We start from the raw sequence: 72,089 nt of genomic DNA, 5'->3' as shown, positions 1-72,089 counted from the left end.
TTTTGAGATGGAGTCTTGCTCAGCCGCCCAGGCTGGAGTTCAGTGGCGCGATCTCGGCTCACTGCAAGCTCCGCCTCCCGGGTTCACAACATTCTCCTGCCTCAGCCTCCCGAGTAGCTGGGAGTACAGGTGCCCGCCATCATGCCTGGCTAATTTTTTAATTTTTTTAGTAGAGATGGGGTTTCACCATGTTAGCCAGGATGATCTCAATCTCCTGACCTCATGATCCACCCGCCCCGTCCTCTCAAAGTGCTGGTATTACAGGCGTGAGCCACGACGCCCGGCCGGAAAGATTCTTTAACCTAACACCCAACACAATGGGCTCTTAAAAAAAAAAAAAAAGAAAAACCCTATGTCTGCTTTCTTCTTGTGAAAAAGTAATACATCCCTAACAGTTTTCACCCTTTAGAGTTTCTAAAGAACCCAAGGAAAGGTGACATGTTCGTATTCTAAAAGATGAAAAGGACTTAAAGACAGATGGTTTTGAAATTGGTTCTGTTCTCAGCATTTCACTTTGGTATTTATTTAAAAGACGTTTCAGCCTACTTCTTCTGTATTCATCTTACTCCGTATACCTAACCACTCCTTTCTACCCAATCCACAGGCTGATGATCCTGACACTGTTTCTCTGTCTGCAGCTCTCTTCTTTATGACCTTTACCACAGAGAATACTTCCCTTTCTCCATATATAAACTAAGCTCCTAGTTTCCAGAAATATAGGCAACACTACAAAAGACATTGCAGCATATCTGGAATACTGAAACAGGGAAAGTTCCCTTGTCCCCTTCACAGGGTGTGCGATGGGGGTTGGGCTTGCTTCTCCAGTACCCCACTGCTCAAACTTTTAGGGGAGCACACAGGCAGGCAGGCTGTGGGGCTCTGACCCCACAGCAGTGTCTGGGAGTGAATGTTTACAGCTGAAGCTCCAATGGGCATATGTTACAGGGTGATCTTTTAGTTTAGCCGTCTCGCAGCTTGTGTTAGTCAGCTCAATTAGACCCACGCGTTATCGCAAGGATGGAGGGCTTTCTGTGTCCTGGGGTTCTTGCCTTGGTGTACCGGAAGAATCAGATCACGTGGGCTTTGAGAATAAATGCAAGGTTTTATCGAATGGAAGTAGCACTTAGCAGATGAGAGAGCCAGAAGGGAGATGGTTTTCCCCTGGAGTCAGGCTGCCCAGTAGCCTGGGCTGTCCTCCGACTGCCCCTGACAAACTCTGCCTCATTCCGCTGGTCGATGGCCTGATGGCCTGTTGGTGGGCCGGTGTCTCTCATGTGCTCTTCCACCAGCGTGCTCCCCTCGACATCCTCTCAACGTCCAGCCGTTTGTGTCTTCTTCCACCAAGGTGTTCCTCTCGACGTCCAGCCGCTTGTGTGTCTGCCTGCTAGTCGGGGTTTTATAGGCACAGGATGGGGGCGTGGCGGGCCAGGGTGGTGTTGGGAAATGCAGCATTTGGGCGTGAAGGTAGAAGTGCCTGTCCTCACCTAGGTCCGTGGGCACAGACCCAGTGGTGCAGCCCTCACCGGGGCCCTGCCCTTCTCCTCCCAGCACTTCCTTGCTCCCCTTCCATATCACTACTGCCAGAGTGTAAGAAGTTAAACACCAACTAAGATAAAAAGAAAGACTGTGGCTCCTTTCTGCAGAAGAACTTTGATCAAATGTTTGTATTACAAATAAGGAGGTATTTATTTGAGGCTAAAATAGACCTAATTTTAAAATAAATAAAATAAACAAAGCAAACATAAGAGAAATTTTAAATAAAAACCTTTACTCAGCAATTCTACTTTTATTTAGTCAAGAGAAGTAAAATGCATGTCCATACAGCTATTTGTACAAGAACATTTATAAAAGCTTTGTTCATAATAGCACCATACTGGAGACAATCTAAAAGTGCATTAGTAACACAATACATAAACAAATTGCAGTATATCCACATAGTGAATATGTTCAACAATAAAAAGGAATGAAGTACTGATATATGCAATAACATATATGAATATCCATAATGTTATGCTGAAATAAAGAAACCAAACACAAAAGAGTGCATACTATGTGATTCCATTTATATGAAATTCTAGAGAAAAGCAAAACTAATCTATAGTAACAGAAAGCAGACCAGCAGTTGACCAAGGCCAGGGATGGGGGTGATGGGGGAGATGACTACAAAGAGGCATGAGGCAATTTCTTGGGGTCATGGAAAGGTCTTGATTGAGATAGTGGTCCCATAGTCATATACATTTGCAGAATGTCATCAAAATGAACCTTTTAAATAGGTACATTTTACTGCATGTTAATTATACATTAAAGTCGACTTAAAAACAAAACTTATCATAAAGCTGGGCCTTTCCCAATACTTATTACTATAAAGACATAATTGACTCTAAGTGACATCGTTATTTACATAAGTGTTAAAAATATTTTTATTTAACATAGATTCTTCATGCAGATACATTAATTTTCTTAGTCATAATTTAATGGAATTTAATAATTCATGATATATGTCAGAGTGGTACAGTCATGTGTTACGTAATGATGGGGATACATTCTGAAAAATGTGTTATAGGTGATTTCATCATTGTGCAAACATCATAGAGTGAACTTACATAAACCTAGAGGGTATAGCCTACTACATATCTAGGCTAGAGCATAGCCTATCGCTCCTAGACTACAAACCGGTACAGCATGTTACTGTACTGAATACTGCAGGCAATTAAAATGATGAAAAGTATTTGTGTATCTAAACCTATTTAACATAGAAAAGGTACAATAAAAGTACTGGTATAAAAGATTTAAAATGGTAAGGGCACTTACCATAAATTAAGCTTGCAGGACTGTAAGTTACTCTGGGTGAGTCAGTGAGTGAGTGGTGAGTGAATGTGAAGGCCTAGAACTTTACTACACACTACTGTGGACTTTATAAACACTGTACACTTAGGCTACATGAAATTTATAAAAAGCTATTTTCTTCCTTCGATAATTAATTAGTCTTAGCTTGCTGTAACTTTTTAAATTTTTAAGTTTGTTAGTTTTTTAACTTTTTGACTCATCTGTGATAACACTTAGCTCAAAATACAAACACATTGCACAACTATACAAAAATATTTTCTTTCTGTATAGCCTTATTCTGTAAGCTTTCTTCTGTTTTTATTTTTTTTTACTTGTTAAGCATTTTTGTTTAAAAAATAAGACACAGACGCATTACCCTGGGCCTACACAGGTTCAAGATCATCAATGTTACTGTCTTCCACCTCCACATCTTGTCCCACTGGAAGGTCTGAAGTGCAGTAACACACATGGAGCTGTCACCTCCTATTATAACAATGCCTTCTTCTGGAATACTTTTTGAAGGACCTGCCTGTGGCTGTTTTATTATTAACTTTATTTTTATTTATTTATTTTTTTTGAGACGGAGTCTCGCTCTGTCTCCCAGGCTGGAGTGCAGTGGCGCAATCTCGGCTCACTGCAAGCTCCGCCTCCCAGGTTCATGCCATTCTCCTGCCTCAGCCTCTCTGAGTAGCTGGGACTATAGGCGCCCGCCACCACGCCCGGCTAATTTTTTTTTGTATTTTTAGTAGAGACGGGGTTTCACCATGGTCTCGATCTCCTGACCTCGTGATCCGCCCGCCTCGGCCTCCCAAAGTGCTGGGATTACAAGCGTGAGCCACCGCGCCCGGTTAACTTTATTTTTATAAGTAGAATGAGTACACTCTAAGATGACAATAAAAATACAGTGTAGTAAATACATAAACCAGTAACACAGTCATTTATTATCATTATCAAGTATTATGTACTGTGCATAATTTTTTTTTTTTTTTTTTTTGTTTTGTTTTGTTTTTTTTTGAGACAGAGTCTCGCTCTGTCGCCCGGGCTGGAGTGCAGTGACGCAATCTCGGCTCACTGCAAGCTCCGCCTCCCGGGTTCACGCCATTCTCCTGCCTCAGCCTCCGAGTAGCTGGGACTACAGGCGCCCGCCACCGCGCCCGGCTAATTTTTTGTATTTTTTAGTAGAGACGGGGTTTCACCGTGGTCTCGATCTCCTGACCTCGTGATCCACCCGCCTCGGCCTCCCAAAGTGCTGGGATTACAAGCGTGAGCCACCGCGCCCGGCCCCATAATTTTATGTATATACTGTTATATGACTGACAGCACAATAGGCTTGTTTACACCAGCATCACCACAAACACATGGGTAATGTATTGCACTAGGAGTTTAAGACAGCTATGATGTCAGCAGGAATTTTTCATCTCCATTATTATAATCTACAAGACCAACATCACATGTGCAGTCTGTCATTGACCAAAACATTATTACGGAGCTCATGACTGTTTTAGGAAAACATGTACTAACCTCATCTTTTTTTTTTTAACAGATGGGGGTCTCACTATGTTGCCCAGACTGGTCTTGAACACCTGGCCTCAAGCAATCCCCCGGTTTCAACCTCCCAAAGCGTTGGGATTAAAGGCATGTGCCACTGCACCTGGCCATATCCTCATCGTTATAAAACAAAAAGTCCCATCTCACACCAGTTAGAATGGCCATCATTAAAAAATCAGGAAACAACAGGTGCTGGAGAGGATGTGGAGAAATAGGAACACTTTGACACTGTTGGTGGGACTGTAAACTAGTTCAACCATTGTGGAAGTCAGTGTGGCGATTCCTCAGGGATCTCGAACTAGAAATACCATTTGACCCAGCCATCCCATTACTGGGTATATACCCAAAGGACTATAAATCATGCTGCTATAAAGACACATGCACACGTATGTTTATTGTGGCACTATTCACAATAGCAAAGAGTTGGAACCAACCCAAATGTCCAACAACGATAGACTGGATTAAGAAAATGTGGCACATATACACCATGGAATACTACGCAGCCATAAAAAATGATGAGTTCGTGTCCTTTGTAGGGACATGGATGAAACTGGAAAACATCATTCTCAGTAAACTATCGCAAGGACAAAAAACCAAACACCGCATGTTCTCACTCATAGGTGGGAATTGAACAATGAGAACTCATGGACACAGGAAGGGGAACATCACACTCCGGGGACTGTTGTGGGGTGGGGGGAGGGGGGAGGGACAGCATTAGGAGATACACCTAATGCTAAATGACGAGTTAATGGGTGCAGGAAATCAACATGGCACATGGATACATATGTAACAAAACTGCACATTGTGCACATGTACCCTAAAACCCTAAAGTATAATAAAAAAAAAAAAAATAATAATCAAGTAAAATCTAAAAAAAAAAAAAAAAAAAGAACATTTTACTTAACAAAAAAAAAAAAAAAAAAACAAACAAAAAACAAAAAGTCCGTAATTCTTACATAGTACTCAGGCAAGAAGGATAAAAGTTTGGATGACTTTAAACAGAAAATAAGATATAACTCACTGGTCATTTTTCTTCTCTAAAATAAGCATTTTGTATGTGTACATGTATTTTAGAGTACATTTTGTTTATGATTAACTTCTCTAGGTGCTAAATCTAGTTATCCCTATTTGAAAACACCAGGTCATTTTCAAAAAGTAAAGAATTTCTGTCCCTGTAAGCCATATCAGGCCATCCCCTCTACCTGACAAAATCACTGATGTACCTAATGGTGGAAGCAATTCCATCTTCCATCAGGAGACTATTTCCTGACTTCCAGGAAACCTCCAAGAAACTGTAATTGCCCTGTGGCTATGATAAATTAGTCTGATTATCACATGGAGACAGGTGTTAACTTTGGGTCCCCAACCCCACCCACCCACTCATGCCACCTAGTACACTGATGAATCCACTAAGACAAGAATGCCCCAAAGTGGCTCCAGTGAAAGAAGCTCTAGGAAAAAAAAAAAAAAAAAAAAAGATTTATAGCAAATAAGCTGCATTCTTCCAGGTCAAAAGCTTTGGGACTTGTTGTCTATTCTGATGGACATTTTCTTACCTTCTTATAATCTCATATGGCACAAAATTTTTTTATAAGTTTTTTTCTTTTTTTATTTTAGTTTAAGTTCCAGGACACATGTGCAAAGTATGCAGGTTTGTTACATAGGTATACATGTGCCATGGTGGTTTGCTGTACCTATTGACCCATCCTCTAACTTCCTTCCCCTCACCCCACAACCCCCAACTGGCCCTGGTGTGTGTTGTTCCCCTCCTTGTATCCACGTGTTCTCATTGTAAGACTCCCACTTATGAGTGAGAACATGTGGTGTTTGGTCTTCTGTTCCTGTGTTAGTTTGGTGAGGATGATGGCTTCCAGCTTCATGCATGTAACTGCAAAAGACATGATCTCATTCCTTTTTATGGCTGCACAGTAATCTATAGTGTATATGTACCACATTTTCTTTATCCAGTCTATCATTGATGGGCATTTGTGTTGGTTCCATTACTTTGCTGTTGTAAACAGTGCTGCAATAAATACATGTGTGCAGGTGTCTTTATAGTCGAATGATTTATATTCCTTTGGGTATGCACTCAGTAATGGAATCGCTGGGTCAAATGGCATTTCTAGTTCTAGATCCTTGAGGAATCACCATACTGTCTTCCACAATGGTTGAACTAATTTACATTCCCACCAACAGTGTAAAAGCACCCCTATTTCTCCACAGCCTCGCCAGCACCTGTTGTTTCTTGACTTGTTAATAATCACCATTCTGAGTGGCATGACATGGTATCTCATTGTGGTTTTGATTTGCATTTCTCTAATCATCAGTGATGTTGAGCTTTTTTCATGTTTTTTGGCCCCATAAATGTCTTCTTTGAGAAGTGTCTGTTCATATCCTTTGCCCACTTTTTGATGGGGTTGTTTGTTTTTTCTTGTAAATTTAAGTTCCTTGTAAATTCTTGATATTAGACCTCTGTCAGATAGGTAAATTGCAAAGTTTTCCCATTCTGTAGGTTGCCTGTTCAGTCTGATGCTAGCTTCTTTTGCTGTGCAGAAGCTCTTTAGTTTAATAGGATCCCGTTTGTCAATTTTGGCTTTTGTTGCAATTTCTTTTGGCATTTTTATCATGAAGTCTTTGCCTATGCCTATGTCCTGAATGGTATTGCCTAGGTTTTCTTCTAGGGTTTTTGTGGTTTTGGTTTTTACGTGTAAGTCTTTAATCCATCTTGAGTCAATTTTTGTATAAGGTGTAAAGAAGGGGTCCAGTTTCAGTTTTCTGCAGCTGGATAGTCAATTTTCCCAGCACCATTTATTGAAAAGGAGATCCTTTCCCCATCTTGAGTCAATTTTTATGTAGGATGTAAAGAAGGGGTCCTGTTTCAGTTTTCCACATACAGCTAGTCGGTTTTCCCAGCACCATTTATTAAATAGGGAATCCTTTCCGCATTGCTTGTTTTTGTCAGGTTTGTTGAAAATCAGATGGCTTTACATGTGTGGTGTTACTTCTGAGGTCTCTGTTCTGCTCCATTGGTCTATGTATCTGTTTTGGTACCAGTACCATGCTGTTTTGGTTACTGCAGCCTTGTAGTATACTCTGAAGTCAGTTAGCGTGATGTCTCCAGCTTTGTTCTTTTTGCTTAGGATTGTCTTGGCTATACAGGGTCTTCTTTGATTCCACATGAAATTTAAAGTAGTTTTTTCTAATTCTGTGAAGAATGTCAATGGTAGTTTGACAGGAATAGCACTGAATCTATAAAGTACTTTGGGCAGTATAGCCATTTTCGCGATATTGATTCTTCCTATCCATGAGGATGGAATGTTTTTCCATTTCTTTGTGTCGTCTCTTACTTCCTTAAGCAGTGGTTTGTAGTTCTACTTGAAGAGGTCCTTCAGATCCATTGTTAGCTGTATTCCTAGGTATTTTATTCTCTTTGTAGCAATTGTGAATGAGAGTTAATTCATGATTTGGCTCTCTGCTTGTTTATTGTTGGTGTAAAGGAGTGCTTGTAATTTTTGCACATTGATTTTGTATCCTGAGACTTTGCTGAAGTTGTTTATCAGCTTAAGGAGTTTTTGGGCTGAGACAGTGGGGTTTCCTAAATATATAATCATGTCATCTGCAAACAGAGACAATTTGACATCCTCTCTTCCTATTTGAATACCCTTTATTTCTTTCTCTTGCCTGATTACTCTGGCCAAAACTTCCAATACTATGTGAATAGGAGTGATGAGAGAGGGCATCCTTGTCTTGTACTGGTTTTCAAAGGGAATGCTTCCAGCTCTTGCCCATTTAATAGGATATTGGCTGTGGGTTTGTCATAAATAGCTCTTATTGTTTTGAGATATGTTCCATCAATATCTAGTTTATTGAGAGTTTTTAGCACGAAGGGATGTTGAATTTTATCATAGGCTTTTTCTTCATCTACTGAGATAATCATGTGGGTTTTGTCTTTGGTTCTGTTTATGTGATGGATTATGTTTATTGATTTGCATATGTTGAACCAGCCTTGCATCCCAGAGATGAAGCCAACTTGATCATGGTGGGTAAGTTTTTTGATGTGCTGCTGGATTTGGCTTGCCAGTATTTTATTGAGGATTTTCACATCAATATTCATCAGGGATATTGGCCTGAAGTTTTCTTTTTCTGTTGTGTCTCTGCCAGGTTTTGTTATCAGGAAGATGCTGGCTTCATTAAATGAGTTAGGGAGGAGTCCCTCCTTTTCAATTGTTTGGAATAGTTTCAGAAGAAATGCTCCTCTTTGTACCTCTGGTAGAATTTGGCTGTGAATCTGTGGTCCTGGGCTTTTTTTTTTTTTTTTTTTTTGGTTTGTAGGCTATTAATTACTGCCTCAATTTCAGAGCTTGTTATTGGTCTATTCAGGGATTCAACTTCTTCCTGGTTTTACTTTAGGAGGGTATATGTGTCCAGAAATTTATCCATTTCTTCTAGACTTTCTAGTTTATTTGCATAGAGGTATTTATAGTATTCTCTGATGGTAATTTGTATTTCTGTGGGTTCAGTGGTGATATCCCCTTTATCATTTTTTATTGTGTCTATTTGATTCTTTTCTCTTTTCTTCTTTATTGGTCTAGCTAGTGGTCTATTTATTTTGTTAATTTTTTCAAAAAACCAGCTCCTGGATTCATTGATTTCTTTGGAGGGTTTTTCGTGTCTCTGTCTCCTTCAATTCTGCTCTGATCTTAGTTATTTCTTGTCTCCTGCTAGTTTTTGGATCAGTTTGCTCTTGCCTCTCTAGCTCTTTTAATTGTGATGCTAGGGTGTCGATTTGAGATCTTTATAGCTTTCTGATGTGGGCTAAAAATTTCCCTCTTAACACTGCTTTAGCTTATCCCAGAGATTCTGGTATGCTGTCTCTTTGTTCACATTGGTTTCAAAGGACTTCTTGATTTCTGCCTTAATTTTATTATTTACCCAGGAATGATTCAGGAGCAGGTTGTTCAATTTCCATGTAATTGTGTGGTTTTGAGTGAGTTTCTTAATTCTGAGTTCTAATTTGACTGCACTGTGGTCTGAGAGATTGTTCGTTATGATTTTAGTTCTTTTGCATTTGCTGAGGAGTGTTTTACTTCCAATTAGTGGTCGATTTTATAATCAGTGCCATGTGGTGCTGAAAAGAATGTATATTCTGGGCCGGGCACAGTGGCTCACACCTGTAATCCCAGCAAGTTAGGAGGCCAAGGTGGGTGGATCATGAGGTCAGGAGATTGAGACCATCCTGGCTAACACAGTGAAACCCTGTCTTTACTAAAGATACAAAAATTAGCTGGGCATGGTGGCAAGCACCTGTACTCCCAGCTACTCAGGAGGCTGAGGCAGGAGAATGGGGTGAACCCGGGAGGCAGAGCTTGCAGTGAGCTGAGATTGCACCATTGTACTCCAGCCTGGGTGATCAAGCGACTAAAAAAAAAAAAAAAAAAAAAAAGAATGTATATTCTGTTTATTTGGGGTGGAGAGTTCTGCAGATGTCTACTAGGTCCACTTCATCCAGAACTGAGTTCAAGTCCTGAATATTTTTGTTAATTTTCTGTCTTATTGATCTGTCTAATATTGACAGTGGGATGTTAAAATTTCCCACTGTTATTGTATGGGAGTCTAAGTCTCTTTGTAGATCTCTAAGAACTTGTTTTATGAATTGGGGTGTTCCTGTATTGGGTGCATATATATCTTTAGGATAGTTAGCTCTTCTTGTTAAATTGTTCCCTTTACCATTATGTAATGCCCTTCTCTGTCTTTTTTGATCTTTGTTGGTTTAAAGTCTGTTTTGTCAGAAGCTAGGATTGAAACCCCTACTTTTTTTTTCTTTCCATTTGCTTGGTAAATATTCCTCCATTTCTTTATTTTGAGCCTATGTGTGTCTTTGCATGTGAAATGGGTCTTCTGAATACAGCACACTGATGAGTCTTGACTCTGTATCTAATTTATCAGTCAATGTCTTTAAATTGGGGGCATTTAGCCCGTTTACATTTAAAGCTAGTATTGTTATGTGTGAATTTGATCCTGTCATCATGATGCTATCTGGTTGTTTTGCATACTAGTTGATGCAGTGTCACTAGTCTTTATATTTAGGTGTGTTTTTGCAGTGGCTGATTTTTCCTTTCCATATTTAGGGCTTCCTTCAGGAGCTCTTACAAGGCAGGCCTGGTGGTGATGAAATCCCTCAGCCTTTGCTTGTCTGGAAAGGATTTTATTTCTCCTTCATTTATGAAGCTTAGTTTGGCTGGATATAAAAATCTGGGTTGAAAATTCGTTTCTTTAAGAATGTTGATTATTGTCCCCCAGTCTCTTCTGGCTTGTATGGTTTCTGCTGACAGGTCTGCTGTTAGTCTGATGGGCTTCCCTTTGTACATGACCTGGCTTTTCTCTCTGGCTGCCCTTAACATTTTTTTCTTAATTTTGACCTTGGAGAATCTGATGATTATATGTCTTGGGGTTGATCTCCTTGTGGAGTATCTTAGTGGTATTCTCTATATTTCCTGAATTTGCATGTAGGCCCATCTTGCTAGGTTGGGGAAGTTCTCCTGGATAATAAAGATCCTGAAGTTTGTTTTCCAGCTTGTTTTCTTTCTCCTCATTTCCTTCAGGTACTCCAATCATTCATAGTTTCGATCTTTTTACATAGTCCCATATTCCTTGGAGGCTCTGTTCATTCCTTTTCAATCTTTTTTCTCTAATCTTGTCTGCATGCCTTATTTCAGCAAGGTGGTCTTCAAACTCTGATATCCTTTATTTTGCTTGTCCGATTCAGCTACTGATACTTGTATATGCTTCATGAAGTTCTTGTGCTGTGTTTTTCAGCTCCTTCAGGTCATTTATGTTCCTCTCTAAACTTTTTATTCAGGTTAGCACTTCTGACCTTTTATCAAGGATCTTAGCTTCTTTGCATTCTGTTAAAACATGCTCCTTTAGCTCAACAGAATTTTTTAGTACCCACTTTCTGAAGCCTACTTCTGTCAATTCGTCCATCTCATCCTCTGTCCAGTTCTGCACTCTTGCTGGAGAGGTGTTGCAATCATTTGGAGAAAAAGAGGCACTCTGGCCTTTTGGGTTTTCAACATTTTTTCATTGATTCTTTCTCATCTTCATGAGTTTGTCTAGCTCTGATCTTTGAGGCTGCTGACCCTTGGATGGGGATTTTGTGGAAACTTTTTTGTTGTTGATGCTGTTGTTTTTGCTTTCTGTTTGTTTGTTTTTATTTCAGTGGTAAGGTCCCTCTTCTGTAGGGCTGCTGCATTTTGCCAGGGTTCACTTCAGGCCCTATTCATCTGGTTCATGCCCGTACCTGGAGATGTCACTCAGGGAGGCTGGAGAACAGCAAAGATGGGTGCCTGCTCCTTTTTCTGGGAATCTCTGGCCTTGAGGGGTACCAACCTAATGCCAGTAGGTTTGCTTCTGTACAGGGTGTCTGACAACCTCTGTTGGAGGGTCTCACCCAGTTGGGTGGCATGGAGAACAGGACCCACTTAACAAAGCACTTTGACTATCCCTTGGTAGGGGGAGTGTGCTTCGCTGAGGGGAAACACACTTGTCTAGGCTGCCCAGATTCCTCAGAACCACCAGGAGGAAAGGCCAAGTCTGCTGACCCACAGAGACTGCGGGCACCCCTCCCCCTAGGGAGTCAGGGCCAGGGAGATCAGGGCTCTGGCCCTGAGCCTCTGGCTGGAGTTGTTAGAGTTCCTGCAGGGAGGCCCTGCTCAGTGGGGAAGGATGAGTCAGAGTCAGGCCTGAAGAGGAGCTCTGGCCACAATCTGCCACAGCCAGTGTGTTAGGCTGTGGGGGACACCTCTTGGGACTAAGCCATCTAGCCCTCCTGGCTCCAGCAGGGGAAAAGCACGGGCTGGAGCTATAGAGATGGATGCCGTCCTTCTCCTGCCCAGGGAGCTTAGTATGTTAGGCAGTTATGAGACCCAGTGTTGGCTGCTGCCCCTCCCTCAAGTAGCTCAAATGGCTTAGACAGCAGGAAGCCGCAGCTGTGGTGCTGATTGCCCCTCCCCCCCCAGGATTACAGCAGATTTAAGCAGATTCTAGCTGAGAGGTTGTTGAGAATCTGTGCAGCTCCAGGGTTTGGCCCCTAGGCCCGGGTGGTGAGGGTTCACAAGTGGGATCTTTCAATCCGTGGGTTGCACAGTTCTGTGGAAAAAGCACGTGTTCCCCAGCTGGGTAGCACACTCACTCACTGCCTCCCTTGGCTGGGGATTGGGGACTCCCCTGCCCCATGTGCCTCTCAGGTGGGCTGCTGTACCCCACTGCTCTTTCTTCCTCACCATGTATCCTGCCAGCTGCCTAGTCAGTTCTGATGAGAGAACCTGAATACCTTGGTTGCCAGTGCAGGAGTCACATGCTTATTATGGTTCTTTTTGATGGGAGCCTCTGATTGTCACTGCTTCTAGTCGGCCATCTTGGCCCTGGCCCTTTTTTAGTGTTTTGAGTATATTATTAGTTGTTACCCCCAGGTAATCCACTGTCTCACTTGATCTATGATCTTTATAAAATGCTTCAAGAGCACAGCATAATAATTGAATTTTGACAGCTGATATAAAGAACACCCATGTGCCACCTGCAGCCAGGATATTGCTGGCTTCTGATAGGCTGGATTCACCTGTGAGACAGGGGGTTGGAATCTCAGTCACTGATGCGCATCCACAAGAGTCCAGGGTGATAAAAGTTCTTGCAGTGAAATAATGTTGTCCACATTCCTTACAGTCCCTCACAGTTTTAACTGTCCTAAGTGAAAGTCTAACAATGTCCAATTCAGTGAGTGATGCTTCTCCAGCACAATGACTTCTCCTAAAATAAATGAAAACACATGATTTGTGTACATAAAACATGAGGCACACATATCTTCTGTCTTCTTAGGCCTGGTTGGTATAGTCAGAAGAACTTGGTGTTCCCCTCAAGCTATCCCATTATTAAAGTATCAAAGAGATCCCTCAAATATATGCTATATAAGGAAAGTCCTACGCAGAGACCAGACCCTTCTTTTGCTCATAATCCAGTCCCCCTTGTTCACATCACCTTTCCAGGGTCAGCTGAGAAAAACCTTACCACCCTCATCAGCCATCCCGAGAATAGCACTGCTCCCTCAAAGAATGACGTCTCTGTACACTCCCATAGTGTCTAATCTAAAGTAGCCAGAATACAGAAGAGGAAGCTTTCTTCCACATCTGTGACACACTTTGTCCCTGGGCTCCAAAGGGCTTGCTGATCTGGGAGTCTCACAAACTGAGCTTCTAACTCTAGCTTCTTCTTTCTGTAGTGTTTCAAAGCTAGTTCAAAGAAACTTGTCCTGGAAAGGTGCCAGACATACACATCATACTCTTATCCCCTTTCCCCCAACTGCTACCTGAGGTGATGTCAGAATGGTAGGAATGAGGGACATATATACACTGGTGTATTAGTCAGGGTTCTCTAGAGGGACAGAACTAATAGGATACATATCCTATTAGTTTATACTATATATATGAGTTTATTAAGTATATATATATATAAAGGAGAGTTTATTAAGTATATTAGTATATATATCTTATTAGTTTATATATATACACACACATATATACATACATATATGGGAGTTTATTATTTACATATATATAAAGGGGAGTTTATTAAGTATATTAATATATATATCTTAGTTTATATGTATACACACACATATATATACACATATATATATGGGAGTTTATTAAGTATTTATATATATATATGGGGGAGTTTATTAAAGTATTAACTCACATGATCACAAGGTCCCCCAGTAGGCCCTCTGCAGGCTGAGGAGCAAGAAGAGCCAGTCTGAGTTCCAAAACTGAAGAATTTGGAGTCTGATATTCCAGGGCAGGAAGCATCCAGCACGGGAGAAAGATGTAAGCTGGGAGGCTAGGCCAGTCTCTCTTTTCACATTTTTTTTCCTGCTTATATTGTTGCCACACTGGAAGCTTATTAGATTGTGCCCACCCAGATTAAGGGTGGGTCTGCCTTTCTGAGCCCACTGACTCAAATATTAATCTCCTTTGGCAACACCCTCACAGACACACATGGGATCAAAACTTTGTATCCTTCAATCCAATCAAGTTGACAATATTAACCATCAGAAGTCCACCCCTTGTCAACTTGAACCCATACTCATCTCGTGAGATCATAATCTTCAAATAAAGACAATAATAAGGTCATAATTATGCCTAACATAATACAACTATCCTTCCTTCATACAACCAGAAATGCACCCGTCTCCAACTCAAATACTATTACATAAAGTTAACAATACTTAAATGCTGATGTGAAGTCAATAAATCTTATGTCACATGATAAAGTAAAAAGGAAATAAAACGAAGATATTTTCTTAGTACAAGTATATACACGCACAAACATGTTTTTACAGAAGGAGGAAATAATCATGACAATTACAGTCCTCATTTCTGCAGCTGGTCATGTGGTCATAGCTGATATTGATGACTACCTTCTTCTACTACCCATTCTGTATTCCCTTTGCCTTCAGCAAGCACCTTAGCAGGTTGTGGTTTTTTTCCTGGTGGAGTGGCCCAAACCGTTATTCCTAAAGAGTCTGGGCCATTTGTAGTCCTGGCTGGACTGACCTGTTGTAGTTTCCCATTGACCTTAATCACAGGGCATGGTAATGCTAAGAGATGCCCTAATTGATCTCCTGTATTCCATGCATACTCTTCCTTACCTCCATTGTGGAGTAGTAGACTAATTTCATCTTGATAGTCTGGGTCAATCACCCCAGTCAACACTGTAACTCCCTTCTTAGCCTGTTAACTTAAAGGTAGGAGGAGCCCAAAGTGTCCAGGTGGCAATCTTAACTCCCAGTTTAATGGAATTATTGTTGTGTCTCCTGGTGGCAGCATTCTTCTCTCTGGAACTAAGACCTCTAGGCCGGCAGAACGTAATGTCATGGAAACAGGAAGCAAAAATTTTGCTCATGGGTCATTAGGGGTGATGGTGAGTGGTGTCACTTCTACTTCCACCCCTTGATTCCTGGACCCATGAATCCTGGCTATGGGAGAAGCAGTGCCATATATTGGACACTGATTCAGAGCATACATGGCCTTCTTAAGAACTTTGCCCCATCCCTGCAAAGTATTGTCACATAGTTGGCATTGTAATTGTGACTTCAAAGGCCATTCTGCCGTTCTATCAATCAGCTGCTTCAGGGTGATGGGGAACATGATAAGACCAGTGAACTCCATGAGCATGAGCCCACTGCCACACTTCTTTAGCTGTTACGTGAGTGTCTTAGACAGAGGCAATGCTGTGTGGAATACCATGCCAGTGGATAAGACATTCCGTGAGTCCATAGATGATAGTCTTGGCAGAAGCATTGCGTGCAGAATAGGCAAACCCGTATCTGGAGTAACTGTCTTTTCCAGTGAGGACAAACCTCTTCCCTTTCCATGATAGAAGAGGTCCAATATAATCAACCTGCCACCAGGTAGCTGGCTGATCACCCTGAGGAATGGTGCCATATCGAGGGCTCAGTGTTGGCCTCAGCGCTGGCAAATTGGGAACTCAGCAGTGGCCATAGCCAGCTCAGCCTTGGTGAATGGAAGTTGATGCTGAGCTCATGCATAACCTCCATCCCCGCCATGATGACCACTTTGTTCATGGACCCATTGGGTGATGACAGGGGTGGCTGGGGAAAGAGGCTGAGTGGTGTCCACAGAACAGGTCATCCTATCCACTTGATTATTAAAATCCTCCTCTACTGAGGTCACCCATTGGTGAGCACTCACATGGGATACAAATATCTTCAGTTTTTGACCACTTAGAGAGGTCCATCCACATACCTCTTCCCCAAATTTCTTTGTCACCAATTTTCCAATCATGCTTCTTCCAAGTCCCTGGCCATCCAGCCAAACCATTGGCTACAGCCCATGAATCAGTATATAATTGTACATCTGGCAATTTCTCCTTCATGTATAGTGCACAGCCAGGTGCACTGCTCAAAGTTCTGCCCACTGGGAAGATTTCCCTTCACTGCTGTCCTTCAGGGATGTCCTAGAAAGGAACTGTAGTGCTGCAGCTGTCCACTTTCAGGTCGTGACTGCATATCATGGAGAACCACCTGTGAACCAGGCCCTAGTCTTCTCTTCCTCTGTCAATTGATCATCGGAAACTCCCCATGAGGCCATCAGTGCAGGCTGGGGAAGAGAACCCAGGATGGCAGGAGTGGAGGCCATGGGCATTTGAGCCACTTCCTCATGTAACTTACTTGTGCCTTCAGGACCTGCTCGAGCCTGATCACGTATATACCACTTCCATTTGATGATGGAATGCTGCAGTGCATGAGCCACTTTATGGATAGATGGGTCAGAATGCACCCAGTTCATGATAGGCAGTTCAGGTTGCATGGTGTCTTGATGGCCCATAGTCAAACATTCATTTTCCACCAAAGCCTAGTAACAGGACAAGGACTGTCTCTCAAAAGGAGAGTAGTTACCTGCAGAAGATGGCAGAGCCTTGCTCCAAAGTCCTAGAGGCCCCTGCTGTGATTCACCTATGGGGGCCTACCAAAGGCTCAAAACAGCATCCCTATCTGCCACTGACACATGGAACATCATTGGATGTGCTGGGTCATATGGTCCAAGCAGCAGAGCAGCATGCACAGCAGCCTGGACCTGTTGCAGACCTTTGCCCTATTCTGGACCCCATTCAAAACTGGCAGCCTTTTGGATCACTCGATAAATGGGCTGGAGTAACACACCCAAATGAGGAATGTGTTGTCTCCAAAATCCAAATAGGCCCACTAGGCATTGTGTCTCTTTCTTGGTTGTAGGAGGGGCCAAATGCAGCAACTTATCCTTCACCTTAGAAGAAATATCTCAATAGGCCCCGCACCACTGGACCCCTAGAAATTTTACTGAGGTAAAAGTTCCCTGAATTTTAGTCAGATTTATTTCTCATCCTCTGGCACACAAATGTTTCACCAATAAGTCCAGTGTGTTTGCTACTTCTTGCTCACTGGATCCAATCAGCATAACGTCATTAATGTAATGGACCAGTGTGATATCTTGCAGAAGCAAAATTGATCAAGTTCTCTCCAAATCAGATTATGACACAAAGCCAGAGAGTTGATACACCCCTGAGGTAGGACAGTAAAGGTATATTGCTGGCCTTGCCAGCTGAAAGCAGATTGCTTCTGGTAGGCCATACGGACAGGAATAGTGAAAAAGGGATTTGCCAAGCCAATGGCTACATACCAGTTACCAGGAGAAGTGTTAATTTGCTCAAGCAATGAAACCACATCTGGTACAGCAGCTGCAATTGGAGTCACCACTTGGTTAAGCTTATGATAATCCACTGGCATTCTCCCAGATCCATCTGTCTTCTGCACAGGCCAAATGGGAGAGTTGAATGGGGATGTGGTGGGAATCACCACACCTGCATCTTTCAAGTCCGTGGTGGTGGCACTAATCTCCACAATCCCTCCAGGGATGTGACATTATTTTTGATTTACTATTTTTATATGTACAGGTAGCTCTAATGACTTCCATTTGGCCTTTCCCACCATCACAGCCCTCACCCTACGAGTCAGGGAGCCAATGTGAGGGTTCTGCCAGCTGCTAAGTATGTCTATGCCAATTATGCATTCTGGCACTGGATATAATCACAGGATAAGTCCAGGGACCCACTGGACCCACTGTGAGTCAGACCTGAGCTATAACTCCATTAATTACCTGACCTCCATAAGCCCCTACTTTAACTGGAGGACCACAATGGTGTTTTGGGTCCCCTGGAATCAAGATCAGCTCAGAGCCAGTATCCAGTAGTCCCCACAATGTCTGATCATTTCCCTTTCCCAATGCATAGTTACCTTGGTAAAAGGCCGGAGGTCTCCTTGGAGAAGGATGGGAGAAAGATTGACTGCATAAATTATTGGTAACGTAGTGGGGTCCTTCCTCAAGGGGATCTGGCCTCCCCTTCATTCAAGGGGTTCTGGGTCTGTAAGCTGGCTCAAGTCTGGAAATTGATTGAGGGGCTGTGATTCTCTGTTTTTATAATTCAAATTAGTCTTTTGTCCATTCGACCTTTTCTGCTTGTATAAATTAGGTAGGAATGCGGTAGGCTTCCTATTAATTTCATTTCAAGGAACACCATGATTAGGTAGCCAATGCCAGAGCTCTACATGAGTCAGACTATTCTGATTGCCGCTATACCTCTGCTGTCCATTACAGTAGCTACACCCACCTTGCCTTTGACGGTTGAGTGCCACCACTTGGCTCCTGTGACCTCGGGATCCAATGATTCCCATTGTATTTAAATTTTGTAGTTGAGCGACTGCAGTTCCCACCGTTAGATCTGACATACGGAGAAGAGCAATTACAGGGCTCTTCAAAGATGCAGGACCTGCCCTCACAATTCTGTTTCACAAGGCATTGGTCAAGGGCTTATCTTCTGAACCCTCCCAGCTGGGATGAGTGGGTCTAAAGTGACTAATCCACTTTACCATCCCAATCTCCCTAAGCCTTTGGATCCCTTCCTCTACATTAAATCAAGGGAGATCAGGCATTTCCCATTCACTGACAGTGGGCCATCTTTTAATCCACATTTCGGCTAACCAAGCAAATAAACTATTATGACATTTTTTAACTCCCTGAGCTGCAACATTAAATGCAGAGTCCCTAATTAGTGGCCCAAATCAATAAATTCTGCCTGATCCAACTCTATGTTCCTCCACCATTATCCCACACCCTTAATATCCATTCCCATGCCTGTTCTCCAGATTTCTGTTCATATAAATTAGAAAACTCGAGCAATTCTTTTTGAGTGTAGTGGACCTCCTCATGGGTCACACTGTCAACCTCACCTCCAGGGGTCTGCTGGAACTTTAGTCTGGTTATAGGTCTAGGAGCAAACAGGGGTGTTGGGGGTGGCTCCTGAGGAGAGTCAACATTATCTTGCCTGGCAACTGTCTCAAGGGAGGCCATCACTGTTGCCTCAGGTAACATAGGGTTTATCTACTCAGACAAAGGTGGAAAGGTTGATGGCAGCATGGGTTGGTGAGGGGACATTGCCACTACTGGGGATGGGGAAGCTGTTTCTCCTGGCAAAAATGTTCAAACTCAGTGTCCCCAGCTTCATCAGGGTCCTCCCACACGTCCCCAACCAACTTTCAGGATCCCATTTTTTTTCTAGTCAATGCCCTCACTTTAACGGTAGACACCTGGTGAGGCTGTGCATGCACATTTTGTTGCAGGTCAGCCACTGACATGATAAGAGCTTGTGTCTGTTTTTCTACAGTTTCAGCTATTTCTCTACAGGAGGTAAGACTGTCACTCAGGACTATCTTAGCAGATTTGAGGCTCAGTATCTGCTTCTGAAGCCAGGAGACAGAATCCCTGAGTTCATCATTTTCTTTCATCACTTTGTCCACTGAACTTAGGAGCAACCAACCAGCTTCATTATGTTCCTTGGTTCTCCACATATAGTCAAAAGTATTATGTATAGAGTCACTAAACTCCTTGCCTCTCATGAATGGTGTCAAATGCATTTATTTTACATAACTCTCTATGCAGTTCACACCAAGGAGTACCAGTGTTCTCCATACTATTAGAAATAGTGTCTTCAGCATTTTTGGGTCAATCATATTAAGCAGCTAACTCCAGAAACCCCAAAACCAACAAAAGAACTCCATCCTTAATATTCTGTTTCTCTAGAACCACTCCTGGTACTAATATCTGTATTAGTCAGGGTTCCCTAGAGAGACAGAACTAATAGGAGATTAGTTAGATTATATATATATATATAATCTATATATATATAGATTATATATATATATGATCTATATATATATATAGATTATATATATATGTATATATGGGAGTTTATTAAGTATCAACTCACATGATCACAAGGTCCCACAATAGGCCCTCTGCAGGCTAAGGAGCAAGGAGAGCCAGTCTGAGTTCCAAAACTGAAGAACTTGAAGTCCAATGTTTGAGGGCAGAAAGTATCCAACATGCGAGAAAGATGTAGGCTGGGAGGCTAGGCCAGTCTCTCTTTTCACATTTTTCTGCCTGCTGATATTCCAGCTGTGCTGGAAGCTGATTAGATTGTGCCCATCCAGATTAAGGGTGGGTCTATGTTTCCCAGCCCACTGACTCAAATATTAATCTCCTTTGGCAACACCCTCACAGACACACACAGGATCAATAATTTGTATCCTTCAGTCTAATTAAGTTGACACTCAGCATTAACCATCACAACTGGCAACACGCCCTATTATACCAACACTTAAATAAATGGGTACAGAATCAAGGGAGGGACCCAATCTATTTTTTCTCAGTGTGTGATCTCTGACAACCTGCACAAAATACTTGAGTGCTAGTTGAAAATACATATTTTTCCTCTGATTCCACCCTAGACCACCATATCAATCATCTGGAGAGGTGAATTCTAAATCTTTAAACAAGATCATGAGATGATTTTTGCAGAGACCTAAGTCTGAAAATCATTGCTGGATAATCTGAGGAAAAACACTGGTACAATTCAAATTTTTTTGAGATAAGCAAAACATGGATATTCTCATTCATCTCTGAGACCCTTCCTCAGCAAGTAGAATGCCACTAAATCGTATTATTGACATTTGACTAAAATGGGGGTCAAAGGATGCAGGCCCTAAAAAAATGAAGCCCAGGAGGAACGCCTTGTAGACATCCATAACTTTCACATGGATATTTCCTAATGAAAAAATGGAAACTGCTGGAAAATTTTTAAATGATAATGAGGACACTGGATATTTAATTTTTGCTTTTAAGGAGAAAATATAGAAATATCAGGAAAAAATAAGATTTATTTGTAATCCTAGTTTTTAATTCACTATTGATATAAAACAAAAGATAGGTTATTTGTTTAGAAAGATAAAGAATATGTTTAATTTGCTTTGCTCTGTCAACCTAAATGGCAAACAGAATGAGGCTCTGTAGAAGAAAGTGATAATCCATGCATGCCATAGTAAACTATGTACATATTCAGGAAGGTAAAGGAAGACGAAGTTTTTTAAAGGAAAAATAAAGAGGATTATATAATGTTTTGAGATAATTATCCTTGACTACCTGGTTCAATAACAAGGGTGATGCTAGTCCAAGGTTGGATAGGCAGTTGCAGGGCAGACTCTGCAGAAGTACTTTTGTGTAAGATCTTGATGGCCTTTGTGCAAGGTTGTGGTTCTTGTAGAGTCTTTTGTGATAGTTTTTGTTATGAGACATTTATGCATGAGAACCTCTCTCTTTGAGGCCTTCCCCAGCTCTATTTGTTAGGACTTTTTTTTTTTAGCACAGTTGACTTCATTTTGATTCTGCTAACTTCCACAGCTTTTAGAAAATATTGTCATATTTGATGTGTTAAACATAAGAGTATAGTTTGTGTCAAGAATAATTATCGGCCAGGCATGGTGGCTCACGCTTGTAATCCCAGCACCTTGAGAGGCCGAGGCGGGCGGATCACAAGGTCAGTAGATCGAGACCATCCTGGCTAACACGGTGAAACCCTGTCTCTACTAAAAATACAAAAATTTACCCAGGAGTGGTGATGGGCGCCTGTAGTACCAGCTACTCAGGAGGCTGAGGCAAGAGAATGGCATGAACTCAGCAGGCAGAGCTTGCAGTGAGCCGAGATGGTGCCACTTCACTCCAGCCTGGGCAACAGAGCAAGACTCCGTCTCAAAAAAAAAAAAAAGAATAATTATCAATGCACTTACTGAATTTACCTTTAGATGTTTTAGGGATACCGGTATTTTGTCTCCATCTCTTTCAGTTAATAAATAACAAGCAAATATCTGAGGAACAACAGAAGGGGAACTAGTAATTATTGAGTATTTACTATATATCAGTTCTTGTATTAAGCAACATATAGGCTATGTCTGAGAAGAGAAGAAAGTGTGAAAAAGTGTTTTTTAACACACTAGAAAAAGTTATGTTTTCAGAATTTAGTAGTTCTCATGGTGACAAGAAGCTACAGAAAGCACTAGTGTTCAGAAGAGCAAGTGAGGGTGCAGGACAATTTATTGAATCCAATATTTGCCAACAGTAGCTAGTAGCTTAGCCTAACTCAGTGGTTCTCAAACCTGAGGGTGCATCATCAGGATCATCAGAGGAACTTATTAAAACATGATTATGTCCCCCCTCCCCCACTCTTGGAGTTTCTGGTTCTGTAGCTCTGAAGTGGGGCTAGAGAATTTGCACTACTAAGTTCCCAGGTAAAGCTGATGTTACTGTCTGAGGACCACAATTTGGGAACCAGCGGTCTAACTAGTTTCATTTCCTCAGTTGTGGCTGATCCTGTAGCCTTGTCACCATGTTGCAAGAGGTATACATGCAGATAATACCAGATGCATCCTGAAGTATTTCTGGTTCTGCAATTGTTTTTGATAAGGAGAAATAATTCTTATTTAAAGGTATATTTTGGTCAAGTTAGAAAATTTGGAGAAGAAAAGTGACCTTACAACTGAAAATACTTTTCCAACATGAAGTCTTAAATTTGCACCATGTTTTACAATCAAATCAAGTAGAGATCTTGCTTTGTTTATATTTCTCCTTTTGAAACTTGGCTACAGAAATAAGCACAAGTATAAAATGGCTGACAACAAAATTTGCCTGTTTCTTAAATTTTTTACTTTTCTGTGCACTTTTGAACAAAAGATCCACCTTAAATCTCAAATATATTTTGCCCTTGGCAGCCTTCAGCTGCAGTGGCTCTTGAAGAAATTGGCTTTGTAACCCACAGAGAATTCTGCAGTATTCATCACCATCAAGCATCACAGTTCTCACACTTCTGAATACTTAAAGATCCCCAATTACTAATTTTCTTAAAGAGCTTTGTTGTTTTCTAGCAAAAAGCATATTATCATTTTACAAACATAGAATTCAATCCAAACTTCATCTCAGTGTATTCCTTGCATCTTTTCCTTCTTGGAGCCGAATACTATTAAGAAGACTGTTTATCATTTGTAACTTTGGTTCTCTTCTCCACATATTTTCAAGAATATTTCATAATATCAATAAACAAATCTGAGCCACAGAATGCACATCTTAATGGTGTCATCGGATAGTTGCCTGGTTTCCCTTATGGCCTTCATTTTATTTACACCATTAATCAACAAATATAGCAGATCTTAATATTCAGAGGATGTTATAAGAAAAAGGCAGCTATTTACACAAAGAAAAAAAATGCTGTGCCACTTTTTGAGAGTTGCAAACAGTAATAGAGAATAAAGGCTTGATTAAAAAACAAACACACACCTGCTTTGAGGTGTCATAACACAAGCGTGGAAGTGCAGTGATATGGCTCAGATTGGATTGCTGAAGCATGGGGAAGTTGAAGAAGGAACTCATTGTTAGGAGAGATGGTACTGTGTGGGAGGAGTAAAAGCAGCCCAACTAGGGATGTCTGAGCCAGCGTAGGGTAAGGAGGGTATCCTATGGGAGATTGCAGCGGCAAAGGGAGAGTCATCACATCCAGGACTATTGACTAAGTGTTATATAAGGCTAATGAGAGTCAGGTTTCTCACTGTTGGAGAAGGCAGTTACAAATATGGAAAAGAAAAAACTATAATAAACTTTGTGGCATTGGATTGAAATTTGAGGTATACATGCAAACTCATTGTTTTCAATATAGATAGTTATGGAAATATAGATGTAAATGTGAGGATAGATAGGCAGACAGAGAGACAAATATTCCCTACTTCTGTCCACCAAAAGGGCTTCAGAGTAGTAAGACTGCAATGAGAACAACTGGTCTCCAAAACTTGGCTTCTAAATACCTTTCTTTGCTGGTCAAGACTCTAGGCGTAATGAGTGATTTCAGGATTGGGCAAGGAGAAATTACATGAGCCTGGTGAATCTTATTGCTCCAGGAAGTAAGGAAGTGCTCAAAGAATTATAGAGCTGTGTCAAAAGTACACAGAATCCATCCTAAAGGGACTTCCACTGGATAAATTAGGGATAATTTGAACATTAAAATAATTACGGTCATAGATATAATCCTGAACTTAAAAAGAAACCATGAGTCCATGCTGAATATATAAACAGATAAATAAAAAGTGTGATGAGGAACGGGAAATTTACATGGTTTTTAAGTACCTGTTCACAAAAACGTTTATTAATTACAAAAAGGAAAATGATGACTTTACAGAAGTCTTGGCAGATACTTAATTCGAATGATCAAAATGAACACAACTAATAGGGCAAATTGAAATCATGAGCCACTGGATACGATGTGATGATAATAATACATAATTTCTGTGATATTCTGGGAAAAGATTCTTGATTATAATCATGAGGAAACATCAGACAAACTCAAATTTTAAAACGTTCCACAAAAACACAAACTGAGGAACATTCCACAAAGGAATAATCTTCAAAAGTGACAAATAGTTGAAGACAGACCGCTAGAAACACCAATAATCCCTTCCCTTGAGTTGGACAGAACCTACCCACTTTTAACCAACTTTTTATTTTATTTTTATTTTTATTTTTGAGATGGAGTCTTGCTCTCTCACCCAGGCTGGAGTGCAGTGGCGCAATCTCGGCTAGCTGCAAGCTCCGCCTCCCGGGTTCACGCCATTCTCCTGCCTCAGCCTCTCCGAGTAGCTGGGACTACAGGCGCCCGCCACCATGCCCGGCTAATTTTTTTTGTATTTTTAGTAGAGACGGGGTTTCACCGTGGTCTCGATCTCCTGACCTCGTGATCCGCCCGCCTTGGCCTCAAAGTGCTGGGATTACAAGCGTGAGCCACCGCGCCCGGTCCCAACTTTTAACTTACTTAATTTTAACCAATAAGATATGGGGAAGTTGATGGGATATCAGTCCCATCATTACATTATGGCATATTTAAGATTCCCTCTTGCTAGCAGAGATGCTAGAAAGACTCCATCTCACTGTCCTTGAAGACGTGAATTGCCATAAAGTTAAGCGGTCATGTTGGAGAGGTTCACATGACAATGAACTGCAGGCAGCCTCTAGTAGCTGAGAGTGATCTCCAGCAAGAAACTGAAGCCTCAGTCTTACAGCATCAAAAAAATACATTTTGCCAACAACCTAAGGGAGCTTAGAAGCAGATCTTGCCCGTCAAGCCTCTGGTGAAACCGCAGCACTGGCTGACCTGTGAATTGCCTCCTGATGAAACTCTGAAGCAGAGAAGCAAGCTAAGACATGCCTGGACTCCTGATCCCTGGAAACAGATAATAAATGCGTGTGTGTGTGTGTGTGTGTGTATTTCAAGTTGGTAAGTTTGTGGTAATTTGTTATGCAGCATAGAAAGCTAATGTAGTCATGAAAGTCTATGAAAGGTTGAGAAATTACTCTACAGTAGAGGAGGCTAAAGAAATGTTACATGTCGGACGGGGTGGCTCATGCCTGTAATCCCAGCACTTTGGGAGGCCAAGGCAGGCAGATCACCTGAGGTCAGGAGTTCGAGACTAGCCTGACCAACATGGTGAAACCTCATCTGTAATAAAAAAAAAAAAAGTACAAAAATTAGCAGGGCATGGTGGTGGGTGCCTGTAATTCCAGCTACTTGGGAGGCTGAGGCAGGAAAATCGCTTGAACCTGAGAGTTGCAGGGAGCTGAGATCACGCCACTGCACTCCATCCTGGGCGACAGAGCAAGACTCCATCTCAAAGAAAAAAAAAAAGAAAGAAAGAAATGTTACAAACCAGTGCAATGTATGATTCTGAATGGGATCTTTTTGGATGTTATTGGGGTAATTAGAAAAACTTGAACATGGTCTGAGAATTAGAAGGTAGAAACAAATTAGTGTTATTTTCCTGATTTTGATGGCTGCTTTGCAATTATGTAGGAGACTATCCTTGTTACTAGGAAATAAACACTAAAGTGTACAAAGGTGATGGGGCATCAGGTTGGCAACTTTCAAATGGTTCTGAAAAAAAGTTATTTGTATTAGACTCACAACTATTTTGTAAATTTGAGAGATTGCTTCAAAAAAATATTCAAAAAGCACGTTAAAAAGTTGTTCCCACCCTTCTCTTCTCCATCTCAATAAATGGCACCTTATTCATCCAGTTGCTCAGGTAAAAATCCTAGACCTCATCCTTGATTCCTCTATATCCTCATACTATTCACTCAATTACAGAGTGATCCAAGCATCTATCACCACCTCCACCATTACCTCCTTTGTTCAAGCCAACATCTTCTTTGGCCCTCCCGTTTCAATAGACTCCTGGCTGCCCTCCCTGCTTCACTCTTGCCCTACAAGTGTCAATGCTCTACACAGTAGCCAGAGTGATGTTTGAAATTTTTAATTTAGAACCTGCGATTCTCCTGCTCAAAATCTCCAGCAGCCACCACAACACACCTTTCATGGGCCACCAGCCCCTATATCATCTAGCCCTGTTCTCTGACTCACCTACCACCCTCCTTCATCATCCCCTTCAGACTCTACAGCCTTCTTGCTGTTTCTTGAGCTCCAGCATTTGCATTTTTTGTTCCCCCAGACAGCAGTATGGCTTCCTCCTTCTCTTCATTGCAGTCTCTGTCAAGTGCTACCTCCTTAGAAAACTCTTTTTTAACCAATATGTTTAAATGTTTAAAATGCACCCTCCCTCCCATCGTAATATACATGTATCCCTCACTCCACCTTATTTTTCTTCATGGTACTTATTACCAACTGAGAGTAAAAATTTCCTCTTATTTACTTGTTTTGTTATCTGTCTCCTCTATGAGGGCAAGGCATGTTAACCTCTGAATCTCCAGGACTAGAATGCTGCATGTTGAATGAGTGAGAATGACAGTACTGACATTCAGTTTCTGAGGAGTCAACTTAGCTTACTCACTAACTATATATACTTGTCCACAAGCCTGGCAGTACTCATGACCAAAGTCCTGCCTCAGAAAAATAAATTACTGCTGTGCAGAAACGCTAGGGTCATATAAAATAGGTAAAACTGTAACCTTCTAATTATAAGAGCCCATTAAAATTAACCTTTGTCCATCCTAGAGAATGCCTTCTGCTTAACACTGCTAACAGTGCTGTCTCATTGGCTTCGTGTGCCCATGAACTGTATTTGTTGAGTAGAGAGCCCTGAACAAAAAGAAAATCTCTGAAACAGGAAGACAGAAAGACATGAAATTAAGTCAATAAATTAAGGAGACACAGAACTTGAGGAAAGTTCATAGCTGATGGAGACAGAGAGAAAACAAACAAGGAAAAGAAATAGGACTAGAGAATGCTTTACATTCTTTTGACTACTAGAGTAAGAGGGGCCAAGAACACAAGAGGAATCTTAATAAGTAGAATTAAAAATCTTTGTCAAACCTCTTCTTTACATATCCATTCCTGGTTAAGCTTGCAATGGTTCCCACATTATGGAAATGGCATTGCGATGAAGGAGAAAAAACTCATGCAAATAAAGTAAATAGAGGCAAAACCATTTTAGGTCTGGTTGGCTTTACATGGTCATGGGATGGGGCTATCTGGATAGACATTTTCAAGAGGTTTGAGCTGTGCAGAATTGTATCATGAAGAGAAAGGATATGAAGGTCATATAATGATCACCTTAAGCATGAGATTTGAAAGAGACTGTGGATGAGCATTTGAGAGCCTCTGGGTACCGCTCACTTGTTACTTCTTCTGTCAACTGTTAAGTCAGTAGTAGGTAATAAATAAGATAGTTGCAGTTCCATGTTATCCTATTGTGTCTACTCATCATTTCTGCCTGGAAGGAAATCCCAGATTAGGATTGCCAGATAAAAGATAAGATGCCCCATGAAATTTGAATTTTCAATAAACATTTTTTTTGTTATTTTTCAATAAACAATTTTTTAATAAAAGTATGTCCCATGCAGTATTTGGGATATACTTTTAAGGAAGTATTTATGGATTATCTGAAATTTAAATATAACTAGGTGCACTATATTTGTCTTTGCTAAATCTGGCAATGCTACTCCACATCAAGGACTAAAAACTAAGAAAGGATGGACTTTGGTCTTTCTGGTGCCCTTGGTAGGGATTCAGAGAGCTTGGATGGCTCTCTCTGCTGTATTCACCATACCAAAGGGCTGGATCCTTCCAGGAAATGATGCTACACTAAAGTTTATGTGTCTTCTTGTATTTGTCTTTGCCCATCTATCTCTAACCCTGCAAGGAGCTGCTATTCATTCATTCTTCCCTTTCCCAGGTATTCTTTCATTCTAACTTATTCTGGCTTATTCTGTTTCTAATACAGTCTGCTCAAAGAAGGTCTCCTGGGGCAATGGCATGCTTGAGTTACTCATTTATAAACCTCCTGCTAGTGTGCGTTTTCATTATTGACAGTTGTGTTGCAGAAGAATTTTTCTTGCAAATGCAGGCCAATTTTTCCATGAATTTTAGGTGACCTCCTATTTATAAATAAAGCCACTGAAAGAGTTTTCGTCATTATTTAATAATGCAACCACAGAAAGAAAAACAAAACACCGGAATCAATATTCTAGGACTGAGAATTCTGTGAGAAGAAAAACAGTTGGCAACAGCAAGTCTGAGAAGTGGTAACATTTGTGTCCCAACAGATAGACAGAGCTCAGTAATGGGCAACTTAGAGCAATAATTCTTCAGCTATCCACACAGCAAGAAGACAGTCAGCCTTTTGGACATATTTCATTCTTCTAATAAATGTTAAGGTTTAGGGATAAGTAGTGGTAGGAATTGAAGCTCATACAGAATCCAGATATCACAGCTGGAATATGCCATTAGAATCTCAATAGCATTAGTTTAGGAGTCACTACATAAACAGAGTCTTTTAAAAATTATTTTATTTTTAATTTTTGTGGGTACGTATAAGGTGTATATATTTATAAGGTACATGAGATATTTTGATACAGGCATACAATGCATAATAATCATATCAGGGTTAAATGGGGTATCCATCACCTCAAGCATTTATCCTTTCTTTGTGTTATGAACAATCCTATTATACTCTTCTAGTTACTTTAAAATCTATAAATAATGGTACTGTAGTCACTCTGTTGTGCTATCAAATACTAGATCTTATGAGTCACTCCATCTAAATATATTTTTATACTCATCAATCAACCCCACTTCCCACATCAACAAACTCCACTTCCCCCATCAACCAACCCCACTCCATCCCCTCCACCCAGGAGGGGGTGGAAGTCGTGAAAGAGGGGAAGTGGGGATGGTTGAAGGGTACAAATATTTTAATGTTTAGCTCCCACAAATGACAAGAACATGCAAAGTCTGTTTTTCTGACACAGATTCTTGATGTTAGGCTGTATCAGAATTTGTAAACCTTGGCATTATTGACATTTTGGGCCAGATAATTCTGTTGTGGAGGACTGTCCTATGCATTGTATGATGTTTAGCAGCAGCCCTGGCCTCTATTTACTAAATGCCAGTAGCAACCTCCCAGTTGTCACAACCAAAATTGTCTCCAGACATTAACCAATGTCCCCTGGAGGACAAAAACTACTCCTAGTTAGGGGTAGCCACTGGTCCGGAATAGAAGAGTGATGTTTAATCCTGATGGAATGTTAGAAGAACCTGGGGGGTCTTTTAAAAATAATGATTTTTCTGACACCACCCCAAAGATTCTGACTTAATTGTTCTGGGAGAGTGCTCACTTTGTTGTTTTTCATATGCAAGTAGAGTTTAAAACTATTGAGCTAGATCTAAAAGAGAAAAAAAAAATCCTGTTTGCAAAAGTATCATTCTTGGAAACTTAGACATGAGTCCATATATGTGAATTAAATAGCCTCAGCTATTGAAAAAGAAACAGACAAGGGGGGCAAGCCTTGGTAAAGCCCGGGCCTAGAAGATCACATTCACTTTCCCCAGTTTAACTTGTTTTTAATGGCATTTTTTAAAAAACAACATTCAAATTTTAGGCTGTAGTTGTATTACTAAGGTTGCAAGACAGAAAAAGGGGCAGTAAAAATAAAAAAGAATTAAGAAATTGCAAACTGGCTTTTGTGTTTTTTTTAAGAGGAAGTTTTTACTTACTGGTTTCTTTTTTTTATTTTTAAAAAAACTTCCACTAAGTTTATCTCATGAGATTGCCAGTTTGGGAACATCAGCAATCATGGATGCACCTTTGTGGTGACCAAATATTTGAAGGCACGTTACCTTGCATGCCTTTCGTAAATCTTACACAGAGTGAGTAGTAGAGAGTTAAAGCTCTGGGATTCTAATGCAGGCAAGCTTTTACTTCTGCGGAGCTCTCTGAAGAGACACAGCCTAGAGGTATTCTAGAGAACGGGTTTGTGTTGCTTACTGTTAACAGTCTTCCTAGGAACATTTGGCAAGGCTAAAACATTCCTCTCACAGGACAGAGGGGACTTGTGGCCAGAGTGTGCAGATTTAGTGCAGACACAGGCGGCACCAAGAGGGTCTTTAAAATTAGTGATGCTTACTAATGGCTGAACTGCAGTCACAATCTGTCCCTGCCACATTTCAAAAGTCCTCATATTTTATATTTATAATGTCACTAAGTCTGGTTTAAATAAATGCTAAATGATAAAGTATGACTTTATAATGAGTAATTGTTAACGTGCTCGCTGTTCTTTGAGGAGCAGGGCTAGTGATTACTCCTCGCTTGATCATTTACACCAAGACTCTCAGATGGACTTGATGCTTCTTGCATGTGGACAATGCTTTGCTTTCGCTTCTGCTGTAGGAACCTTGAACACCCACTTTAGTTCTACCATTGGGAAGGAACTTTATGATGAAAACTTAGATCTCGAGGATCTTCTTGAGACTCTCCTGCTTCTCAACTCAATGAAAATCAGTGCAACACAAAAAGTAAGTAAATCCTGTGAGGTGTGAGCCAACTGACAAGGAGTGAGGTCAGTCCAGAGCACAGAGAGAAGTGTTGGGGACAGCTTGGGCAGCAGAGATGTAGCTGCAGCAGTAACAGAACAGTAGCAAATGTCCAATGTGCAACTGCAGGAGAGAGAATGTAGGCATGAGAGAAAAGTCAGAGAAAGAATGAGTGAATTATGAAAGGCCGGGGCGGGAGGGGAGAAAGTTTAATCATAAGAGTTTAGAGCCAACAGGGCAAGTAATGATGTGTAATAAGCCCAGGTAATACAGTACCCAAGGAATACAGTAAAAACAAATATGTCAGTCAAATGAGTCATACTGATATGAGGAAATGGGTTTTCTTAAATGCTTCCTTGCACCCTTTCTGGAGCTGGCATTTCTAGTACTAAGGTAATTCAGTGGACCCATTGTAATATAACTCAACTCTGAAGAAAACAAACATTCTTTTAGCAGCATAAGCCAGCGATTAATCTTCACAACCTGGAAGATCTGATGGTGTGTTACATAATTCAGTACTGCCCTGAAAGCCAGGCAAGAGGTGCCACTTTCCTGTTCTTTAGAGTGTCTGGCATATGGGAGACTCACACAAATGAATGTATTAGGAACACACAGGTGTCTCTGTTTTTTGGGATGCGGTACTCAGCACTGGCACCACTTGACCCACAACCATAAATATCTGTTTCCATAACTCACACAAGTCAGGCCCTGGAGAAATGCTCCCCACATCTCCTGCCCTATGATTCTAAAACAAAAGGCAAGTGCATCTGAATTCTGTGAGGGTTTGTGTGTTGCACCACTGAAATCAGAGAAAGGCACTGCCTTAGATGGTGGGGAGTGTTTGAGTGACAGAAGCACTTAGGTAAGAGAAAAGACAAATTAATTAACTTGTCAGATCCTTCCTCTCAGATAACATGAATGCAATAGATTCTTGCATAATAAGTATAGTTTCCCAGGAGTACCATGCATCTATTTTTTTGCTTCTCTTCATGTTCCAATTCATAGTTCCAGAGGTACTTCTGAATTAAATCAGTTTTGTAAAATCAAACATGGTTGTTTAAGGACATTTTACAATATCAAGCATTTCATATTAGTCTTAAATTTGTATATATGTCTATATATAGGCTTAGTTGTAATTATTTATGTATTGGCAATTAGATGAACACAAAACACAGGAATTGCTAAAACTTTTATTATCATGAAAATATTTACTAAGATTTAATTACTTTTCCAAAAAATTAAGTTTAGCTTTAATTAAATAACTTTAAATTTTCATATTTATATGTTGTAATTTGTAAATTTGCTTTTAATGTTGGATAAGCTTGATAATATTATCAAATATTAGATAAATGTATTATTAGAAGAAAACTTTTTTGAAAAGATATATAAAAATAATTTCATTCAAAATTTTTATATTTATTTTAATTTAAATTTTTCATGAAAACATATCTAAGTTTTGTATGCCTTAAATGTAATTATGTTTGATAATTTAATCATTTACTACTCATTTTCTATTTCTTGCCTAACAAATTACCATAGTTCAGTGGCTTACAGAACGCAAATTTATTATCTTACCATTCTGTGAGTCAAAATTCCAAAATAGGTGTCACTAGGCTAAAATGAAGGACTGCATTTCTTCCTGCAGGCTCCAGGACAGATCTATTTCTTACTCTTTTTGGCTTCTAAAGGCTGCCCACATTCCTCGACTAGTGGTGTCCCTCCATCTCTAAACCCAGCAACAACAGGTTGAGTCCTCATGTCACATCTTTCTTACTTTTCTGTCATCTCATCTCGCTGACTGCTGCTGGGAAAAATTCTCCACTTTTAAGGACTCTCATGATTAGACTGTGCCCACTAGATTACACAAGATCTCAGATCCTTAACCTCAATCACATCTGCAAAGTCGCTTTTGCCTCATAAAAGAGTCTGAGGTTTAGACAGATCTTAAGGGGGCTATTAATCTGCCTACCATAATCATTGAGAATAAGTAAAAGTTAAGATTATAATAGCAATAAAATATACAAATGTGAAGCTCCAAAAGAACAAAAAAAAAGGAGAACAGGAAAAGGAAACTGAAAATCTTTAAAAAGGCAGTCTGTTTAAATCTACAAAAACTGGAAAAAATGAGAGTGGACAAATATCTGGTAAGCATGACGGACTTAAAATTTGTGACTAGGGCATCACATTTTTTATATTAATATAATGAAGATTGAATTACTGATCAAAACAATTAAAAAGTAAGAGAATTATTCTCATCAAATCTGCAACACGAAAAGGTCAGACAAAATTCCAACAATTTCACATTCTGAACTAAATGAGGACTAATTACCAGTTTGAGCAATGAGAATATATGAGGTCCCCCATTTGCACTTTGCCAGGCATCTGAAAATGTTGGAAGTAGGTCGGCTTCACCCTGAAGCCAGACCATCGACAGCCACTTTTCCCTCCCTTCTCCACCCACAGGTCTTGGGCCCTCATCCTCCCCAGCCTCAGAACTAGTCTCCAAAGAAGATGAAAGGTAGAGGAGGGAGTAAATCGTTGAATAGGATGAAGGAGATGTGGGAAAAAGAAAAAGAGAGGCTGCAAGAGAGAGGGTCCAGGGATAACTCTGCTCTTGGAAGGGAGGCCACAGGCATGTGGCCCCAAGAGGCAACAACAAGCTTAGGAAGCCAGAGAAGCCAGTTACAATCACTGCTACTCTTGTCGATTCTGTGTTGTTTAAGGAATATCACCCACCAGGAGTTCTCCAGAAACATTCTCCCTGATTCCATGTAAGTGCTCAACCAGTGAATGGTAGTCCCATTTTGGTTTAGTCTGTACCATCCCCTATTCCAAAATAAAGGGAAAAATGGTGGGTTTATATCTTAAATTTTCTACTTTACTAAACTCAGGGGAAATAGCCAAGCAAAGACGGAAGCTGAGACTCTTTCTAATCATCCTTTCCATAGAATGTTGGCTAAAATTCCTTGTCAAGAAAGGAATGACAAAGCTAGTCCACACTGTGTTTCCAATTAGTTGTACTTTAAAGTATAAGTATTTAACAAAATTCATAAATTTTGTTAATTATTTACTTGTAGTGAAAAATGAGCCATTCTCAAGCAAATCACTTTTTATTACACATTCCAGAGGATAACCATAAAAGGACATTTATTATAACAAAAATAACCACATCTGGATGGAACTTCAATCACCAGCTATTTACTAAATAAATGCCCAGAAAAAAAATAGTTCATCTTTAATTTCAGTCTTCATTAATAAAAGCTGAAGTGCCTCTTCAGATCTTTTGATCAGTTTCTGTTGGATTGTTTTCTTTTTACTGAGTTGCAAATGCTCTTTATATATTTTGGATACAAAGCTTTATCACATAGGCATTTTGCAAGTATTTTTTCGAAGTATTTTTATCTTTTCATTTTCTTAATAATATCTATCAAAGAACGGGAATTTCATAATTTTTATGAAGTCCATTTATAATTTTTTCTTTTATGGGTTGGTGGGGATTAGAGGGTTGTGTTGTCCTAAGAAATCTTGGCTTCGCTCAACACAAAAAGATTAGTTTCTATATTTTCTTCTAGAAGTTTCATAGTATGATCTCAGATCCATTTCATATGACGAATAAGCACATAAAAAAAGATATTCATCGTTAGTCATTAAAGAAACTCATATTAAAACCATAAGGAAATGCTACTATATACATATATTAGATAGGATGAAGAGCAACTGGAATCTCATACAGTGCTGATTGAAATGCAAAATGTCAAAACAACTTTAGAAACCACTTTGGAAGCAGCTGTACTGACATGGAATTTTTAGCTGGAAGAATCTTAGAAAAAGAATACTTACCCCCTCCCCCATTCTCTTCACCCCAGGGAACTGTTAAATGAGGAAATCGTGGTTCAAGGAGGAACTTGTCTGTGTCCATTCTCAGCTTTCCCGTGGTAATTACCATCTTGATAATATAACGTAATGTATGTATATGTTATCAAATAATATAATATCTTTGTCATATATTTATCATCTTCATAATGTTAGCTGTCTAGTGGTAACTTTTTTTTGCTCTTTATTGCCTCCCTCTTTTTACCCTCTTTGTTGTTTTTTGTCATACAATTATGATATATGTGTATATATTCTCACTGTAAAGATGTAAACAACACAAAGATTATTGAACAAATCATGAAAGTAACCCTTCCTTCATTCTGACCCTATCCAACCCCCATCTCCTCAGAAGAATACACCATTTTAGTTGATAAGTGTTTTTCTGGCTGTTTTTCAATATTTCTACCTATATACATGTATGTATAATGTATATACACACATATACACATACATATTGATATATATATATATAGAGAGAGAGGTATGGTTTTTTAACTTAACTTGAATTGCATTGTGGATATTGTCCTATGACTTGCTTTCAACCAAATTATATGTCTTGGAAATACATACATATATTTTAAAAATATGTTATGTATATGTAACATATGATATATGTGTAATATATATTACATAGATATAATAAGGCCTAGGGAAGAAATTGTCTGCAACCTCTAGTACATCTTCCTCTATATCTACTGTACATACATACAACTAATTTTTTTTTTTTTTTTTAGACAGAATCTTGCTCTGTCGCCCAGGCTGGAGTGCAGCGGCACAATCTCGGCTCACTGCAAGCTCCACCTCCTGGGTTCACGCCATTCTCCTGCCTCAGCCTCCCGAGTAGCTGGAACTACAGGGACCTGCCATCACGCCCAGCTAATTTGTTTTTGTATTTTTAGTAGGGATGGGGTTTCACCTTGTTAGCCAGGATGGTCTCCATCTCCTGACCTCGTGATCCACCCACCTCGTCCTCCCAAAGTGCTGGGATTACAGGCGTGAGCCACGGCGCCCAGCCACAACTCATTCTTTATAAAAGTTGCAGAGTAGTCCAAAATATGGATGGACTATAGCTTAATTACTCATTCTCCCATTGATAGACACTTAAGACTTTTCTAATTTTTATAATTTAAAAATATGCTGCAATTAACAAACATTCTTATGTATCTTTTGGCAATATGTATGCATATTTCTTTAGTATGGGTTTTGGAAGAGGAATTACAAAGGAGTCATAGAATATAAATATTTTTATTTTGAAAAATACAGTTGTAATTTAATAACCCACCAAAAGACTCTAACAGTTTAGATTCACATCAACAGTGTAAGAGCATGTCTGTTTTACTACACCCTTACCCCCACTGGTTATAATACTTTTAATTAACAATCTTATGAATGAAGAATACTATCACAATGTTGTTTTGATGCATTTTTCCAATTACTAGTGAGATTGAACATTAATTCTTTTATTTTATGGATCACTGGCTTTTCTCCTTCTGTGAACTACCTGTTCCCATCCTCTGCTTTTCAGCTCTTGAGCTGTTATCTTTTTCTTATTGATTTATATGAGCTCTTTATATATTCAAGATGTTAATCATTTGTATTTTATGTATATGGCAATGGTTTTCTTCCAAACCAATGCTTGTCTTTTTTTTTTTTTGGAGACAGAGTTTCGCTCTGTCGCCCAGGCTGGAGTGCAGTGGCGCGACCTTGGCTCACTGCAAGCGCCGCCTCCCGGGTTCACGCCATTCTCCTGCCTCAGCCTCCCGAGTAGCTGGGACCACAGGGGCCCGCCACCATGCCCGGCTAATTTTTTATATTTTTAGTAGAGACGGGGTTTCACCATTTTAGCCAGGATGCTCTCTATCTCCTGACCTTGTGATCCGCTCGCCTCAGCCTTCCAAAGTGGTCGGATTACAGGCGTGAGTCACCATGCCTGGCCAATGCTTGTCTTTTTATCTCTGTTTATGGCATCTTTCATACTATGGACGTTTTTATTTTTTATTTTTATGTTGATTTATTCTTGAATTGTACACATATTAATTATACCTAAGCTATTGTAATGCCCTTAAAGCCAAGTTCTACACATATATTTCATTTGCTTTCCCAATAGGTCTCTGAGGAACACATTTTTTCAGATCACTTTGTTTCATCTTTTTAAGGTGATGATCAATTATTAAGGAGTTTGAAATAATCATTTAAAAGGAATTCTTCAGATGAATAACATAAAGACATTTATCGGGTCAGAGCATTGGTTGGTTCACATACTCAGGATCAGTGGCCTGAGTGGGCAGGCACTGGGTGAACGGAGAGCTGCAGGTGTTGGAAGAGAGCCCAGCTGGATATGTAGTTTCCAAAGATCATCAAGGCAGACAACTGAAGGGAAACCATGGGAAACACCTGCTTTAGGCCATCTAAGATGAGATGATAAAGTAAGGAAAGAGTTGAGCCCAACACAGTGATAGCCAATCAGAAAGCAGGCAGAACTGACAAGCCTAAACAAGTAGGTGGACTGGCAGCAGGCAGCCAGCCACCACGGGGACAGCATGTACTCCAGGGACAAGCTCAAGGCTACAGGTAGTTCAAGGCTACTAGGGTGAGAAGAGCAGGAACTGAGTTCTGTACCAGTGCTTCTCAAAACTAATGTGCATCCTAATCACCTGGAAATCTTGTAAAACTGTAGATTCTGATTCAGTGAGTCTGAAGCAGGTCTTAAGAATCTACATGCTTAACAAGAGCCTAGTTGACGCTGACACTGCTGGTCCCTGGAGCTCTCTTTGAGTAGCAGGCTTCTGGAAGGCTTGTGTCACTAAGCACAGAGAAGCCTCACTTATCAAATCTGCACCAAAACAGGAAAAATAATGTGAAGAATAATGTGATGCACACATCAGAGCATGAGGCAGTTGCTTTGTCCCTGAGATTGCGCTCCAGATGGCTTCCTAAGATGGGATAGGCTGATCTTGTGCGTGGGGGTCCCAGGGGCTTGGGCCACAGGAGAGACAGGACCTCAGAGGCTGGGAGACAGGCAGAGACAGAACAGTGACATCCTGCTGCTTTTGAATTTGCACATTCTGTAGAATAATAACAGCAGTAAACTGTTACACAATATCTATTCTCAGCATCCTGAAGCCCTTTCACATATTGTTATTTCCATTAATGGGGCCCTTTGCTGCTATTTCTACTTTTCTCTTCAGCTATCAACAATATGGCTTTCCACACCTCCATCAGACAGTGGCCAGATGAAATAAAATGTGCCAGAATGAAAACTTGTTCATTTGTCTACTTTTTGCCAAGAGTAGACAGGCAGGAAATTGAATGTATTTTTACAGAAAAGGTTTTCAAAACTTTTTCCCCACTGAGGCTCATTTAGGTAAACTGAAAAGGCATAAGACCCATCTAAAACGTGGGTTTCCACTTTTTATTAGAGAAAGAACAGAGTACTTTAAAAATAAATACATAAAATAATAAAAAGGAAAGACAAAGATAATGAAGGTTGTACACGGTACCAAATTTTTGTATCCCATGATAACACACGAGTAGTTCACTACTAAGTAGCTTTTAGTGACATACAGGAAACATTAAAATCTACAGAAATTTGCATTATTTTCTTTTGAAAGGGATCATTTCACAGCCTTTCAGGGGGAGCCATTGCCCACAGGAACTCATGCATTCCATGCTTTGAGGATCACTAGGTCTAAGAAGCCTTCTTTGGAGGTTCTAGCCTCCAACCCTTATTTTAATAAAAGAAGCTCCACCTTTATCTATTTCTATGTCAGACTACCACACAACATTGGACTTAAAGAAAGGTTTCCAGGGCTAAAGCAGACTTTGAGGATCACTAATTCTGAGTTAAATTTCTGTGTATTATCTCTGCATTTGACTTATTCACACTGGACTATCACTCATAAATATAGATAATACAGAGTTAACTATTTAAACTTATAAAGAGAGTATTTTCCTTTTTATGAGTAAAACATGCTGCCAACTACTTGGACCACATACTGATCCATAAATACTGACAGCTTTGTAATTGGGAATCATAAATACACACTAATGAAGCATCTCAAAAGGGAAGAGCCGCAGGTAATCTGAGAGATTAGGCATTCATGTTAGGTTAGGCTTTGATCATTGTTTTTAATCACAATTTCATTGCAGTGCATCTATAAATCCATGTCCAGAAGTATGAAGTGGTTCTATAGTAAGAATAAGATGCTGTAGATAATGGGACTAAATAAGACACTATAGGTAATGACATAGATTCAAGTCTTATTGTTGATGGGAAGAGGTCAATAATGGATGACGTAATATACTAGAGCAATGAGAATTATTGAATGTTTTCCAGACTTACTTGTATAATTGGCCATAACAGCAAACAAAAAACAGGTTCTGATAGCAAAATGATATACAGTACTAACAAAGGTGAATCTTGAGGTGAACCTTCTCTTTACGAGTTTAAATAGTTTACCGACCTTTTCCCATAGTAGAACAGCCTAAAAAGTATCTTTCGGTAGAATGCTAGTGCTTATAAGGTTTTCTTAAGATACCATTTTTCAATTAAAATTTATTTCACAAAAGACTCACATCCTTGGCAGCCTTCAGGGTGAGAGTTGATTCAGGCTGTGTCCAATGGCAACGATGAGTGAACTTCCCACCCTCAGAATCACATGAGCATTCCTGAGATGTTTTATCAGAGTGATACCAACTTCATTATTAGGATATTGAGTCCCTATTTCCTATATTCAATGTCCTTTCAAGCCCTAACTTTGTCTGGGTTGAAGGCAAAGATCCAAATAATCACATTTGTCTTTGATAACTGAAACTGGGAGAACTGGGACTGTCTCAAGAGTTCTACATGACTGTAGGTTGCAAGTACTGTGGTTGCATCTCCAAATATTAACCAATCCCAGCTGACAATTTAATGGGGTCTCCTGAACCATAATCCTCATGTCTCCAGTGAAGGAAACGTGCAAAGGGGATTCAAAAATCCCTTTTGGAGGAATAGGAAACTTCTGCTTTCCTTCCTTTCATAACATTTGCAATAGAACAAAGGCTTTTTTAGAATGGAGCAACCAGATCCTTTTTTGGGGGGATCAGCTTAAATGTCCATTCTTCTCATACTACTTTTATCTATGTGAACTTACTCTTTTCTGTTGTGGATTGAATCATGTCCCTCAAAAAGATAATAAATTCAAGTTCTAATCTGAGGTCCTGTGGGCGTGACCTTATTCAGTATTAGAATTTTTGCAGAAGTTACAACGAGGTCATACTGAGTTAGGGTGCGCTCTAAATTCAATGTGACTGATTCACTTATAAGAGGAGAGAAATTTGGACACAGAGGCAGACACACAGGAAGAACACCGTGTGACAATGGAGGAAGAGGATGCATTTATGCTGCCACAAGCCAAGGAAAACCAAGGACTGTCAGCAGCCATCAGAAGCTAGGAGAAAGGCATGGCACCTCACTCCCTCTGAGCCCCCAAAAGGAGCCAAGCCTGCTAATACTTCTGGCCTGAACAGTGAGAGAATAAGGTTCTGTTGTTTCAAGCTACCCAGCTTGCGGTATTTTATTACAGAAGGACAAGGAATCAAGTATATTTTCTTTCTCAGCACTTGTGATAATTTGATTTTCTCTTTACTTAGTGGTTGTTTCACACCTATGTCCCCATCAGACTGTAAGCTTAAAGAGACCTGGATCTGGTCTGTCTTCACCACTGTTGATTCATTACCAGCACAGTGCCTGGTCCATGGTCACTGAATAAACGTTTATTGAGAGAATGAACGTGCTTAACCAGAAGTACAATTGACCTATTAGGCCAAGTTCAAGATTCCTAACAGCTCAGCTGTGAAGGATACCTCTCCTTTCAGTCCTCTATTACATACGTCCCTGATAGATGTGTTATTTGTGTCTCCTCCTGACCCTCAAGTTTGTTTGAGGGCAGGACCCTTCTTTGTGCATCTGTAGAGCTTCGCAGTACCTAAATACTACTTTGCATATATAATAAAGGTTCAATAAATATTCATTACATAAAGAAATAAATGAAATGACTGAATTTTCTAAGATGTTACAACTAGATTGAAGATATCTAGCTCATTATTTAATAATAAAACTATGGTTAATTATGGTGTCCTGTGTGAAAACAGTTATAGCTTGTTTTTTAATTAGTATAAGCATGTATGTGCATTATCAGTATACACAATTTGTGGTATGAGTGTTTTGCTTCCCTGCACACAGACCATGGAAATCCTGAGAAACAAATTACCACCCCAGAGCAAGTGCCTAACACGGAGACTTTTAATCCTTAAAGTTTTTCTACAACTAAGCAATGTTTTTTCAAATGCAATAACACTGATATGCAGACATATCGATTGTCCACTCACAAAGCCATTCCTCAATATCATTACAACATGCCTCTTTGAATGTCACTAAAAACCGATGTCTCATTTTTCTAGGACAAGTTGGCTGAAGTTCTGCTTGAAAACTGGTAATAGAAAATACAATTTCTCAACCCCCTTTGGCCTTTTAATTCTGTTCTACAGCCTTGCCAGTTCACTTTCAAAGTCAAGGGATGCATCTTGCAAAACCATGACATCTTTTGAGTAACTCCTTCTGTTCTTAACACATATTCCCAGGAGCTTAATAAATATTGTTTTTGCAACTTGTTTAGTGGCAAGATAATGAGTCCTTGGTGTACGCTTATCCTCTGCTTTGCTATTAGAGAAGATATATTCAGACTGCTTTAAACAAAACTCAATTCAAGGGCAGGGAACAGTCTTAAAACCTGTTAAAATTCAAATATTTGGTCACTGTATGTGCAGCATGTGTGTTCTAGAAAGTCCTATTATTTTAAAACATAAATTGAATCCCGTTGAGAAATTAATGTCATCTGAATATACTAATAACTGAAATGCTCCCAAGTTTACAAAAAGCCCTCAACGAAACTGTGACCTTGTATAGACAAGGGCCTATGGGGGGACATTTTTAAACCATCTCTTTTTTTATTTCCTCATGAGATCTACAATGTAAGTGCATTAAAGCTGATGAATGCATTGCAGTGCAGCTTTTCCTGCCTCTTTTGCCTTTCATTTGTCTATATTTCAAGCTTCACTGAAGTGATAGATTTTGGGCTTTACCACATTGTCCTCTGATTGCTTCCCCTTGGTTCCTCCTTCTCCTGGGCAATGCAAGGAGACTCTGTCTCTACAAAATATAAAAATACATTGTCCTCTGATTGCTTCCCCTTGGTTCCTCCTTCTCCTGGGCAATGCAAGGAGACTCTGTCTCTACAAAATATAAAAATACATTAGCCAGGTGTGGTGGTGCATGCCTGGGGCCCAGCTACTCAGGAAGCTGAGGTGGGAGGATCACTTGAGCTGGAGAGGTTGAGGCTGCAGTGAGCAGTGATCACACCACTGCACTCCAGTCTGGGTGACAGAGTGAGACCCTACCTCGAAAAAAAGGAAAAAAAAAAGGATTTTGCTGGCAAGACGGCTGAATAGGAATAGCTCCGTTATGCAGCTCCCAGCGAGATCAACGCAGAAGGCAGGTGATTTCTGCATTTCCAACAGAGGTACCTGGTTCATCTCACTGGGACTGGTTGGACGGTAGGTGCAGCCCATGGAGGGTGAGCAGAAGCAGGGTGGGGCATCGCCTCACTCAGGAAGTGCAAGGGGTCCCTCTCCTAGCCAAGTGAAGCCGTCAGGGACTGTGCCATAAGAACAGTGCACTCTGGTCCAGACTTTTCCCACAGTCTTTGCAACCCACAGACCAGGAGATTCCAAGCGGTGCCTATGCCACCAGGGCCCGGGGTTTCAAGCACAAAACTGGGCAGTCATTTGGGCAGACACCAAGCTAGCTGCAGGAGTTTTTATTTTCATACCCCAGTGGTGCCTGGAACGCCAGTGAGACAGAACCGTTCACTCCCCTGGATAGGGGGCAGAATTCAGGGAGCCAAGTGGTCTGGCTCGGTGGCCCCCACACCCATGGAGCCCAGCAAGCTAAGATCCACTGGCTTGAAAATCTCACTGCCAGCACAGCAGTCTGAAGTCCACCTGAGATGCCCCAGCTTGGTGTGGGGAGGGGCATACGCCATTGCTGAGGCTTGAGTAGGTGGTTTTACCCTCATGGTGTAAACAAAGCTGCCTGGAAGATCGAACTGGGCACAGCCCACCACAGCTCACCAAGGCCACTGTGGCCAGAGTGCCCCTTTAGATTCCTCCTCTCTGGGCAAGGCATCTCTGAAAACAATGCAGCAGCACCAGTCAGGGACTTAGAGATAAAACTCCCATCACTCTGGGACAGAGCACCTCAGGGAAGGAGTGGCTGTGGGTGCAGTTTCAGCAGATTTAAACGTTCCTGCCTGACAGCTCTGAATAGAGCAACAGATCTCCTAGCACAGCGTTCAAGCTCTGTTAAAGATCAGACTGCCTCCTCAAGTGGGTCGCTGACTCCCATGTCTCCTGATTAAGAGACACCCCCCAGTAGGGGCTGACAAACACCTCATAAAGGAGAGCTCCAGCTGGCATCTGGCAGGTGCCCCTCTGGGACGAAGCTTCCAGAGGAAGGAACAGGCAGCAATCTTTGCTGTTCTGCAGTCTCAGCTGATGATACCCAGTCAAACAGGACCTGGAGTGGACCTCCAGCAAATCCAGCAGACCTGCAGCAGAGGGGCATGACCGTTAGAAGGAAAATTAACAAATAGAAAGGAATAGCGTCAACATCAACAAAAAGGACATCCACTCAGAGACCCCATCCAAAGGTCACCAACATCAAAGATCAAAGGTAGATAAATCCACAAAGATAGGGAGAAACCAGTGCAAAAAGGCTGAAAATTCCAAAAACCAGAACGCCTCTTTTCCTCCAAAGAATCTCCACTCCTCGCTAGCAAGGTAACAAAACTGGACAGAGAATGAGTTTGACAAATAGACAGAATTAGGGTTCAGAAGGTGGGTAATAACAAACCCCTCCAAGCTAACGGAGCATTTTCTAACCCATGCAAGGAAGCTAAGAACCTTGAAAAAAGTTAGAGCAATTGCTAACTAGAATAACCAGTTTAGAGAAGAACATAAATGACCTGAAAAACACAGCACTAGAACTTCGTGAAGCATACACAAGTATCAATAGCCAAATTGATCACGTGGAAGAAAGGATATCAGAGATTAAAGATCAACTTAATGAAATAAGTTGAGAAGACAAGATTAGAGAAAAAAGAATGAAAAGGAACAAACAAAACCTCCAAGCAATATGCGACTATGTGAAAAGACCAAATCTATGTTTGACTGGTGTACTAGAAAGTGATGGGGAGCATGGAACCAAGTTGAAAAACACTCTTCAGGATATTATCCAGGAGAACTTCCCCAACCTAGCAAAACAGGCCAACATTTAAATTCAAGAAATACAGAGAACACCACAAAGATACTCCTCGAGAAGACCAACCCCAAGACACATAATCGTTAGATTCACCAAGGTTGAAATGAAGAAAAAAATGTTAAGGGCAGCCAGAGAGAAAGGTCAGGTTACCCACAAAGGAAGCCCATCAGACTAACAGCAGATCTCTCTGCAGAAACCCTACAAGCCAGAAGAGAGTGCGGGCCAATATTCAACATTTTTAAAGAAAAGAATTTTCAACCCAGAATTTCATGTCCAGCCAAACTAAGCTTCATAAGTGAAGGAGAAATAAAATCCTTTATGAGACAAGCAAATGCTGAGAGATTTTGTCAACAGCAGGCCTGCCTTACAAGAGCACCTGAAGGAAGCACTAAACATGGAAAGGAACAACCAGTACCCGCCACTGCAAAAACATACCAAATTTTAAAGTCCATTGACACTATGAAAAAACTGCATCAACTAACAGGCAAAATAACCAGCTAGCATCATAATGACAGGATCAAATTAACCTTAATTAAATTAACCTTAAATGTAAATGGGCTAAATGCCCCAATTAAAAGACACAGACTAGCCAACTGTATAAAGAGTAAAGACCCATCAGTGTGCTATATTCAGGAGACCCATCTCACATGCAAAGACACACATAGGCTCAAAATAAAGGGATGGAGGAATATTTACTAAGCAAATGGAAAGCAAAGAAAAAGAAAAGCAGGGGTTGCAATCCTAGTCTCTGATAAAACAGACTTTAAACCAACAAAGATCAAAATAGACAAAGAAGGACATTACATAATGGTAAAGGGATCAATGCAACAAGAAGAGCTAACTATCCTAAATATATATGCACCCAATACATGAGCACCCACATTCATAAAACAAGTTCTTAGAGACCTACAAAGAGACTTAGACTCCCACTCAATAATAGTGGGAGACTTTAATGCTCCACTGTCAATATTAGACAGATCAACGAGACAGAAAATTAACAAGGATACTCAGGACTTGAACTCAGTTCTGGATCAAGTGGTCTTAATAGATACCTACAGAACTCTCCACCCCAAATCAACTGAATATACATTCTTCTCAGCACCACATCGCACTTATTCTAAAATTCACCACATAGTCAGAAGTAAAACACTCCTCAGCAAATGCAAAAGAAAGGAAATCATAAGTCTCTTAGACCACAGTGCAGTCAAATTAGAACTCAGGATTAAGAAACTCACTCAAAACTGCACAACTACATGGAAACTGAACCTGTTCCTAAATGACTACTGGGTAAATAATGAAATAAAGGGAAAAATAAAGAAGTTATTTGAAACCAATGACAACAAACACACAATGTACCAGAATCTCTGGGACACATTTAAAGCACTGTTAAGCGGGAAATTTATAGCACTAGATGCCCAAAAAAGAAAGTAGGAAAGATCTAAGATTGACACCCTAACATCACAGTTAAAAGAACTAGAGAAGCAAGAGCAAACACATTCAAAAGCTAGCAGAAGGCAAGAAATAACTAAGATCAGAGCAGAACTGAAGAGGAGGGAGACATGAAAAACCCTTCAAAAAAATCAATGAATCCAGGAGCGGGTTTTTTTGAAGAGATTGACAAAATAGATAGACCACTAGCCAGACAACAAAGAAGAGAGAAGAATCAAATAGATGCAATAAACAATGATAAAGGGGGTATCACCACTGATCCCACAGAAATACAAACTACCATCAGAGAGAATACTATAAACAACTCTACACAAATAAACTAGAAAATCTAGAAGAAATGGATAAATTCCTGGACACATACACCCTCCCAAGTCTAAACCAGGAAGAAGTTGAATCCTTGAATAGACCAATAACAAGTTCTGAAATTCAGGTAGTAATTAATAGCCTATCAACCAAAAAACGTCCAGGACCAGACAGATTCACAGCCGAATTCTACCAGAGGTACAAAGAGAAGCTGGTACCATTCCTTCTGAAACTATTCCAATAGAAAAAGAGGGAATCCTCCCTAACTGATTGTATGAGGCCAGCATCATCCTGATACCAAAACCTGGCAGAGACACAACAAAAAAAAAGAAAATTTCAGGCCAATATCCCTGATGAACATCGATGCGAAAATCCTCAATAAAATACTGGCAAGCGGAATCCAGCAGCGCATCAAAAAGCTTATCTGCCAAGATCAAGTGGGCTTCATCCCTGGGATGCAAGGCTGGTTCAACATATGCAAATCAATAAACCATCATTCTCAGCAAATTATCACAAGAACAGAAAACCACACACCACATGTTCTCGCTCATAAGTGGGAGTTGAACAATGAGAACACATGGACACAAGGAGGGGAACATCACACACTGGGGCCTGTGGGGGGTTGGGGGGCTAGGGGAGGGATAGCATTAGGAGAAATACCTAACGTAGGTCATGGGTTGATGGGTGCAGCAAACCACAATGCGATGTGTATACCTACCTAACAAACCTGCACGTTCTGCACATGTACCCCGAACTTAAAGTATAATAATAAAAGGCGCTGCCTCAGGATGTAAAATGTAACAAGGGGGCTGGAGTGGGCAGCGTGGGCCTCTGAGACCTAAGGTTGCCCGTGTCCTCAGCTCGCCCCGCAGCCGGCTCCACCATGGTCCGCTCTGTTTGCTGCGTGCGGATTCGGGTTCCAGACTGAAGGCTGCGTGTTCTCTGCTGCTTATTGTGGCCCCAACAGGCCAAGTTTATTGTGGCAACCGCCAGAGCAGCCTTCGCGCTACTGAGGAGCCTGGGGCTACCCCTCAGCGGTATTTGGGGCTGGTCTTGGAGGAGCCAAGCAGAGTTGTGGCAGCACTGCCTGAAAGTATGAAACCAGACTCTAATCCTTATGGTTTTCCATGGGAGTTGGTGATAGTGCAGCTGTTGATGGATTTTTTGCTGTTCTCTTTTTTTGTGTGGAGAAGTTTTAGATCGGTTAGGAGTCGGCTTTATGTGGGAAGAGAAAAAAAGCTTGCTGTAACGCTTTCAGAACTAATTGAAGAAGAATGTAAACTACTTGAAAAATTTAGCCGTGTTCAAAAAGAGTATGAAGGCGGCCGGGCGCGGTGGCTCACGCTTGTAATCCCAGCACTTTGGGAGGCCGAGGCGGGCGGATCACAAGGTCAGGAGATCGAGACCACGGTGAAACCCCGTCTCTACTAAAAAATACAAAAAATTAGCCGGGCATGGTGGCGGGCGCCTGTAGTCCCAGCTACTCGGAGAGGCTGAGGCAGGAGAATGGCATGAACCCGGGACGCGGAGCTTGCAGTGAGCCGAGATTGCGCCACTGCACTCCAGCCTGGGCGAAAGAGCAAGACTCCGTCTCAAAAAAAAAAAAAAAAAAAAAAAAAAAAAAAAAAAAAAAAGAGTATGAAGTAGAGTCATCTTTAAAGGATGCCAGCTTTGGGAAGGAGGCAACCTGTGAAAAGCTAAACAGGTCCAATTCTGAACTTGAGAATGAAATACTCTGTCCAGAAAAAGAGTTAAAATAAGAGAAATCTAAACATTCTGAACAAGGTGAATTGATGGTGGATATTTGCAAAATGATACAGTCTCTAAAAGATGAGTCAAAATCCCTCAAATCACAAGTAGCTGAAGCCAAAATGAACTTCACGATATTTCAAATGAATGAAGAACGACTGAAGATCGCAATAAAAGATGCTTTGAATGAACATTCTAAACTTCAGGAAAACGAGAAACAGCTTTTGCAAGAAGCTGAGGTATGGAAAGAACACGTGAGTGAACTTAATAAACAGAAAATAACATTTGAAGACTCCAAAGTACACGCAGAACAAGTTCTAAATGATAAAGAAAATCACATCAAGACTCTGACTGAATGCTTGCTAAAAATGAAAGATCAGGCTGCTATGCTTGGAGAAGTTACCATAACGGATGATGGTAACTTGGAATTAGAAATGAACAGTGAATCGGAAAATGGTGCTTACTTAGATAATCCTCCAAAAGGAGCTTTGAAGAAACTGATTTATGCTGCTAAGTTAAATGCTTCTTTAAAAATCTCAGAAGGAGAAAGAAACCAAATTTATAGTCAGTTATCTGAAGTTGATAAAACAAAGGAAGAGCTTGCAGAGCATATTAAAAATCTTCAGACTGAACAAGCATCTTTGCAGTCAGAAAACACAAATTTGAAAGTGAGAATCAGAAGCTTCAACAAAAACTTAAAGTGATGATTGAATTATATCAAGAAAATGAAATGAAACTCCAGAGGAAATTAACAGTAGAGGAAAATTACCGGTTAGAGAAGGAAGAGAAACTTTCTAAAGTACACGAAAAGATTAGCCATGCCACTGAAGAGTTGGAGACCTATAGAAAGTGAGCTAAAGGTCTTAAAGAAGAGTTGGAGAGAACTATTCATTCTTATCAAGGATGGATTATTTCCCACGAGAAAAGAGCACATAATAATTGGTTGGCAGCTTGGACTGCTGAAAGAAACCTCAATGATTTAAGGAAAGAAAGTGCTCACAACAGACAAAAATTAACTGAAGCACAGTTTAAATTTGAACTTTTAGGAAAAGATCCTTATGCACTTTATGTTCCAAATACGGCATTTGGCAGAGAGCATTCCCCATATGGTCCCTCACCATTGGGCCGGCCTTCATCCGAAACAAGAGCTTTTCTCTGTCCTCCAACTTTGTTGGCGGGCCCACTCAGACTCTCGTCTTTGCTAACAGGAGGAGGAGGAAGAGGCTCAAGAGGTCCAGGGAATCCTCTGGACCATCAGATTACCAATGAAAGAGGAGAATCAAGATGTGATAGGTTAACCAATCCTCACAGGGCTTCTTCTGACACTGGGTCCCTGTCACCTCCATGGGAACAGGACTGTAGGATGATGTTTCCTCCACCAGGACAGTCATGTCCTGATTCAGCTCTTTCTCCACAAAGGCAAGACAGATTTTATTCTAATTCTGGCACACTGTCTGGACCAGCAGAACTCAGAAGGTTTAATATGACTTCTTTGGATAAAATGGATGGGTCAATGCTTTCAGAAATGGAATCCAGTCGAAATGATGCCAGAGATGACTTTGGTAACTTAAATGTGCCTGATTCATCTCTCCCCACTGAAAATGAAGCAACTGGCCCTCACTTTTTTCCTCCGCCTCTTGGTCCAATCAGAGGTCCATTGTTTCTGGGGGATACAAGCGCCGGTTCATGAGAAGAGGACCTCCTTTCCCCCCACCTTCTCCAGGAACTGTGTTTGGAGCTTCTCAAGATTATTTTCCACCAAGGGATTTCCCAGATCCACCACATGCTCCATTTGCATGAGAAATGTCTATCCACCGAGGGGTTTCCTCCTTATCTTCCCCCGAGACCTGGATTTTTCCCCCTAAACCCCACATTCTGAAGGTAGAAGTGAGTTCCCTGCAGGGCTGATTCTGCCTTCAAATGAGCCCGCTACTGAACATCCAGAACCACAGCAAGAAACCTGACAATATTTTTGCTGTCTTCAAAAGTAATTTTGACTGATCTCATTTTCAGTTTAAGTAACTGCTGTTACTTAAGCGATTACACTTTTGCTCACACTGAAGCTTAATGGAATTATAATTCTCAGGATAGTGTTTTCTAAATAAAGATGATTTAAATATGAATCTTATGAGTAAATTATTTCCATTTTATTTTATTCTGGTTAATGTAACTATTTTAATTTGATAAAATAATCCACGATTATACAAACAATAATGGGAGTTTTTTTATTTTTTATTTTTTTATTTTTATTTTTATTATTATACTTTAGGTTTTAGGGTACATGTGCACAATGTGCAGGTTTGTTACATATGTATCCATGTGCCATATTGATTTCCTGCACCCATTAACTCGTCATTTAGCATTAGGTATATCTCCTAATGCTGTCCCTCCCCCCTCCCCCAACCCCACAACAGTCCCCGGAGTGTGATGTTCCCCTTCTTGTGTCCATGAGTTCTCATTGTTCAATTCCCACCTATGAGTGAGAACATGCAGTGTTTGGTTTTTTGTCCTTGCGATAGTTTACTGAGAATGATGTTTTCCAATTTCATCCATGTCCCTACAAAGGACACGAACTCATCATTTTTTATGGCTGCATAGTATTCCATGGTGTATATGTGCCACATTTTCTTAATCCGGTCTATCGTTGTTGGACATTTGGGTTGGTTCCAACTCTTTGCTATTGTAAATAGTGCCGCAATAAACATACGTGTGCATGTGTCTTTATAGCAGCATGATTTATAGTCCTTTGGGTATATACCCAGTAATGGGATGGCTGGGTCAAATGGTATTTCTAGTTCTAGATCCCTGAGGAATCGTCACACTGACTTCCACAATGGTTGAACTAGTTTACAGTCCCACCAACAGTGTCAAAGTGTTCCTATTTCTCCACATCCTCTCCAGCACCTGTTGTTTCCTGATTTTTTTAATGATGGCCATTCTAACTGGTGTGAGATGGTATCTCACTGTGGTTTTGATTTGCCTTTCTCTGATGGCCAGTGATGATGAGCATTTCTTCATGTGTTTTTTGGCTGCATAAATGTCTTCTTTTGAGAAGTGTCTGTTCATGTCCTTTGCCCACTTTTTGATGGGGTTGTTTGTTCTTTTCTTGTAAATTTGTTTGAGTTCATTTTAGATTCTGGATATTAGCCCTTTGTCAGATGAGTAGGTTGCAAAAATTTTCTCCCATTGTGTAGGTTGCCTGTTCACTCTGATGGTAGTTTCTTTTGCTGTGCAGAAGCTCTTTAGTTTAATTAGATCCCATTTGTCAATTTTGGCTTTTGTTGCCATTGCTTTTGGTGTTTTAGACATGAAGTCCTTGCCCACGCCTATGTCCTGAATGGTATTGCCTAGGTTTTCTTGTAGGATTTTAATGGTTTTAGGTCTAACATTTAAGTCTTTAATCCATCTTGAATTAATTTTTGTATAAGGTGAAAGGAAGGGATCCAGTTTCAGCTTTCTACATATGGCTAGCCAGTTTTCCCAGCACCATTTATTAAATAGGGAATCCTTTCCCCATTTCTTGTTTTTGTCAGGTTTGTCAAAGATCAGATAGTTGTAGATATGCAGCATCATTTCTAAGGGCTCTGTTCTGTTCTATTGATCTATGTCTCTGTCGTGGTACCAGTACCATGCTGTTTTGGTTACTGTAGCCTTGTAGTATAGTTTGAAGTCAGGTAGCGTGATGCCTCCAGCTTTGCTCTTTTGGCTTAGGATTGACTTGGCGATGCAGGCTCCTTTTTGGTTCCATATGAACTTTAAAGTAGTTTTTTCCAATTCTGTGAAGAAAGTCATTGGTAGCTTGATGGGGATGGCATTGAATCTATAAATTACCTTGGGCAGTATGGCCATTTTCACAATATAGATTCTTCCAACCCATGAGCATGGAATATTCTTCCATTTGTTTGTATCCTCTTTTATTTCATTGAGCAGTGGTTTGTAATTCTCCTTGAAGAGGTCCGTCACATCCCTTGTAAGTTGGATTCCTAGGTATTTTATTCTCTTTGAAGCAATTGTGAATGGGAGTTCACTCATGATTTGGCTCTCTGTTTGTCTGTGATTGGTGTACAAGAATGCTTGTGATTTTTGTACGTTGATTTTGTATCCTGAGACTTTGCTGAAGTTGCTAATCAGCTTAAGGATATTTTGGGCTGAGACGATGGAGTTTTCTAGATATACAATCATGTCATCTGCAAACAGGGACAATTTGACTTCCTCTTTTCCTAATTGAATGCCCTTTATTTCCTTCTCCTGCCTGATTGCCCTGGCCAGAACTTCCAGCACTATGTTGAATAGGAGTGGTGAGAGAGAGCATCCCTGTATTGTGCCAGTTTTCAAAGGGAATGCTTCCAGTTTTTGCCCATTCAGTATGATATTGGCTGTGGGTTTGTCATAGACAGCTCTTATTATTTTGAGATATGTCCCATCAATACCTAATTTATTGAGAGTTTTTAGCATGAAATGTTGTTGAATTTTGTCAAAGGCCTTTTCTGCATCTATTGAGATAATCATATAGTTTTTGTCTTTGGTTCTGTTTATATGCTGGATTACACTTATTGATTTGCATATGTTGAACCAGCCTTGCATCCCAGGGATGAAGGCCACTTGATCATGGTGTATAAGCTTTTTGATGTGCTGCTGGATTCAGTTTGCCAGTATTTTATTGAGGACTTTTGCATCAATGTTCATCAAGGATATTGGTCTGAAATTCTCTTTTTTGGTTATGTCTCTGCCAGGCTTTGGTATCAGGATGATGCTGGCCTCATAAAATGTGTTAGGGAGGATACCCTCTTTTTCTATCGATTGGAATAGTTTCAGAAGGAATGGTACCAGTTCCTCCTTGTACTTCTGGTAGAATTCGGCTGTGAATCCATCAGGTCCTGGACTCTTTTTGTTGGTAAGCTATTGATTATTGCCACAATTTCAGAACCTGTTATTGGTCTATTCAGAGATTCAACTTCTTCCTGGTTTAGTCTTGGGAGGATGTATTTGTCGAGGAATTTATCCATTTCTTCTAGATTTTCTAGTTTATTTGCATAGAGGTGTTTCTAGTATTCTCTGATGGTAGATTGTATTTCTGTGGGATCGGTGGTGATATCCCCTTTTTCATTTTTTATTGCATCTATTTGATTCTTCTCTCTTTTCTTCTTTATTAGTCTTGCTAGCGGTCTATCAATTTTGTTGATCTTTTCAAAAAACCAGCTCCTGGATTCATTAATTTTTTGAAGGGTTTTTTGTGTCTCTATTTCCTTCAGTTCTGCTCTGATTTTAGTTATTTCTAGCCTTCTGCTAGCTTTTGAATGTGTTTGCTCTTGCTTTTCTAGTTCTTTTAATTGTGATGTTAGGGTGTCAATTTTGGATCTTTCCTGCTTTCTCTTGTGGGCATTTAGTGCTCTAAATTTCCCTCTACACACTGCTTTGAACGTGTCCCAGAGATTCTGGTATGTTGTGTCTTTGTTCTTGTTAGTTTCAAAGAACATCTTTATTTCTGCCTTCATTTCATTATGTACCCAATAGTCATTCAGGAGCAGGTTGTTCAGTTTCCATGTAGTTGAGTGGTTTTGAGTGAGTTTCTTAATCCTGAGTTCTAGTTTGATTGCACTGTGGTCTGAGACACAGTTTGTTATAACTTCTGTTCTTTTACATTTGCTGAGGAGAGCTTTACTTCCAACTATGTGGTCAATTTTGGAATAGGTATGGTGTGGTGCTGAGAAAAATGTATATTCTGTTGATTTGGGGTGGAGAGTTCTGTAGATGTCTATTAGGTCCACTTTATGCAGAGCTGAGTTCAATTCCTGGATATCCTTGTTAACTTTCTGTCTCCTTGATCTGTCTAATGTTGACAGTGGGGTGTTAAAATCTCCCATTATTATTGTGTGGGAGTTTAAGTCCCTTTGTAGGTCACTCAGGACTTGCTTTATGAATCTGGGTGCTCCTGTGTTGGGTGCATATATATTTAGGATAGTTAGCTCTTCTTGTTGAATTGATCCCTTTACCATTATGTAATGGCCTTCTTTGTCTCTTTTGATCTTTGTCGGTTTAAAGTCTATTTTGTCAGAGACTAGGATTGCAACCCCTGCCTTTTTTTGTTTTCCATTTGCTTGATAGATCTTCCTCCATCCCTTTATTTTGAGTCTATATGTGTCTCTGCACGTGAGATGGGTTTCCTGAATACAGCACACTGATGGGTCCTGACTCCTTATCCAGTTTGCCAGTCTGTGTCTGTTAATTGGAGAATTTAGCCCATTTACATTTAAAGTTAATATTGTTATGTGTGAATCTGATCCTGTCATTATGATGTTAGTTGGTTATTTTGCTCGTTAGTTGATGCAATTTCTTCCTAGCCTCAATGGTCTTTACAATTTGGCATGTTTTTGCAGTGGCTGGTACCGGTTGTTCCTTTCCATGTTTAGTGCTTCCTTCAGGAGCTCTTTTAGGGCAGGCCTGGTGGTGACAAAATCACTCAGAGTTTGCTTGTCTGTAAAGTATTTTATTTCTCCTTCACTTATGAAGCTTAGTTTGGCTGGACAGGAAATTCTGGGTTGAAAATTCTTTTTTTAAGAATGTTGAATATCAGCCCCCACTCTCTTCTGGCTTGTAGAGTTTCTGCCGAGAGATCAGCTGTTAGTCTGATTGGCTTCCCTTTGTGGGTAACCCGACCTTTCTCTCTGGCTGCCCTTAACATTTTTTCCTTCATTTCAGCTTTGGTGAATCTGACAATTATGTGTCTTGGAGTTGCTCTTCTCGAGGAGTATCTTTGTGGCGTTCTCTGTATTTCCTGAATCTGAATGTTGGCCTGCCTTGCTAGATTGGGGAAGTTCTCCTGGATAATATCCTGCAGAGTGTTTTCCAACTTGGTTCCATTCTCCCCGTCATTTTCAGGTACACCAATCAGACGTAGGTTTGGTCTTTTCACACAGTCCCAAATTTCTTGGAGGCTTTGTTCATTTCTTTGTATTCTTTTTTCTCTAAACTTCCCTTCTCGCTTCATTTCATTCATTTCATCCTCCATCAGCGATACCCTTTCTTCCAGTTGATCACATCTGCTACTGAGGCTTCTGCAATCTTCGTGTAGTTCTCGAAACTTGAGTTTCAGCTCCATCAGCTCCTTTAAGCCCTTCTCTCCATTGGTTATTCTAGTTATCCATTCTTCTAATTTTTTTTCAAAGTTTTTAACTTCTTTGCTATTGTTTTGAATTTCCTCCCGTAGCTCAGACTAGTTTGATCGTCTGAAGCCTTCTTCTCTCAACTCGTCAAAGTCATCCTCCATCCAGCTTTGTTCCGTTGCTGGTGAGGAACTGCGTTCCTTTGGAGGAGGAGACGTGCTCCGCTTTTTAGAGTTTCCAGTTTTTCTGCTCTGTTTTTTCCCCATCTTTGTGGTTTTATCTACTTTTGGTCTTTGATGATGGTGATGTACAGATGGGTTTTTGGTGTAGATGTCCTTTCTGTTTGTTAGTTTTCCTTCTACCAGACAGGACCCTCAGCTGCAGGTCTGTTGGAGTTTACTAGAGGTCCACTCCAGACCCTGTTTGGCTGGGTGTCAGCAGCGGTGGCTGCAGAACAGCGGATTTTCGTGAGACCACAAATTCAGCTGTCTGATAGTTCCTCTGGAAGTTTTGTCTCAGAGGAGTACCCGGCCGAGTGAGGTGTCAGTCTGTCCCTACTTGGGGGTGCCTCCCAGTTAGGCTGCTCGGGGGTGAGGGACCCACATTAGGAGGCAGCCTGTCTGTTCTCAGATCTCCAGCTGCGTGCTGGGAGAACCACTACTCTCTTCAAAGCTGTCAGTCAGACAGGGACATTTAAGTCTTTGGAGGTTCCTGCTGACTTTTTGTTTGTCTGTGCCCTGCCCCCAGAGGTGGAGCCTACAGAGGCAGGCAGGACTCCTTGAGCTGTAGTGGGCTCCACCCAATTCGAGCTTCCTGGCTGCTTTGTTTACCTAAGCAAGCCTGGGCAATGGCGGGCGCCCCTCCCCCAGCCTCGCTGCCGCCTTGCTGCTTGATCTCAGACTGCTGTGCTAGCAATCAGCGAGACTCCCTGGGCATAGGACCCTCCGAGCCAGGTGTGGGACACAATCTCCTAGTGTGCCGTTTTCCAGGCCCCTTGGAAAAGCGCAGTATTAGGGTGGGACTGACCCGATATTCCAGGTGCCGTCTGTTACCCCTTTCTTTGACTAGGAAAGGGAACTCCCTGACCCCTTGCGCTTCCCGAGTGAGGCAATGCCTTGCCTTGCTTCGGCTCATGCAAAGTGCACTTCACCGACTGTCCTGCACCCACTGTTTGGCACTCCCTAGTGAGATGAAACCAGTACCTCAAACAAATGCAGAAATCACCCGTCTTCTGTGTCGCTCAGGCTGGGAGCTGTAGACCGGAGCTGTTCCTATTCGGCCATCTTGGCTCCACCACCCAATAATGGGAGTTTTATATATGTAATCTTGCAGGTAGGGAGGCTTTAAATTATAAAGTTTGTGTCTTTATGCCAAGAACTGTATTTACTGTGGTTGTAGACAAATGTGAAAGTAATTTTATGCTTAATTAAATAAATTTTAGTTGATTTAAAAAAAAAGAAAATGGTTAATCTATCACTTAGGTGCATCATCAGTTGTTTAACCATTCTCTTTTACTGAACATTGGGTTGTTTAAAAAGTGTTGTTATTTTTGAATCATGGTTCAATGAACAATTTTGGACATATAAATTTTTTTCTGATGAGTTATTTCCTAAGGATCCAGCTCAGAAACTCAGCACCTAAACCTAATAAGAAAAAAACAATTTGAAGTGGCTAATCTCTTATCCCAATAAAAATGCTGTATTTATATTTGGATTTAGATGCGTTTCAGTGGTCATACCTTCACCTAACTTTTATGGATTCTACTTTTAACATGTAGAGTGACTGTTTAAATCACCTAAGCTCACTGAGTTTTAAGTTCCTTTCTATTCGACAAGGCTGGATTGTGTGTTCCAGCTCCTCAAACTTAGTTACCAACCACCATCCTAGAGAAGTGAATTCACATGGGGCCTATCCAGAAGAACAATCTCCCTTTCAGTGTCCTCATGCATGCAGTGACCAGAGACCAACCTTGATAAATTATGGAAAAAGTACAGCACATTCTGGAAGAGCCATGAAAGATCCAGATCATCTGGTGCTGGATAAGAATATTAATGCACAGGCCAGGCGCGGTGGCTCACGCCTGTAATCCTAGCACTTTGGGAGGCCGAGGGGGGTGGATCACGAGGTCAGAAGATGGAGACCATCCTGGCTAACACGGTGAAACCTTGTCTCTACTAAAAATACAAAAAATTAGCTGGGCGTGGTGGTGGGCGCCTGTAGTCCCAGCTACTCGGGAGGCTGAGGCAGGAGAATGGCATGAACCCGGGAGGCAGAGCTTGTAGTGAGCCCAGATGGCGCCACTGCACTTCAGCCTGGGCGACAGAGTGAGACTCCGTCTCAAAAAAAAAAAAAGAGAGAAGAAGAATATTAATGGACAAAAAGGTTAATGAAAGAACATATTGAAGCATCCAATTACCTGGTGTCTGCTCAAATGAGGAATCAGTGAGATAGGTCAGTTAGCAGTCAAGATTTATAAAAGAGATGATGGCCTTGGGAGGAACTAACTGCCCTACTCGACTTTTTAATGGCTAGAAGCTATTAAGGGCTAAGCCAGAACCCTTCAGTAGGATTCAGTGAGGATCCCAATTTGGGGTCCAAAAGTAAATGACAATGCCCAGGAACCATTAAGAATAAAAATGAGGGAGAATTACTGAGAATTTATATTATCTAAGTCTGAGGAAAATTAATGTTAAGGAAGCTTTGCAAAAGTCTAATATTTACACCGAATTCCAGGGCATCATGCTGTAAGACAAAGCACTCTGGTCCTGCCCCTCTCGTTTCCTCATGTTTTTTGGTTCTTGGGATCCTTAAGGGTCAATGTTATTCTTAAAATATAGAGCATCCTGAAAACTAAAAAAGTGGAAGATATTCAAATTCTAATGAGTGTACTGGCAGTATTGTAGATCATGGAGTATAACATAAAGACAAGAATCCCTAGCCTCTTCCACCATACTTTACTGAAAACCTTATTACAGGACATGGGATGTAATGGTAAGGAGAAAGGATAGAATTTTGAGAAGTCTGGGAAGACAATGTATGATAACATCTGGAGAAGCTTTGCATAAGTTACTTTTGTTCAGGCTTAAGAAAAATTCTAGCTTGCCCCTGCACTGTCATCAGGTATCATGAAAGTAAATAAAACCTTTAAAGATTCTTCAAGCCAGACAGACTTCTATCTTCTCTATACTATCCTGTGATCCTAAACTCTTAACAGTTACTACGTATAATTTCCCTACATTTGCTACTAGTATTTTATCATATGCAATATTACACTCAATATTTCAAAAGTGGATGATTCATCTCCCAAAGAGACTGCAAAATTCATGAGTTAAGATTTGAGAATATTATTTTAGACAAGATTTGATCAGATTTTAAAGAGTTGGAAACCTCTAACAATTGTCTAACAATACTGCTTCTCCTTTTGTGTATTAAGGAATTTTTGTCTATCAAAGATAGTACGAGGTAGACCAGAAGATAACTTGCTTTCAAAATATCTGGAATGTAAAATGGCAACAGTAGTATTTGGGGACTTCATGGGGGATAGCCAATATACACCCATTCTTAGAGGTACTGATGATATAATGTATAAGACAAAATCAAGTGGTCTCCATCACCATATAATGTTTCAAATGGCAAAGAGGGAGCAGAACAAACACCGTTTGCAAATCTCTTCATAGAATCTACTGTAATAAACTTGTACTTGCTTAAAGTGTGTCTCTTCAGTGGTCTTATTCACCACTACTTTGGGGAAAATAAAGCTGCTTAAAAGATTAACAGAGATTACATTTTACATATCTGTGGCAGAGAAAACACTATGTATTCACCAAACCACTTCTTTTCCTTCCCAGACACTCGGGAAGAGGTCATTTCTTTGTCCCCTCTCATTTAATTGAGGTGCCGTGACTACTTCTAGACAGGCAATGTGAGCGAAAGGTATGCACACCACATATAGGCCTGGTCTTTAAAAATCCCTCAGATATGATCCTCTTCTCTCTTCTGTTTCATGGACAAACTAGAGGCCATGTAATAAGGATGGTGGGGTTCCAAGCTGAAAGAGCCTGGATTTCTGATTTACTCTTTTGAGAAGAGTTCACCAGGGAAACACCCTGGAAATATGCACAGGAAAGTATGCACAGGACCTCGTGTGAGCAAGATATAAAGATCTATTACATGGTGCCATTAAGATAAGAGTATTGTGCTTATAGTATCCAGCATTAATTACCCTCACTACTACAACTTCCTTGTATCCATCATGTGGAAAAGTAGAGTATTTAATAAATGATTATTTAGTTTATTACATTTTTTATATTCCAATCATTGCTAATTCTACATTACCTCATTTCAAGGTAAAGGTGACCAAGAGTTAAAGTAGTGCTACCCAAACCAAGCCAGACATCAAAATCATGCAAAACCTTTTGAAAATACAACTTTAAAGATGCCATTTACATAGATATTTATTCAGTGGGTTTTCAAATGGAACTCTGGCATCTACAGTCTTTAACAAGGCTTCCCGTTATTCTGATATACAGCAGGCAAATCTGAGAACCATGGGACTAAAGCTTTAACAAGAAGAAAATAAAGGCTATACCTTTCGACACCAAGGACAATGCCTTAAACATAGAATGTATTCAATGAAAGCTTGTAGAAAAGTAGGTTTGTGAACAGGTGCAGGGACTAGCCTCGAGCAAATTAATAAGAGCAGCAATGTTTTTCACTGAAACCATTATTCCTCCTATTTTATTTCTCCTGGGGCTCTGTGTTTCCTTTCTCCTAACAAAATCTATTCTAAAGTTGGAGGTTGGGGGTATCCCTTGCTTACTCCATACAGCAAGGAATAAAATTAGTATTTTTCAAACTATCTGTGACAACAGACCAATTGAAGGCCAGTACTTTTGTAAAATGCAATAAAAATTAATTTCTAGAAAATGAAATTTTAAAATCACAGACATTCAAAATACAAGTTCCAATTTTATTATTAACTGTAAGAAATTTAAAATTAAATCTCAATAAATAAAATTAAAGCAAATATAAGATAGAAAAAAATAAGCATTATGGATTGGCCCAGTCTGCAAACTATATACACTTTGCCAAACACTGGCATAAATTACTAAGAAGCAAAATCTTCCATCTGTAAACATTTTCATTTCCATTGACAATATATGTGAGGGAAAGGAGGGATGCTTTTGTTTTAGAATGCCAGGCATCAGCTAACAAGTGACGAATATGTATTGAGACTGAGATCTCCCCAGCCCCTCAGGAGTCAGCAAGAACATGTTGAGGCTTCTGTTTTTGACTAAAAAATTGGCCAGTGCATGGGCAACATGCATAGGTCCTGAATGAAAAAAATATCAGCAGCAGAAATTTAAGAGAATTTTCACAGCTAGGCCACAGTAAATTCTCAAGCCCTTCATCAGAAGCCACTGTGGGTCCTCATTTATGCCTTTGTTTTTATTAAATTGGATGTGATCTTAAGATTCTTCTGTCAAAATTCCACTAGCATGTGAAGTCACCAAAAGTTTAAAATGTGGAGAATTTTAAAATGTAAAATTAACCCAAGTTAAGCTATTCCATTATTAAGCAATAGCAGATATATTTGTTATTATACGAGAAGAAAGTTAACAGGGAGCTAAGATTGATGTTACTGATAAAAAACAGAAACAAGACTTTAAAATTAAATAAATGAATTATTTATTTAATAAGAATCAATTGACAGATTCTCAATAAAGACTGTAAGATGTCTTAAAACATTAGGCTGTATGGAGATAACATTTGTAACTTTGACAATTTATATGATGAGAAAAATCAAGGAATTTTATTGTTTATTGGCAGAGTTCTAGAATTATAATTCAATCATTCTCTTTCGGGGACCTTTCCCTTGAAGTAAATTGATAATAGGGCTTGAAATAGTACACCTCAGCATTTTGTTTATAAAATTGTGGAATAGGTAAGGTTTGTATTGTAACTGAACCCAGGTTCAGCTGCTTGCTGCTCTAAAGCTAGACATAAGAGAGGAAGGTTGGTGGGAGGAAAAGCGATTTTAATCGGAGAAGCAGCAAACCAAGAAGATGGTGAACAGTAGTCACAAGGACCATCTTAAATTTTAAAATTTACCATAGAGTGTTCAAAGGAAAGCCTGGTATGGGAGGCACGCAGAAGGGGTGCAGGGGACGGGGTCTGTGTGTCTTGTTCCAGTGGCTGTCTCAGATAGTCACCCATCTGGAGGTCTAGTTGGTATTATTTTGAATTCAGCCCAATTGTGGTGGACTAATTGTTAGTGACTCCTCACTAAGCAGGAGGATTCTGCACTCAGGGGTCCATGCATGGTTTGTTTCAAGATTGGCCTCTGGAATTTCTCAAGCAAGAACATAATTAAATAAGCAGGCATTGCCAGAGGGGAGTGTCTGGAGAAGAAAGGAGTGCAGAGATGAAAGGAAAGTGGGTGGTTAAACTATATTTTTAAAACTGACATTCCCAGTTATAGTATGTTTCTCATGCTCCCCCCATTTTAGCACCCCTGACAGAATTTAGTAATCTCCTCATCATGTCCTCTACTTCAGGTCCCCTATCTGTCCTTGTACTCTCTAGAGTTTCCTTTTATTCCTCACGACCTTCCCTTCCTGCAATTGTATAAGCTATTCCTATCCCAGTGATTTAGTTTCAGCTTATAAAACTGTCTTTGCCATTGTAATCAAATTGAAGGGCCTCTGCTTCATGGTTGGATTCTGTGACCAGGAGACTCTTACGAGTAGTTGGCCAGGTTCTGTTAGGAAAGTAAAAAAGAACAATGGAGGCAATTATCTCATTGATTTCAGCTATAAATCCTATTTTGCCTGAATTGTCTGAACGATGAGTATTCTGTGAAAATGCTGCTCTCTAGTGCAATAGAACTGCAAATAATGCACATCTATTTCTTATAATTTTATCCAACATATCCACAGAGATTCAGATCTAACAAAACAGAGGTGATTTGGTTATTGAATCATAATATAAATATGGGTAAGAGGAGAGAAATTTCAAGCCTGAGGACACTGTAGTAGGAGTAAGTATGCTGTGTTTAAGAGGTCACAGATAAAATTAATATTACCAATCCATCAATAGGCAATTACTAATAGCTTACTACACACACAGGAATAAAATGTGAAGACAGAGGAAGTGTAAAATGGAGCCGCCAACTCTATGGAGTTGTTTGCAATTTGGTCTGGTAGAAAGCTATGAAATAAGGAAGTACATGATTGAGAGCTAGAGAATGCGGCACAGGCTCTGAACCCAGACTGTTCAATGTAGTAAGCTCTGGCCACACTGGGCACTTGCAATGTGGCTTGTCCAAACTGACATGTGCTTTAAGTATAAAATATAATCCAGATTTCTAAGACTTTGAAAAAAATGGAAATATCTCAATAATTTTATTACGGGTAGAAATGATAGATTAAATAAACTATATTGTCGAAATTCATTTTATCTGTTTCTACAGTATAACAAACTTACTTATGTGGTTTGCATTTTATTTCTACTGGATAACATGGCTTTAAAAATGGTATTTTAGAGGAAGGACAGCTTGGTAGACAATGGACTAATCCGGATCCCTGGAAGAAATGGACCTTGAATGGGTCTTGATGACTTGGAGAGGCAGAGAGAGAAAAAGAAAAGTCAAATATAGGGAAATGGTTGATAAAATGAAGGTGAGGGGAGAAGGAACAGAGGGAGGAGAAGATCCAGTTTGAGGGATATTACAGAGAGCAGCCTGAGAAAGAAGGATAAGGAAGGAGAGAAAAAATGCAAGGAAAGTAACCCTTTAAAGCCAGTCAGAAGTTTCTGGGTTCCTCAGCAACCAGAAAAGAAGCCGTTGAAAAGATCTGAGTAACGGAGATTCTGGACGAAAACTGAAGTTATGGAAGGGAAGTTTAGACATGGGTTATTGAACTCTTTAGTGCATTAGAAGTTTCTTATATAATCACTGAATCCAGATCCTGAAATAATGCCACAAGAATTATACAGCTCAGCCACCCAATTCAATAAGAAGTTACAGCACAGTCTCACACACATCCAATTAACCTTGGCCTTTAGTCAACATCTGAGTTCTTTTTGTCATTTTCAAATACTATCACCCAGAGGTGCTACGATTTATATTGGGGAGGGGATTAAAAGAAAATAAGTAAGTAAGTGATAAGAAAAAGCTTTCACATGATTCCATCTGAATTAACAGCTCTCTTTAGTTGTCTAGGAAAGAGGATGCTTTTTCTTGAAAGTGCTTTGAAATGATGATGTGCTTGTTAGTAGACATCAATTATTTTCAAATCGTAATGTTTGCAAGTTTGTCTTCCTCTAGCTCACCCTTTATGTTGGTCCAGAATATGATTGTCACAAATATCCGGGTGTGCAAGACTATGAAATGTGGTCATAAAGTAAGTGATTATTTCCAAACTCATCTTTGTTACATTGTGATGATTCATAAAGCACCTTTCCCTGGGCTACAATTCATTTTAATTGATCCCATCAGCACTATATCTGTATCCTGAGTGACTTCACAATACCCTCTATTTCAAGAGAAACCAATCAGGTTATGGGTTTGTTAGTAATAAAAATTACCAAGGAGCAGTTTGTGGATGGTAAAAGCAGTGCAAATTCTAAAGAGAAGTAATAAGAGAAATAATGAGCATCCTCCTCACTTCTTGGAAGTGAACAATTCCAAGCTCCCTGAAGCAACAGTTAACCTATCATATTAAATAGTAATGGATAAATATTAGAAATGCTGATGTCAGCTTTCAGAATCTGTTGGCATCAAAACATCACTTAAGTTAAGTTCTCCAAAGTATTCTCTGTCAAGTTTCCTTCTACAGTATTCTTTTCCTACTAGGACAGAGCCTTAAACCCCAGAAGAATAATTTTGCTTGTGTGTTAATTACTTGTTTACTGGTTCATTCCAGAGTGTGAGCTGGAAAAAGGGGGAAGTGTCATAAAGAGTTTTTTATGGCCCATGGTTTTTCTACTACGTCACTATTGGTAGCACTTCCCACTGCAGGATCTATTTGCAAAGCCTAGGAAATTAGCATTAAGCAAGCTACCAGGAAGACTTCAACACTAACTAGGCCACAGGCCTCACACATTATTCCTCCACCCCAGCCTCCTCTGGAGGGTACTTGCTAAAACTCTGTGACACATAACAAAGCAAACAAAGTGATGGGGGGAGGGGGGAGGGATAGCATTAGGAGATATACCTGATGCTAAATGAGGAGTTAATGGGTGCAGCACACCAACATGGCACATGTATACATATGTAACAAACCTGCACATTGTGCACATGTACCCTAAAACTTAAAGTACAATAATAAAAAAAAAAAAAGAAAGTGATAGGACAACAGCCCCAATTACACAGGCAGATCCCTTGTTTCTTCTTCTCTCTCTGAAGAATTCCTTGGACTGAAAAGCAGTTTGTTTTGGAGGAGTGAGAAAGTGGTGATAGAATTAGAAGGGCCTGGGAGGGCTTCACTTTAGGAGACAGTTTTAGGCTGAAAAGAGATTTCATGAGTGTGATTTACTTGAGGTGACTTTTGGGGGCTCTTATAAAAAGGAAGTTCATGCTGAATGGGAGGTGGCTTCTGAGATGCAGATTCTGGCGAGCTAAGAGGGCTCAGTAAAGAGGAGGCAGGAGTGAAGTAGTGTGAAATATGCAGTAGCAGCCTTCTTCCCCCCTTGCTTGGGGCAGGTCATCACAACACTTCTCAATAAAGGGGTCCAGGATCCACTAGGAATGAATGGGCATTTGCACTTGAGGTGAAACCCATCTGTCATAACTGCTTGGACTTTAAGCTTAAAAATAAAAAGAACCACATATTTCCCTTTGCAGCTTGATTTAGTTAATGTCATTTTGAGAAAGAAAGAAGACATTGCTATCCCGTCACTTCTTTTTTTTTTTTTTTTTAATGAAGAGACTGGGACTCAGAGAAGTCAAGTGATTTTCCCAAAACCAGGAAACACAGAAGTAGCAGAGCTGAGATGACTACTCTGGTCTTCTGATTCCAAATTCCAAATTCATTTTTCTAAGTGATTTCCCAAAACGGGCAATGAGTTTATCTTCTATTTATGGGAAGTGATAGTGGTATTCTATTTAGAGAACTTATATAAAATCTTACTTTAAAATAAATAATACTTCAAAAAGTAAGCTTCAAGAAAATAATTAAGAAAGTTTGGTATATTTTTACAAATATACCAAATGACCTTGCTCTAAATACATCTACTTTCCAGCAAGCCAAAGTGAAACAATGTGAAATAAGTGGCATTTACTGACCACTCCCTAAAGTTCACACAAAAGAGGTAGTACTCTTTTAAACATACAAGGTGAAGAAATAGCTTACTCAGCCTGTTGGGCTTCCTCTTCTACACTCTTGGGAAACTCCTTCTGTGTTAATCAAGCATTCTCAGGACTTGGAGGGAGTTTTCTATTCTCGGTAAACTGAGATTGCAGTTGGGAAATTAAGAGGTATCCGTCCGGCACTTCATTCCCTTAAGGTCAGGATCTGGTGCTTTTAATGGTGACAGTTAGCTAACATACACAATTAAGCCAGGCAAATGAAGTAAGAGAAAGCTAGAGGAGAAATTCAGGAGCCAATTTCCTTTTCCAGACATCTTGTACAAATAGTGTTCGAAGGACTGATTCAAAAGATGGGATTCTTCGCTTGAACCCAGGAGGTGGAGTTTGCAGTGAGCAGAGATTGCTCAACTGCACTCCAGCCTGGGTGACAAAGTGAGACTCAATCAAAAAAAAAAAAAAAAAAAAGATGGGATTCTTTTTTTAAAAATAAATTTTACTGTGTATCTTTAAGGTATACAACATGATGTTATAAGATGGATATAGATAGTGAAAAGGTAACTGTAGTGAAGCAAATTAACATATTCATCATCTCACATAGTTACCTTTTACTTATTTTGTTTTGATGGGATTTTTAAGATAGTAGAAAGGAATGGTAGACAATAGGATAAACATTGGAGGGAAAGTGGGACTTCGTAGAACTCCTAAAATGACACGACGCACAAATGTCCCCATTACGTCTAAAGGGTAACTCGTTCCTACTTCCAGGGACAGCTGAGGGACATCAATGTAAATTTCTAAATGACTTCCTGAACTTTTTATTTTTATTTTTATTTTTTGCATTTTTAGAGGAAATTATAATAACATCAAGCCCCCTCTGGACCATATTGCTGCTGATATCATCAGCAAATGGCACTATTCCGAAATCCTAAGATGCACTTTTCCCTTCACATTTCAACATTTGTGAAACTGGATTGTACCTTACACCTGATTGCATATACGATGTAGTCTTTCCTTTTCTTTTGTCATTGCATCTTACGCCTGAATTCTCTTGGAATTGAGTAAATATAGTGCTTACATGTGTTAATAAGAATTGAGGTCAGTCGTAATTTTTGAAATATGCCACCAAATATAAGCCTTTCTACATATTGTTGACTTTGAAGTCATTTCTTTTTTTAACTACTAAACAATAACACTTTTTGTTGAGAAAAATTGCATATGAACAAGAGACCAAGCAGGTAGAGAGAAAAAAACTTTTAATAATCAAGAGAATGTTGCTGTGTCCCAAAGGCTAAAGTCACCTTACTATCAAGAGAGAAGGACAAGAGCAGAGAGAACCAGGTAAATTACGAATTGAAAATTCCACTGTTCATTTATCTTTATTTTTAATAATTCCATTTGTGTGAGTGTGTTAGATCACAAGGTCATAATGTTACTCTTCATAGTGACTTCTCATGTAAATTATAAATAAGTTTTTATGCTAATGATTTATGGGGTAAGCTATTCATCTTTCCGACAGAGAGTTACCTACAAAGAAATAATTATTCTACCTCTGAGATGAAATGTTATGAAAGGAGTGGTTTCCAGATATTTTGATTTTTAAAAGCTTAAAGAATATATGTAATATAAAATTCTAAAGCAGACAAAATTAATCCTTTTAGCACTCAAGATAGTGGCTACTTTTGGTGGGAAGGACAAGGTAGTGACAGAGAAGGGGCTCAGGGGTCTTTCCTGAAGACAGTGAGGTGGGCAATGATATTTTTCTTGACTTGGATGGTGATTAAACAGATATGTTTACTTTGTGGTAATTGACTAGGCTGTGCACCTATGAATTGCATACTTTTTCATATATGTACTGTATTCTTATATTAAAAAGAAGTTTAAAAATAAATGCAACAGATACAGGACTTCCTATATTACTCGTTGACCAAAAAAAAATGGATTCATTTTTCTTTCAGGCAAAACGTACTAGTGGCTTTAATATTATATTGACTAGGGGGTAAATGTTTACCCTAGGAACCTTAATCTTGTTGTTCTCCAAAGTCATTATCTGTTCTTTCTGATTATCAGAATAGAGTATATCTCTATATAAATGACAATTTCTGGTCATTCTCAAAAAATAACACTAAGCATGAAAATCAGAAATATTGATCTTGTGTTGTAATGATGTTTCTATTGATGTGAAATAGTTTCTAGTAGAGTTGCTGTCCTAACACACAAATGAAATTGCACTGTTTGGAAGACACAACTGTGAATGACTTGGTTCAGTAAGGAGTTTCCAACATGATGGTTTAGGGATAGAGGTGCTGGATTCTTCTGTCTCCAGTTACCCAGGTTATTGAGGACAGGGAGGTCAATAAGTAATGCCCTCCTCCCACCCACAGCACAAAACAGAGGGGGGTTCAGTGAATAGGTAAGGCTTTGGCCGGGGTGATGAGGAGACTTACATCCCTGGGAACCAGTCAGAATGGGGGCACTGAAAACAATATTTTAAATTCTAGCACCCAGCAACATATATGTGAAGATGAAATTTACACATGTGCTAAATTCACTTGCTCCATCACTGAATTTGGGTGGCATCTGTTAAAGATGGGAACAAAGGCATTCAGATCCTGGTATCTTTCACCACTCCCAGCATGAATAGACTCATGTCAGTGGGTAAGGGCTGGTATTTCCCGAGAAGTCTTTGAACTCTTGTAGTGGGTCAAATAATGGCCCCCCACTTAAAAATGTCCATGTCCAAATCCCTGGAAGCTGTGAAAAAGGGTTTTTGCACATGTAATTAAGTCAAAGATATTGAAATTAGATCATCCTGGATTACTTAGGTGGGCCCTAAGTTTAATGACAAGTATCCTCATAATAGAAGAGGAGAAGGTGATGTGAGATTTGGAGCAGCAGAGATTGGAGTGCTGTGGCCACCCATCAAGGAAGCCAAGGACTTCCAGCAGCCACCAGAAGCTGGAAGAGGCAAGGAAGGACTCTTCCCTAAAGGCTTTAAAGGAGCACAGCCCTACTAACATCTTGTTTTTGGGCTCTGGTCCGCAAAACTGTGAAAGGATACATTGCTGTTATTTGAAGCCACCAGTTTGTAGTAATTTATTACAGCAGCCCTAGAAACTGATACAACTCCTAAATACACCCTTAGCAACCCGCTCAACAAGAAGTAGGCAATTTCCTCCTGACTGAAAAATACCGATACTGTTATGGGATCCTTGGGGGGTGTTGCTTTTCTGTCCAGAAACCTCTGTGGCGGTGGCGCCTTTGCATGAGTTTTGCTCGAGTCCACTGGGGCCACTCATCCTGGCAGGCTGCGCTCAGCTCACACTACTGGCGTGGATCCCATGCCTCCAAAGAGACTGGAGCAAAGCGGTGAGGGATGTGTGAGGAAGTGAGCTTGGGGTCTGGCCACTGCACACAGTTAGGCTCAATGGCTGCTACAGAGGGGTGGGCAGCTTCAGGTGCTGGCACGGGTGCTGGCTCACTGCAAGGCTGCGGCTGCACCAAGCAGCGCAGCAATGGAACGCGTTGGTGCCTGGAAACTTGGAGACTCCGGGAACCGCAGGGCTCAAAAGGGCAAATCACAGCCATAGCTCCGGGAGCTCCAAGGTCTGGGCTGCCCGAAGGGCTGCAGCTCTTCTCTCCTCTCTCTGCCTCTCTTCGCTCCTCTCTCTTTCTCTCTTCGCTCCTCTCTCTTTCTCTCTTCGCTCCTCTCTCTTTCTCTCTTCGCTCCTCTCTCTTTCTCTCTTCGCTCCTCTCTCTTTCTCTCTTGGCTCCTCCTTGTCGCCTATAAACAGCAAATTCAACGTTCCAGTTTTCAGACTAGGAATGCTGGAGTTGTCCCTGATTACTCTGAATTGTTCACTCCGCATATAGGCACTGAGGATGCATTGATGAACTAACAGACAAAAAGGATAGAAATTCCTGTCAAGATTACATTCAATAAGGATGAAGCAGGCAATAATGAATAAACATACCAAGTTGAATATGAGTATTTAAATATACATAACACATACTACTTGTCTAATATTAAATATTTTAAGTTTTTTAAATTCTTCCCTTCATAGATTTTACATTATAGTAGAAGAGGCATTTTTGTTGTTGTTCTTTTTGTTTTGGATTCAGGGGGTACATGTGCAGGGTTGTTATATGGGTATATTGCATAATGCTGATGATGGTCCCATCACCCAGGTGGTAAACATAGTACATAATAGGTGAATTTTTAGCTCATGCTTCCCTCTCCCATCCAGTCGTCCTGAGTGTTTATTGTTGCTACCTTTATGTCTATGTGTATTCAGTGTTTAGCTCCCACTTATAATTGAGAATATGCAGTATTTAGTTTTTTGTTCTCGTGTTAATTTGTTTAGGAGAATGGCCTCCAACTGCATCCATGTTGCTACAAAGAACATGATTTCATTATTTTTATGGATGTGTAGTATTTCATGGTGTATATGTACCACGTTTTCTTTATACAATCCCACTGTGGATGGGCACCTAGGTTGATTCCATTGCTGTTGTGAATAGGGCTGCAATGAACATCCAAGTGCATGTATCTTTTTGGTAACAAAAAATTTATATTTGGATTACCCAGTAGAACTGCTGGGTTGAATAATAGTTTTGGTTTAAGTTCTCCGAGAAATCTCCAAACTGCTTTCCACAGTAGCTGAACTAATTTACATTCCCACTAGCAGTGTATAAGCGTTCTCTTTTCTCCACAACCTCACCAGCATCTGTTATGTTTTGGCTTTTTAATAGCCTTCTGATGACTGAAATGGTATCTCACTGTGGTTTGGATTAACATTTCTCTAATGATTAGTGAACATTGAGCATTTTTTTCATGTGTTTATTGGCCATTTGCATGTCTTCTTTTGATAAGAGTCTGTTCATGTCCTTTGCCCATTTTCAATTAAAATATTTGTTTTTGCTTGCTCATTTAAGTTCTTTGTAGATTCTGGAAATTAGATCTTTGTCAGATGCATAGTTTGCAAATATTTTCTCCCATTCTGTAGCTTGTTTACTCTGTTGGTAATTTCTTTTGCTGTACAGAAACTCTTTAATTAGGTCCCGCTTGCCTATTTTTAGTTTTGTTGCGATTACTCTCTGGAACTTAGCCATAAATTGTTTGCCAAAGCCAACGTGGAGAAGGGTATTTTCTAGGTTTTCTTCCAGGATTTTATAGTTTGAAGTTTTACATTTAAATCTTTAATCCATCTTGAGTTAATTTTTGTATATGGTGAGAAGTAGGAGTCTAATTTCATTCTGCTGCATAGGGCTAGCCATTATCTTGGCACCATTTATTGAATAGAGAGTCCTTTCCTTATTGCTTATTTCTGTCAATTTTGTTGAATATCAGATCGTTGTAGGTGTATGGGTCCATTTCTGGGTTTTCTATTCTGTTCTATTTGTCTATGTGTCTGTTTTTGTACCAGTACCATGCTGCTTGGTTACTGTAGCCTTTTAGTATAGTTTGAAGTTGGGTAATGTGATGTCTCTGGCTTTGTTCTTTTTGCTTAGCATTGCTTTGGCTATTCAGGCTCCTTTTTGGTTCCATATGAATTTTAGAATATTTTTCTGATTCTGTGAAAAATGAGTTGATATTTTGCTAGGGATAGCATTGGGGTGGTAACTTGCTTTGGACAGTGTGGCCATTTTAATGATATTGATTATTCCAATCCATGAGCATGGAGTATTTTTATATTTATTCAGTCATCTTGATTTCTTTCAGCAGTGTTTTGTAGTTTGCCTTGTAGAATATTTCACTTCCATGACTAGATGTATTCCTATTTTGTGGTTATTGTAAATGGCATTTTTTTTTATTTGGCCCTAAACTAGAATGTTATTGGTGTATAGAATTGCTACTGATTTTTGTACCTTGATTTTGTATCCTGAAACTTTACTAAAGTTATTTATCAGTTCTAGGAGCCTTTTGGAGAAGTCTTTAGGGCTTTCTATGTATGAAATCATATCAGCAAAGAGAGACAGTTTGATTTCTTCTTCTTCTTTTTGGATGCCATGTATTTCTTCCTCTTGCCTAATTGCTCTGACTAGGACTTCCAGTGCAATGCTGAATAGGAGTGATGAGAGTGGGCATCCTTGTCTTTTTCCAGTACTCAAGAGAAATGCTTCCAGCATTTACCTGCTTAGTATGATGTTGGCTGTGGTTTGTCATAGGTGGATCTTATTATTCTAAGGTATATTCCTTTGATGCCTAGCCTGTCGAGGGTTTTTAATCATGAATGGATGTTGAATTTTATTGAAGGCTTTTTCTGAAACTATTGAGATGATCATACGGTTTTTGTTTTTTTATTCTGTTTATGTGGTGAATCACACTTATTAATTTGTTATGTTGAACCAGGCTTGCATCCCAGGAATAAAGCCTACTTGATTGTGGTGAATTAACTTTTTGATGTGCTTCTTGATTTAGTTTGCTAGTATTTTGTTGAGGATTTTCGTGTTTATGTTCATCAGAGATATTGTCCTGAAGTTTTCTTTTTTCTTTGTGTCTCTGCCAGATTTTGGTATCACGATGATGCTGGCATTGTAGAATGAGTTAGGGAGGAACCCCTCTCCTTGATATTATGGAATAGTTTCAGTAAGATTACTATCAGTACTTCTTTGTATGCCTGGTAGAATTCAGTTGTGAATCCATCTGGTCCAGGGCTAAATTTAGTTGGTAAGTTTTTTATTACTGATTCAGTTTTGGAACTTGTTATAGGTCTGTTCAAGTTTTCACTTCCGTCCTGGTTCAATCTTGGGAGGTTGTGTGTTTCCA

At 40.1% G+C, this 72,089-nt stretch overlaps 1 pseudogene; it reads left to right on the top strand.

Moving 5' to 3' along the window:
- Positions 1-47,242: 47,242 nt before the first annotated feature.
- Positions 47,243-49,875, top strand: LOC129478347 (melanoma inhibitory activity protein 2-like; annotated as a pseudogene).
- The last annotated feature ends 22,214 nt before the right edge of the window (positions 49,876-72,089 follow it).

The sequence above is a fragment of the Symphalangus syndactylus genome, chromosome 3 (assembly GCF_028878055.3).
Source record: "Symphalangus syndactylus isolate Jambi chromosome 3, NHGRI_mSymSyn1-v2.1_pri, whole genome shotgun sequence".
NCBI classification, from domain to species: Eukaryota; Metazoa; Chordata; class Mammalia; order Primates; family Hylobatidae; genus Symphalangus; species Symphalangus syndactylus.
The sequence above is the reverse complement of the archived record's forward strand: the minus strand, read 5'-3'. Positions and strand labels throughout refer to the sequence as shown.